This window comes from Bombina bombina, chromosome 8 (genome assembly GCF_027579735.1).
Source record: "Bombina bombina isolate aBomBom1 chromosome 8, aBomBom1.pri, whole genome shotgun sequence".
Taxonomy (NCBI): domain Eukaryota; kingdom Metazoa; phylum Chordata; class Amphibia; order Anura; family Bombinatoridae; genus Bombina; species Bombina bombina.
Window position 1 is genome coordinate 178,390,964 of NC_069506.1, and position 72,089 is coordinate 178,463,052.

The window sequence follows — 72,089 nt, forward strand, 5'->3', positions numbered from 1 at the left end:
AAAACAATAACCAAATTGTGCCATGTTCACCAGCTGTTTATTGCAATATAACATGTATTTGTATACAATATAAGTTTGTTTAGATTTTGGGAAAGTGTATTATTTTATTTAAAATAAAAATAATTGTAGATATTTTGTTCATACAGCTTTATTTGGCTGATTGTAACCAGTTGCCGAATAAGAAGCTGGCTGAATAAGAAGTCAACTTCAGCGAATAAGAAGCTGGCTGAATAAGAAGACAACTTCAGCCTCGTCTTCCTCACCGTAGTTATTTGCCTTACTAGTTATTTTCTGTTGTTCGTACCTGGTTGAGCACTTCTTCCTCTGTATATAAGCAATAATATGTGTGTTTATATTTTTCTTATGTTCAGTCAGTTGGATGTTATATAAAAGCTGACGATTTGTGTTATACACATTGGGGTATATTTTGTTGCAAAAGAAATGGGAACTTTACATATACTGGCAAAAACAGCGGCTGTATATTTTAATATTATACGCACTATAGTGAAACAGCATGCACTTTAAATGTATTTTATTTTAAAGGTCATACATAATAAAACGTATGATAGCATGTTTGTTATAGCACTGTTTGTTGCACATACAAATGGATTAAACGCATAGCTGCACTTATGCAGCTGTGCTCTAGAGCTGAACATGCCTATGCAATATGATAGAAACAGTGGAATAAAAAAATGCTAGCAAACGCTCTAAAAATAAATATTTATGTTTAGGAAAGTTTCCAACTTAGAATACCAAAGTAGTCTAGCTGCAGACTGGAGCTCCACTCTAGACAGGAAACATGTGACCTCCACTGACTCTAAACAGGAAACATCTGACCTACATTCAAAGCTTTTTTTTTTTTTAATCAACTTTAATGTAACAAACAACCTATAGACAATCATTCCGAAAACGAAACATTTTGCAGCTTTCTTGCTCTTCTTAATGTGCACTCACAGTGGTTTATGCTGATTGTCATTTATAAGGTAACCACTGTGAGTGCACATTAAGAAGAACAAGAAAGCTGCAAAATGTTTCGTTTTCAGAATGATTGTATATAGGTTGTTTGTTACAGTAAAGTTGATTAAAAAAAAAAGCTTTGAGTGGAGGTCACATGTTTCCTGTCTAGAGTGGAGCTCCAGTCTGCAGCTAGACCCTTCTCGAAGCAGAACTCACTCTAGGATCATATTACCAGTGCTGCTGCAGACTCAGGAAGTGAACTGTTTGCAAACAAATCAGTTCAGTCTGGTGAACTGATTCATACAGTTCACTGAAAAGAACCAGTTCAAATGAACGATTCGTTCATGAACTGGACATCACTAGTCCAAAGTAGTCTAGCTGCAGACTGGAGCTCCACTCTAGACAGGAAACATGTGACCTCCACTGACTCTAGACAGGAAACATGTGACCTACACTCAAAGCTTTTTTTTTTTTTTTTAATCAACTTTAATGTAACAAACAACCTATAGACAATCATTCTGAAAACGAAACATTTTGCAGCTTTCTTGTTCTTCTTAATGTGCACTCACAGTGGTTTATGCTGATTGTCATTTATAAGGTAACCACTGTGAGTGCACATTAAGAAGAGCAAGAAAGCTGCAAAATGTTTTGTTTTCAGAATGATTGTCTATAGGTTGATTGTTACATTAAAGTTGATCAAAAAAAAAAAGCTTTGAGTGGAGGTCACGTTTCCTGTCTAGAGTGGAGCTCCAGTCTGCAACTAGACCCTTCTCTCTGCTTCTGCTAACTCCTCCTTTGCAATGAATCACACAGCAGCATCTCACTCTAGGATCATATTACCAGTGTTGTTGAATCAGTGTACTGTTAGCTAACTCGTTTGCAATGAATCAGTCTGTTAACAGTTCACTGATTCAAAAGAAGTGAACTGTTAGCAAATGACTCAGTGTACTGTTAACTATAGTAACTCCAATGAATCATTTAGATAACAGTACGCTGATTCAAATATCAGGTCACACTCACAGCAGTTCTCAACAGACCCCTGCATTTACCCCCTAACTGCAACTTACATTAACCAATTCAGCATCCCATGTTTGTTTATATATATATAATATTTAGCTGTTGCTAAGTAAAAGTTAGCTTAGATATAGAGGAAGAACAACAAATTATATATATATATAAACAAACATGGGATGCTGAATTGGTTAATGTAAGTTGCAGTTAGGGGGTAAATGCAGGGGTCTGTTGAGAACTGCTGTGAGTGTGACCTGATATTTGAATCAGCGTACTGTTATCTAAATGATTCATTGGAGTTACTATAGTTAACAGTACACTGAGTCGTTTGCAAACAGCACTGCAGGAAACGGATCTGCAAATCTGCGGCTCTACAGTTCACCTACTGAACATGAGGTAGAGCCTCTACCTCATGTTCAGTAGGTGAACTGGTGAATCGGTTCATGAACCGGTTCAGTTAATCGAACTGTCCGAAATGAACCGATTCACCCAGAAGAACCGAACTTCACATCACTACTTTGGACTGGAGCTTTGAGTGTAGGTCACATGGTTCCTGTCTAGAGTCAGTGGAGGTCACATGTTTCCTGTCTAGAGTGGAGCTCCAGTCTGCAGCTAGACTACTTTGGCTTTTTTTGACAGAACACCTGGTTTATATAGCGTGACATAAACATGTGAGTCATACTGGGAAGTGAATCCAGTTGAGTGTAACATTGTCACTGACAGTAGCTAGGTAAGTCATAAGTCAATGGCGATAACTGACTTCTTCACTGTTCATTTCGAGACTTTTAAGTGTAAAATCAAATATAAATTTTCAATGCATTTGAGTTTTGTCAAGTTGTCGTCATATAAACGCTTGGATGCAGTGTAGTAAAAAGTTTGGTTCATTTACGGCAGAGAAAGCCGAGATCATCTGTGGTTAATAAACTGCTGATGGTAATAATAGAGACAGCAGTGAATTTGCTTCTTGCTTTTGTTAGAATGACAATAAGTGTGCTAATACTGTTATCCAGGAAGTACTGTAGAACAAATAACTATGATATAAATATTATGTTACTTAGTAACTACTTCTGTTGGCTTTTAAATTGCCATTAATATAGTTACGCAGACTTTAGCTCAGCATATAAAGCGGGGCAAATAAAATATACTGCAGTTTATTCACTGGAAATGTTTGGTATGGATTATGCATTCTTAAAGGGATATGAAATCCAATTTTTTTTTATTTCATGATTCAGATAGAGCATGCCATTTTAAGCAACTTTCTAATTTACTCCTATTATCCATTTTGTTTTTTCTCTTGGTATCTTTATTTGAAAAGGCAGGAATGTAAGCTCAGGAGCTGGCCCATTTTTGGTTCTGAACCCTGGGTAGCGCTTGCTAATTAGTGGCTACATTTAGCCACCAATCAGCAAGCGCTACCCAGGTTCTGAACCAAAAATGGGCCGACTCCTAAGCTTACATTCCTGCTTTTCAAATTAAGATACCAAGAGAACAAAGAAAATGTGATAATAGGAGCAAATTAGAAAGTTGCTTAAAATTGCATGCTCTATCTGAATCATGAAAGAAAAAAAAATGGATTTCATATCCCTTTAAGATACACTACTCCACATTCAATCTACAACCCATGAACCTTTTCTTTTTGCTCTTTCTGATATTTGGATCACTTTATATTTACTTTGTGCATGATTATATATAAGGTATAAGAATGACATTTATTTTCTGCTAGCCCCGACAAGTAACAAATTAGGCTATTCCTATATTAACATATTTTCAATATTAAAAGTAAACTCTAATGTAAAGGGATGTGAAACTCCATAACATTATTTTGTGATTCAAACAAAGCAATTTTTAAAAAGTTTGAATTCTGTTATCAGATTTGCTTTGTTACTCATAAAGTTCTTTGTTGAAGAGAGGTGTCTGGAGCACCACATGACAGGAAATAGGGCTGTCATCTAATGCTCCTTCATATGTATAACATTCTTGCAAACCTGTTGCCGTATAGTGCTCCAGACACGTGCACGCTCCTGAGGTGTTTTTTTTTTTGTTGTTTTGTTTTTTAAAGATACCAGTAGAATGAAGAAAATTTGATAATAGAAGTAAATTAAAAAGTTGTTTAAAATTGCATGCTCTGTCTGTTAAAGACACATGCACGCTCCTGAGGAAATTGCATGCTCTGTCTGCTAAAGACACATGCACGCTCCTGAGGAAATTGCATGCTCTGTCTGCTAAAGACACATGCATGCTCCTGAGGAAATTGCATGAGGTTCCTGGATCATGAACATTTAATTTTTGCTCTATTGTCCCTTTAAAATACAACAATCACTTATTTGGTCTGATTACAGCTTTTACAAACTCTATAGAGGCTGTCTCATTTCTTTCCATCTCTAGAAGCCTCTTATGAAATTTTAGGATTTTTTTTTTTCTTACCTAGCAAAGATTTGCAGTGCTGTGACAGTGGAAGAATATGGAAGGACCAAGACTGCAGTATAATAAAAATTCAAGTTAAAGGGATGGGAAAGTCAAAATTAAACTTGCATGATTCTGATAGAGCATGTTATTTAAAGACACTTTTAAAGTGACATAAAACCCAAAAGTTTTCATTCAAGATTCAGATAGAGAATGCAATTTTGAACAACTTTCCAATTTACTTCTATCGTTTAATTTGCTTCCTTCTCTTGTTATCCTTTGCTGAAAGGTTTATCTAGGCAAGCTCAATAGCAGCAGAGAACCTAGGTTCTAGCTGTTTAGTGGCTGCATATATATATATATATATATATATATAATCTCGATTGTGATTGGCTCACTAATGTGTTCAGTTAGAAACCATTAGTGCATTGCTGATCCTTCAACAAATGATACCAAGAGAATGAAACAAATTAGATAATAGCAGTAAATTATAAAGTTGTTTAAAATGTTATTCTCTATCCGAATCATGAAAAAAATTGGGTTTCATGTCCTTTTAAATTCACTTCTATTTTCAAATGTGCTTTCTTCTCTTGGTATCCATTTTTGAAATTGAATATGCACATATCCTACACTAGTGGGAGCTACTGCTGATTGGTGCCTGCACTCATTTGTCTCTTATGATTGGCTAACGAGATGTGTTATGCTAGCTGCCAGTAGTGCAATGCTGTTTCTTCAGCAAAAGATAACAAGATAATGAAGCAAATTATATTGGAAAGATGTTTAAAATTGTATGATCTATCCAAATCATGAAAGAAAATTTTGGGGTTTCCTGTCCCTTTAAAGGGACAAGAAACACTACATTTTTCTTGCATGATTCAGATAGAGAATACAATTTTTTTTTTTTTTTTTGAGGTTTGAAATGCAGTAACAAAAAAAATAAGAATTGCCATGGCTCAGTGAATACATAGATGAGAACAGTGTTTACAGCACAAGGATAACTATAATACAAGACATTGAGACAAAAATATATAGATCACCCCTTATAGTGTAGATACTAGTATTAACTATGATTATTCTTCAGCTTGCTATCTGTTAACTTACCTAGCTGAATTGAAAAGGCTTTTATATGTCAAGTATATACATAGAGTGACTGGTGTTGGAGTCTCCCATACTCTTAGACCATTGCATTTTATAAATAAGCAATGTATGTAAATATACTGGCTCGCTAGGGGGGTAATATATTATTGAGCCAGTAAAAAAGCCGGTTAATAGGAGAGTAACCGGTAACCCTATCAGTTAAGGGGACATGTATAACTTGTGAAGTAATGGATTAAAAAAAACTAGACCATAACATAGCATATTGTAAGACCGTATATTTATGAGGGTTAATGTGAACGTAAATAAAGTTAAATCCCTCTATCTGAGTCACTGCTAGGAAACTAACAGTCTAAAAATATGACATATAGGATTGAAAAATATATGTACATATATTTAAAGATAACATGCATAACCCGCACCGTAGAATAAAAAAATCTATGAGCATAAATCCAGTGTGTTTCACTGTCTCGGCCGCTGACAGCGGGAACACAACTTGGCATGTAACAGAATATAGTCTGTATAAACCTTGATAGACCTACTATTAATTGGCTAAAGCTAGCAGGAATTGTCCCTCTATATTTAAAACACATTTGTAGAGCTATTTAGTTCCCAATTAGTCCCTGCTGTCCATGTTATTCGTGGTATGGAGTAGATAACCAGTTCCATTAACTATGGAATCACTTGGGTACTGTTCCGGGCTTGAGACCACTCTTAACCTACTCCAACTCTCAATCTGTCTAAAGAGCTCTCCTTCAACTGACTTACTTTTCCTCCATGTGATAAAAAAACACAGTGAGAGAGCAGGGCTTCCACATGGTGCTCAGGGATATTATCACCGTAGGTATAGAGCACCTTGTGTTGCAACCGGGCTCCTCCAGCCAGCATGGACACGGTCCTTGGAATGAGAGATGGTGCATCTCCAGACAAAGTAGATTGGCTCAGAGTTTGAGGGCCTGCTGATGTCTCATCGAGCAGCGGGACATCTGCCCAACCCAGGGTTTCTGAGGCGTTCTTGTCTTCAGTACTACAGCTGTCATCTACATAGGATTGTATGGTTGGTTTGACCGGGACAATGTCACCCATCGGATTCGGGTAGTAGTGCACCACCTACATTGTAACTGTCTGGGGAGGTTGAACTTGTAAGTCCTCATTGGGTTTCAAGTGTAACACACCCTGTGGCAAATATGCGGAATGGATCAGTAAGGAGAGTTGTTCCTCAAATTTCTGCAACACACTCTCTATAGCATAAGGTAGGCTCTCCATTGTTGTATGGGGGCAGAGACAGTTGGTATGTCCGATAATGCTATTCAATAAAGGTATGATATATCTTAGAGTTTCAATTCAGCTCTTACAGCTGCTGGACCTGGTGTACCAGGAAACTGGGGGGTAAACAAAGTGCCAGACTGGGAAAAGGCCTCAGCTGCACACTTTATCTATTCCGGTCTGCCTGGCTGGAGTTTTAGACAAAAAGTGCAAATTTTCGATCTTCACATATTAGCTTGCATATAGCACTTGGTGCATACTTGGATGACAGGTCTAGTGGGTGATAAGCAACGGATTTATTAGCTCCATATCACAGCCGTTTCTATAAAGCAGCCATATTGGTCGGTGTTTGGACTCGCCCCCAGAGAATACAATTTTAAACTATTCAAAAATGTACTTCTATTATCTAATTTGCTTCATTATTTAGATATCCTTCGTTTAAGAAATAGCAATGTGCATGGGTGAGCAAGTAACACAAGGCATCTATGTGCAGCCACCAATCAGCAGCTACTGAGCCTATTTAGATATTATTTTCAACAAAGGATATAAAGAGAATTAAGCAAATTAGATATGAAAGGTAAATTAGAAAGCTATTTAAAATGACATGCTCTTTCTTAAATACAAAAAATGCCAAACTGTGTGAAACATAAAAGAATGTGAAAAAAATATGTGCAAAAAATATATGAAAAAATATATATTAAAGTGTATCCAAATTCCTCTGTTGGGATATGTGAAATCTTTAAAACAATATGTTGGAAATCCTCAGTGAAGTTTGGGTCGATCTTCCTATAAAAGTACATAGTGCAATATTGCTAAGAGTAAGTAATTGCTGGAGTAGAGCGACAAGCTGAAACGCGTCAGCCCGCTATCTAAACAGCTCAAGAAACCCTCTGTATTTTACCCCGGGGTTATGAACCCCTCCACTTTGTGTGTTGTTTTTTACTTTGCGCTATGACGCTATAGTTATGAATAAATAACTGTGTATTCCATCACATTTTTGTGCTCCTCTCCTTTTTTGTATATACAATATTGCTAAGGGTCCTGTGCAAATATAGCTATTAGGCTTACCAATTTACTGGATGAGACATAGGGATCAAAAAAGAACCTGAGCCGTTAGAAGGTTTGAAGCGTCTACGCGTTTCGGCCTTTAGCAAGACCTTTTTCAAGACTAACAGCTTAGAGAGAGGCGCTCTTAAAAAGGGGAGGCTATCCAATCGGTATGCAGAAATATCCGGGTTTCATGTCCCTTTAAAGTATGACATGACTTATGTCATTGGTGTTTTTCTATTTCTGCAAAATCACACATTTTATTATTGTAATTGACTTGGAAGGGATACTTTCTTTAAAAACAGTTTATTTAAAAAAATTAAAAAATTTTTTAACAGGTTTATATGTCTAGTCTTTCATATTCCATAAGTCAAGGCTTTTTTACATTTCAAATAGATATGTGAACCCTGCCATAATAATTTCCGTACCCTAGATTAATTTATAATTCAACTAATATGTAGTCCAATGATAATTTTCTAGGCTGCCATATTTATAGGAGTAAGATAGGAACACATTATACATTCTTGTAGTAAAGGAACCATTATGTTCTGCACATATATTTTAAAGGGACATGAAACCCAAAATTGTTCTCTTATGATTTAGGTAGAACATACAATTTTTTTTTATTTTTTTTTTATTGTTCAGCCAGATAAATTCAAACAAATTATTTACGCCATGCAAGGCACATATTAAACATAAACTGTAAATTGTTTACACCAAAGCGTGTCTACATTATTACATTGTTCATACAAACTAAGTTAACAATCACTAAATTAACAATTAATAGCACAATACTAATGTTGGCGTGATCTAGCTCACAGCTTAACCAAATTAAATAATTATCAAATATGGCCTTGGTTGTCCGTTCTATACTTCTGAACCATTTTTATTTCTTATATAAGAAAAAAAAAAAAAAAAAAGAGAGGAGAGAGAGAAAAAAAATAATTCTATACAGCCTCTTACTATCTGTCGTTTTCCCCAGTTTACAAGAACTACTACTAATTACCATAGCCCCAGGAGTACCAATTCTGAGTTTTGAAAGGGAAAAATTATATAATTAATTTCCGTAGTTGGAAATGACTTGATAAATGCTGCCCATTTACTAAAAAATTGTCTAATATCAGAATCATTATCAATATTAGTGTCTCGCTGTTCTAATATGCATTGCTTCTTAAGATAGTTCTTTATCTCTGTTACACTAGGTATCTCTTTTGTTTTCCATTTCTTAAAAATCAAGTACCTGGCCGCCAGGAGAGAGGAGACTATTAATTTTTCACTTGGCTGATGTTCTTGCTGACTTTTTAAGCAGAACAGAACCCGACTCAGTGATAGCACCAGAGGGGAGATCTTAAGTGATGTATTCATCCAAAATTCTAACTTATGCCAGAATTGTCTAATCAATGGACAGTTCCACAACATATGTATAAGAGAACATTTAGGACATTTTTAAAAATTTAGATTTCGGTGCTTATGTCTTTTTCAGGGGTGAAGTAAAACTTATGTAGAAGTTTAAGGTGTGCTTCTCTCCAGGTAGCTGAAAGAGTCGCCTGTGAAACTCTCTGAATGGAGTTTTGTATAAATTTTGAGTCGATATTATCTTGTGATAGTATTACATTCCAGTCTTGAGACATTTTCTCAAGTGTATACTTCCCCTTTCCTGCTCCCAGAAGATGGTAACAGGGGGGAGATAGACATAAGCCCTTTCTTTACCAGAGTGAACCATCCTTCTAAACAACCCCAATCCCAGTGCCATCTCACCTCTCTCATTAGGTCTAAGGCAAAGTGCCTTATCTGCAAATATGCAAAAAAGTTTTTATTATGGAGGTTGAATTTATTCTTGAGTTTCTCAAACGTTTTAAAACATTTTTTTTCCTGATCAATGAGGTGCACTACCCTATCGAGTCCTGATGAGTGCCATTTTTAAAAAACTGATGAGTCTAGACCAGCCTGGAATTGTGGGTTCCCCCTAAGACAGGGGTGTCCAAACTTTGCTCTCCAGAGGTTTTGGAACTACATTTCCCATGATGCTCAGCTAGATAAAATGCTGGCTGAGCATCATCGGAAATGTAGTTCCAAAACCTCTGGAGAGCAAAGTTTGGACACCCCTGCCCTAAGAGGTAAATATTGGGAGACCTTGCAGTTAATTGTAAGCAGCTTTCCTATCTTCCACCAAGCCCTTAGCGGGTTAGAAATAATTTTAAGTCTCTTAATTCTACTTGTCAGTCCCTTTGGCTCGCAGTGTATCAATGCACATGGAAGAAATGGGTCACAAATATTTTCCTCCAGTACATTGTTCACAGCATAGTTTTTGCAAAAAATCCAGTCTGCCACAATCCGTGCTAGAAAAGCAAGATTATACAGACGAATATCAGGTAAAGCAAAGCCTCCATAGGCATTTGCAAGTGATAGTTTAGTCAGGGATATCCTAGGCCTTTTATTCCGCCATATGAATCTTCTGAGCAAACTATTCAATGCTCGGATATCCCTTTCCAGGAGTATTAATGCAGTATTCTGTAAAATATAGAGTAGCTTGGGGAGAAGAACCATCTTGAATAAAGCTATCCGTCCAGAAATAGAGAGAGGTAAATTTTCCCAGCTTCTGAGTTTCTCTCTGAAACTTATTAAAATTGGAGGTATGTTAAGATTATACAAGTCATCTGGTTTGCTTGGCATTAATATCCCTAAATATTTAAATGACTCCTTAACTATGTTAAATGGAATGTTGAGAAAGGAGCTACTGTGTTTCCTTATCCAAAGGAGTTCTGATTTTGTGGCATTTACTTTATAGCCAGAGAATGACCCAAATTGTTTAATAATTTGAAGGAGTATAGGTATATTCTTTTTAGTGTTTGATAAATAAATAAGTATATCATCAGCATAGAGTGCCAATTTCAACTCCATGTTTAGCTATTTTTATACCCTCTAGTTGCCGTCTGATCATGATTGCTAATGGTTCAATACAGAGATTAAAAAGAAGAGGGGAGAGAGGGCATCCCTGACGAGTACCTCTACCTAGTGTAATCTGTGAGGACAAGATGTTGTTAACTATTATTTTCGTATGAGGTTGATTATATAAGTTTTCTCTTGTTAAGTGTATCCAGTCCACGGATCATCCATTACTTATGGGATATTAACTCCTCCCCAACAGGAAGTGCAAGAGGATTCACCCAGCAGAGCTGCTATATAGCTCCTCCCCTAACTGCCATTACCAGTCATTCTCTTGCACCCAACGACTAGATAGGATGTGTGAGAGGACTATGGTGATTATATTTAGTTTTATACCTTCAATCAAAAGTTTGTTATTTTATAATAGCACCGGAGTGTGTTATTCCTTCTCTGGTAGAATTTGAAGAAGAATCTACCTGAGTTTTTACTATGATTTTAGCCGGCGTAGTTAAGATCATATTGCTGTTTCTCGGCCATCTGAGGAGAGGTAAACTTCAGATCAGGGGACAGCGGGCAGATTAATCTGCAAAGAGGTATGTAGCAGCTTATTATTTTCTGACAATGGAATTGATGAGAAAATTCTGCCATACCGATATAATGTAAACTCAGCCTTAAATGCAGTAGCAGCATCTGGTATCAGGCTGTCATGTATGTATATTTTACACTTCAGTATTCTGGGGAATGGCACTTCACTGGAATTATACTGTTTGCATAAGACTTTAGCCTAATTTGCAGGGACTGGCAACAGGCTCTTTAATAACACTTAATTTATGTTAAACGTTTTTTGCTGGCATGTAAAATCGTTTCATTTTCTGAGGTACTGGGTGAATAAAATGTTTTGGGCATTATTTTTTCCACTTGGCAGTTGTTTTATTTAATTTATGACAGTTTACTGATCTCTCTCACTGTTGTGTGTGAGGGGGAGGTAAAAAAATTCAGTCAGAAGCTCATTGTATTTCCTGCATGATCCGGTTCATCTCTACAGAACTCAGGGGTCTTCAAAACTTGTTTTGAGGGAGGTAATCATTCACAGCAGAGCTGTGAGATTGTAGTTGACTGTGATAAAAAACGTTTATTTCTGTAACTTTTTTTTCTGCTATCAGGGTTAGTTATCCTTCGCTAATGGGAACAAGCCTTTGCTAAAATTGTGTTTTTTACAAAGATTTGATGCTATAACCTTTCAGTTTATTAACTTTCAACTGTCATAACTCTTTCTGTGCTTCTTATAGGCACAGTACGTTTTCATATTATAGTAAATTACTTGAAAAGTTTTTCCAAGTTGCTAGTTTATTTGCTAGTGTGTTAAACATGTCTGATTCAGAGGAAGACATCTGTGCTATATGTGCTAATGCCAAAGTGGAGCCCAATAGAAATTTATGTACTAACTGTATTGATGCTACTTTAAATAAAAGTCAATCTGTACAAATTGAACACATTTCACCAAACAACGAGGGGAGAGTTATGCCGACTAACTCGCCTCACGTGTCAGTACCTGCATCTCCCGCTCGGGGGGTGCGTGATATTGTGGCGCCGAGTACATCTGGGCGGCCATTACAAATCACATTACAGGATATGGCTACTGTTATGACTGAAGTTTTGGCTAAATTACCAGAACTAAGAGGTAAGCGTGATCACTCTGGGGTGAGAACAGAGTGCGCTGATAATGTTAGGGCCATGTCAGATACTGCGTCACAACTTGCAGAACATGAGGACGGAGAGCTTCATTCTGCGGCTGACGGTTCTGATCCAAACAGATTGGATTCAGATATTTCAAATTTTAAATTTAAGCTGGAAAACCTCCGTGTATTACTAGGGGAGGTGTTAGCGGCTCTGAATGATTGTAACACAGTTGCAATACCAGAAAAAATGTGTAGGTTGGATAAATATTTTGCGGTACCGTCGAGTACTGACGTTTTTCCTATACCTAAGAGACTTACTGAAATTGTTACTAAGGAGTGGGATAGACCCGGTGTGCCGTTCTCACCCCCTCCGATATTTAGAAAGATGTTTCCAATAGACACCACCACACGGGACTTATGGCAAACGATCCCTAAGGTGGAGGGAGCAGTTTCTACTTTAGCTAAGCGTACCACTATCGCGTGGAGGATAGCTGTGCCTTTTCAGATCCAATGGATAAAAAGTTAGAGGGTTACCTTAAGAAAATGTTTGTTCAACAAGGTTTTATATTGCAACCCCTTGCATGCATTGCGCCTGTCACGGCTGCAGCAGCATTTTGGTTTGAGTCTCTGGAAGGGACACTTGAATCAGCTCCATTAGATGAGATTACACACAGGCTTAAAGCTCTTAAGTTAGCTAACTCATTTATTTCAGATGCCGTAGTACATTTAACTAAGCTTACGGCTAAGAATTCCGGGTTCGCCATTCAGGCGCGCAGAGCACTGTGGCTAAAATCCTGGTCAGCTGACGTTACTTCTAAGTCTAAATTTCTTAATATACCTTTCAAAGGGCAGACCTTATTCGGGCCCGGATTGAAAGAAATTATCGCTGACATTACAGGAGGTAAAGGCCATGCCCTGCCTCAAGACAGAGCCAAACCTAAGGCTAGACAATCTAATTTTCGTTCCTTTCGGAATTTCAAAGCAGGAGCAGCATCAACTTCCTCTGCTCCAAAACAAGAAGGATCTGTTGCTCGCTACAGACAAGGCTGGAGACCTAACCAGTCCTGGAACAAGGGCAAGCAGGCCAGGAAACCTGCTGGTGCCCCTAAAACAGCATGAATTGAGGGCCCCCGATCCGGGAACGGATCTAGTGGGGGGCAGACTTTCTCTCTTCGCCCAGGCTTGGGCAAGAGATGTCCAGGATCCCTGGGCGCTAGAGATAATATCTCAGGGATACCTTCTGGACTTCAAATACTCTCCCCCAAGAGAGAGATTTCATCTGTCAAGGTTGTCAACAAACCAAATAAAGAAAGAGGCGTTTCTACGCTGCGTACAAGAGCTTTTATTAATGGGAGTAATCCATCCAGTTCCACGGTCGGAACAGGGACAAGGGTTTTACTCAAATCTGTTTGTGGTTCCCAAAAAAGAGGGAACTTTCAGGCCAATCCTGGATTTAAAGATCCTAAACAAATTCCTAAGAGTTCCATCGTTCAAAATGGAGACTATTCGGACAATTTTACCCATGATCCAAAAGGGTCAGTACATGACCACAGTGGATTTAAAGGATGCTTACCTTCACATACCGATTCACAAAGATCATTACCGGTATCTAAGGTTTGCCTTTCTAGACAGGCATTACCAGTTTGTAGCTCTTCCATTCGGATTGGCTACGGCTCCGAGAATCTTCACAAAGGTTCTGGGTGCTCTTCTGGCGGTACTAAGACCGCGAGGAATTGCGGTAGCTCCGTACCTAGACGACATTCTGATACAAGCTTCAAGCTTTCAAACTGCCAAGTCTCATACAGAGTTAGTACTGGCATTTCTAAGGTCGCATGGATGGAAGGTGAACGAAAAGAAGAGTTCTCTCTTTCCACTCACAAGAGTTCCCTTCTTGGGGACTCTTATAGATTCTGTAGAAATGAAGATTTACCTGACAGAAGACAGGTTAACAAAGCTTCAAAATGCATGCCGTGTCCTTCATTCCATTCAACACCCGTCAGTAGCTCAATGCATGGAGGTGATCGGCTTAATGGTAGCAGCAATGGACATAGTACCCTTTGCACGCCTACATCTCAGACCGCTGCAATTGTGCATGCTAAGTCAGTGGAATGGGGATTACTCAGACTTGTCCCCTACTCTGAATCTGGATCAAGAGACCAGAAATTCTCTTCTATGGTGGCTTTCTCGGCCACATCTGTCCAGGGGGATGCCATTCAGCAGGCCGGACTGGACAATTGTAACAACAGACGCCAGCCTACTAGGTTGGGGCGCTGTCTGGAATTCTCTGAAGGTTCAGGGACAATGGAATCAGGAGGAGAGTCTCCTACCAATAAACATTCTGGAATTGAGAGCAGTTCTCAATGCCCTTCTGGCTTGGCCCCAGTTAACAACTCGGGGGTTCATCAGGTTTCAGTCGGACAACATCACGACTGTAGCTTACATCAACCATCAGGGAGGGACAAGAAGCTCCCTAGCAATGATGGAAATATCAAAGATAATTCGCTGGGCAGAGTCTCACTCTTGCCACCTGTCAGCAATCCACATCCCGGGAGTGGAGAACTGGGAGGCGGATTTCTTAAGTCGTCAGACTTTTCATCCGGGGGAGTGGGAACTTCATCCGGAGGTCTTTGCCCAAATACTTCGACGTTGGGGCAAACCAGAGATAGATCTCATGGCGTCTCGACAGAACGCCAAGCTTCCTCGTTACGGGTCCAGATCCAGGGATCCGGGAGCGGTTCTGATAGATGCTTTGACAGCACCTTGGACCTTCGGGATGGCTTATGTGTTTCCACCCTTCCCGATGCTTCCTCGATTGATTGCCAGAATCAAACAGGAGAGAGCATCAGTGATTCTAATAGCGCCTGCATGGCCACGCAGGACTTGGTATGCAGATCTAGTGGACATGTCATCCTGTCCACCTTGGTCGCTACCTCTGAAACAGGACCTTCTGATCCAGGGTCCCTTCAAACATCAAAATCTAATTTCTCTGAAGCTGACTGCTTGGAAATTGAACGCTTGATTTTATCAAAACGTGGTTTTTCTGAGTCAGTTATTGATACCTTAATACAGGCTAGGAAGCCTGTTACCAGAAAGATTTACCATAAGATATGGCGCAAATACTTATATTGGTGCGAATCCAAGAGTTACTCATGGAGTAAGGTTAGGATTCCGAGGATATTGTCTTTTCTACAAGAAGGTTTAGAAAAGGGTTTATCCGCTAGTTCCTTAAAGGGACAGATTTCAGCTCTGTCCATTCTTTTACACAAACGTCTGTCAGAAGTTCCGGACGTTCAAGCTTTTTGTCAGGCTTTAGCTAGGATCAAGCCTGTGTTTAAAACTGTTGCTCCACCATGGAGTTTGAACTTAGTTCTTAATGTTTTACAGGGGGTTCCGTTTGAACCCCTTCATTCCATTGATATCAAGTTGTTATCTTGGAAAGTTCTGTTTTTAATGGCGATTTCCTCGGCTCGAAGAGTCTCTGAGTTATCTGCCTTACATTGTGATTCTCCTTATCTGATTTTTCATTCAGACAAGGTAGTTCTGCGTACTAAACCTGGGTTCCTACCTAAGGTGGTCACTAACAGGAATATCAATCAAGAGATTGTGGTTCCATCTTTGTGTCCTAATCCTTCTTCGAAAAAGGAACGTCTGCTACACAATCTAGATGTAGTCCGTGCCCTGAAATTTTATCTACAGGCAACTAAGGATTTTCGACAAACGTCTTCCCTGTTTGTCGTTTATTCTGGTCAGAGGAGAGGTCAAAAGCTTCGGCTACCTCTCTCTCCTTTTGGCTTCGTAGCATAATACGGTTAGCCTATGAGACTGCTGGACAGCAGCCTCCTGAAAGAATTACAGCACATTCTACTAGAGCTGTGGCTTCCACTTGGGCCTTTAAGAATGAGGCTTCTGTTGAACAGATTTGCAAGGCTGCAACTTGGTCTTCTCTTCATACTTTTTCCAAATTTTACAAATTTGACACTTTTGCTTCTTCGGAGGCTGTTTTTGGGAGAAAGGTTCTTCAGGCAGTGGTTCCTTCTGTATAAAGAGCCTGCCTGTCCCTCCCGTCATCCGTGTACTTTAGCTTTGGTATTGGTATCCCATAAGTAATGGATGATCCGTGGACTGGATACACTTAACAAGAGAAAACATAATTTATGCTTACCTGATAAATTTATTTCTCTTGTAGTGTATCCAGTCCACGGCCCGCCCTGTCACTTTAAGGCAGGTAATTTTTCCATTAAACTACAGTCACCACTGCACCCTATGGTTTTCCTTTCTCTGCATGTTTTCGGTCGAATGACTGGTAATGGCAGTTAGGGGAGGAGCTATATAGCAGCTCTGCTGGGTGAATCCTCTTGCACTTCCTGTTGGGGAGGAGTTAATATCCCATAAGTAATGGATGATCCGTGGACTGGATACACTACAAGAGAAATAAATTTATCAGGTAAGCATAAATTATGTTTTTAATAAAATTGAGAAAGCCGCCTCTGAAACCAAATTTACCTAAAGAAGAAAAGAGATGATCATGCTGGATGGAGTCAAACGATTTCTCAGCATCAATTGCGATAACAGCTAAGTCCGGGGCTACCTCTCCACTCCTCTCTCCTGACATTTCCATATTATAGAAATACTCTGATACAACCAGAACCTCCCTGATTTTTGCTGCGGAGTTTCGAGAATTTAAAAACCCGGCTTGATCTTTGTGAATGATATTGGCAAGTATTACCTGCAATCTTTGAGCCAAAATTGACATAAATATCTTGTAGCCCGAGTTTAATAAAGCTATGGGTCTATATGATTCTTTCTGTGTTGGATCTTTCCCACTCTTAAGAATAAGGGTTGTAAATGAGGATGAAAAGGAATTGGGCACAAGTTCTCCTTTGACATACATATAATTAAATAAGTTAGAGAGATATGGCGTAAACTCTGAAGATAAAATTTTGTAGAGCTCATTGGGTAGCCCGTCAGGCCCTAATGCTTTATTCACAGCTAAGTCTGAAATAATCTCCTTTATTTCCTTCTCTATAATTGGAGCATTCAGAATCTCTACTGATTCCTCAGATATCTTAGGGCAGACAATTTTGCTCCAAAAATCCTCAGCCTGGGCTGTATCTGGATTTCTGGAGGCATATATTTCTTGGTAATATTTTACCAGAACATCAGAAATATCTTCACTTTTGAAGAGTTGCTTCCCTCTTGCATATAATTTCTCAATTAGTGATGACTTTTTGTCATTTTTAACCAAATTAGCCAACAATTTCCCAGACTTATTTCCATATCTGTATAATTTAGATTGTAGTTTTAAATCTTTTTGCGTTTCTCGGTAAAGTGCAAATGTATCTCTGTCACTTTTGATTCTAATATATTTCGCCCAATTAACCGGGTTTTTATCAAGGAGAAGTCGGTTATATGCATTTATTACTGAATTAGTTAGTTCTTTCTCTCTTAGTTTCAATTTCCTATTTACCATAGCATTGTATACAATAATTTTGTCTCTTAAAACTGCCTTTGCAGCCACCCAAAATAAAACAGGGCGATCCTGATACTCGTGGTTGCACTGGCTGTAATCTTAAAATTTATTCCTCAGCCAACTGTTAAATTTTGAATCAGATGCTAAGAAAGAGGGGAAATAGAACCGTATATGTTTCAGTTTGGGGTGTTTCAACTGAAAGTCCAGAGAGATTGGTCCATGATCTGACAAAAAGATAGGCATTATTCTTGCTTTTACCTTAAGTGTGCATAGCCTTTAATCAATTAAAAAAAAAAAAAAAAAATTCTTGAAAGCATTTTGTGGGCTTTAGACAGACACGTAAACTCCCTAGAATCAGGATTCTGGATCCTCCAGATATCTCTGATATCTAAGTTCTGCCTAATTCTGGCCAATAATTTAGTTTCTAAATTGTCGTCTTTGTTCTTTATTTGTTTCACATTTTGTCTTAACCTGTCAAGAGGGCAGTGCGGGGCCATATTAAAATCTCCTCCAAGAATTAAGTAACCCTCCGAAATAGAAAGAATTTTGGACTGCATCTGATTCCAGTATTCTAGGTCAATAATATTAGGTGCATATATATTGCAAAGTGTAAAAACCAAATTATCAACTTTAATTTTTAAAATAATAAATCTCCCCTCTGGGTCTGATCTAACATACAGGGTTTCTGCGTTAATCTTCTTCCCTAGTAATATGATCACCCCTCTCTTTCTCCCTGAACCTGATGAAGCATACACATCCTTTACCCAGGTTGTTTTAAGCTTCATGGATTCCTCCAGAGTTAAGTGTGACTCTTGGAGGAATGCTATATCTGTCTCCATTCTCCTTAAATGTGTGAGAATTTATTTCCTTTTGATGGGAGTAGTGATACCCCCCACATTCCAGGAGACTATTTTAAAATTAGCCATTACATTTATTATTCATCTTGGGGGGGGGGGACATACAATTTTAAACAACTTTTCAGCTTACTTCTATTATCAAATTTGCATCATTCTCTTGGTATCATTTGTTCAAGGAGCAGCAAGGCACTACTGGTTTCTAACTGAACACATGGGTGAGCCAATGACAATCGGTGTATATATGTGTGTGTGTATGTATGTATGTATATGTGTGTGTGTGTGTGTGTGTATATATGTGTATATATATATATATATATATATATATATATATACACACATACATAAACATACATGCACACTCACAGGAACAAACAACTGGCTCAATACTATTGTTAGCCTGTTCTATGGCAATTTACCACCTGGGTGCAGCTTCTTTTAGCCCAGTAATGCTTTTCACAGAGAATAACTTTCCTGTAGTATATCAGTCTGATCCCGCCTATTACGGTCAATCCAGCTCCAAAATACCGGGCAATTCCTCTCTGAACAAGGAACACAGCAACCCCAGACGATCGTTTCGGCCTTCATTCGGCCTCGTCAGTGAGGTGTAGCCATATTCCTCTAAGCACACTGAGCAAAGCATTACTGGGCTAAAAAGTTGCACCCAGGTGGTAAATCGCCATAGAACAGGCTAACAATGGTATTGAGCCAGTTGTTCTTTCCTGTGAGTGCACTTCTCTCTCTATGTATTTAGTCTCCCTATGGGAAAAAGGGGCAACCAGACGTGGACTCCTTGCTCAGTGTGCTTAGAGGAATATGGCTACACCTCACTGACGAGGCCCAATGAAGGCTGAAACGATCATCTGGGGTTGCTGTGTTCCTTGTTCAGAGAAGAATTGCCCGGTATTTCGGAGCTGGACTGACCGTAATAGGCGGGATCAGACTGATATACTACAGGAAAGTTCTTCTCTGTGAAAAGCATTACTGGGCTAAAAGAAGCTGCACCCAGGTGGCAAATCGCCATAGAACAGGCTAACAATGGTATTGAGCCAGTTGTTCGTTCCTGTGAGTGCACTTCTCTCTGTATGTGTGTGTGTATGTATGTGTATGTATGTATATATATATATATATATATATATATACAGCCACCAATCAGCAGCTAGAACCTAGGTTCTTAGCTGCTCCTGAGCTTTCCTATGTAAACATTTTAGCAAAGGATAACAAGAGAAGGAAACAAATTAAATAATAGAAGTAAATTGGAAAGTTGTTTAAAATTGTATGTTCTGTCAAAATCGTGAATGTCTAATTATGACTTTACTGTCCCTTTAAGTAAAAGTTATAATTTTGTTATAAAAAAAATGAGCTCATAGGTAAGCTCTCCTCAGTTGTTTGTCAATTAAAACAATAAAAACGGTGTGACTTGAATCATGCATTGAAATGTATTTGTTCTATGTTTTGTATGGTTGCCAGGGACAGTGACGTCAGTAGAAACACACAGGTGTGTCACAGCTGAAGCTTTAAAGTACATTGTGTTTAACCTTTTGCCACTGCAGGTGTTGAAAAAACAGACTCTGAACCTAGCGTGTTGGCTACGAAGCATAGTATTCCATCCTACACTGTACTGCTAAATGGTAAAGTATATTTTTGCATATCATACAATCTGTACTTTTTATATTATGTAACGAAGGGTCTTACTGAATTTCATGTAATTTGTGATACTGAAGGGTGCTATTTTATTTCTTATAATTATAAGGCTTTGTTTAATCAAACTAATCAGAATTAGTGAGTAAGAAAAACATTCTTTAATTATATCTGTAGATCTGATTTACAGTAAGTAAAATATCTGAAACTGATAAATTTCTATTTTCTGTAAAATATAGAGAATATCCCTACTTATCGTTCCTTTTGAAACTACCTATTTAAAAACGTGTGTTTTTTTGTTTTTTTTACTTTTAAGTACCCACTCCGCTAGTGGAAAATTTTCCCACCACACTTTCAGCTAGATTACGAGTTTTGAGGGAAATTAACGAGCGCCACAAAAGCAGCGATATTTCACCTCCCTATAGCGCTGCTATTACAAGTTTAAAAAAAAGCAGGCTTGTGCGGGCGATGTGGTTGCGTTGAGCTCCATAACGCACAGAAATACAAGAGCTGCTTTGATGTGCTCGTGCACGATTTCCCCACAGACATCAATGGGGAGAGCCGGCAAAAAAAAGTCTAACACCTGCGATCGCAGAATGAAAAGCTCCGTAACGCAGCCCCATTGATGTCTATGAGGAAAGAAAAAGTTATATTTAAACCTAACACCCTAACATAAAAACCACGTCTAAACGGTGACGTGCGGTAAGGTCAGAGCTGGTGAGGCACTGGCTGTGATACTCCCGAGAAATATATATATATATATGTAAACAAAGAAGGTGTACAATTGGCGCAAAGAAGAACCCAAAGAGAATAACTAGCGTGTGAATACTTTGCAGCCCTAATCTATCTATCAGGGCCGGTGGGTCCCTACACCCCTCAGACCTGACAAGATAAAATATGCAAAAAAAAAAGAGAAATGATGGATAAAGGAAGGGCGCAATCACTAATAATATATCTCTGGACTATATTCAACAGTAATTCAAAGCAACTACCTCTATTTAGAAGGTAGAAAAAAGTTGTGTAAAAACATTTAAAAACACAATTAGATGGAGTAAAAAATATAAATATAAATATTAACAGCAAGAATAAATTCACATAAAATAGATTCACATAAAAACACAATAACCCATACAATACAAAAAATAAATAAATACTAGCAATACAGTATAGAGTCTTTTACAGTATCGTGTGCTAAAATGCTAGTGGCACGTGAACAATTTGTAATAAATCCGACAGGAAAAGGGTGGGTTAAACACCAAAGCATTATTGCATATTAGGAAAAATAAATTGATTAGATGGTGATAGTAATGGGTCTTTATCTCTGTTTTTGTCGAGAGAGAGTGAGAGAGTGAGAGAGAGTGAAAATGAATTGCACATCACTGATATATTGCAAGTGTCGGCGATATCGGGGGCGGCAGTGTAGGGTTAATAAGTGTAAGATGGGCTGCGTTACTGAGTTTTACGCTGCTTTGTTGCAGGTGTTAGATTTTTTTCTCAGCCGGCTCTCACCGCTGACTTAAACAGCGCTGGTATTGGAGTGCGGTAATGAACAAAATTTTGCTCAACGCTCACTTCTTGCCATTTAACGACGGGTTTCTGAAAACTCGTAATACCAGCGCTGCATGTAAGTGAGCAGTGAGGGAAAACTGCTCGTTAGCACCTCACAGCCCAAAATGAAAAACTCGTAATCTAGCCGTTTGTCTTTACATTTTGCTTTCATACTAATATTATCATATGTGCAAATTATCAGTCCTATGTTTACATTGTTACTATATATATTATATGAGAACATTTTATGTATTATAAATTGATAGCGTGTCTATAGCATTTAGGACCATAAATATGTATAGGTTCTCATAAGTACATATTGCATGTATTTTTTTCTATGTGCTTTTTGAGACTGAGCAGTTAAGGGTTAACGGAACTGGTATACCTGTATAAAGGTGTTCCCTTGAGACATTAGCATATTATTATCGGTTATTTGTAGAGCGCCAACAGATACAGCTGGTGAGCAAGGGCTGGGAGGAGCCCAAAACGCGTACAGCAGTTCGCTACAAGTGGTGATTTTTACTTGTAGTTTTTGTGGATCCTGTTTTTTTTTAATTGAACAAATTACATTTTTGAGTTTTATACTACAAGACTTGGATAATCTTGATTACTGAGTGCGGAGTCTACACACTTTCTTGTATTTGAATTTACCGTCATGACGGAGGCGGTTCTTCTGCACCAATTATATGACCAACCCCTCTGTGAGTGTCGACGCTGAAGAAACGCCATAGGTAGGAGCCCAGAAAATGTGTCACAGATTTCAGTGAAGTCCTGAACAACGCAGGAGAGTGTGTGATTTCTATCATGTAGAAAAATAAGGCAAATGGTCTCCCAAGCTCTCCATGTTAAGAAAAGTTATTTTATATATTCTTTACATTACGGACATACAAAAATGTAGTCATAGTGTTTTGCAACACAGAAGATCTATAGGGATTTTTTTTTTAAAATCATTTAATAATTTTAAAAACTTAGGCATATTTTTAGTGTGGTGGGCTTATGTGTAATTAACAAAAAATACAAATAAAATCACCATGTTTACAATATCAGTTTTGAGTGTTGTCCCTAATTTTTAGATTCCTTTTCTTTCATGTAATTGGCAAGAGTTCATGAGCTAGTGACGTATGGGATATACAATCCTACCAGGAGGGGCAAAGTTTCCCAAACCTCAAAATGCCTATAAATACACCCCTCACCACACCCACAATTCAGTTTTACAAACTTTGCCTCCTATGGAGGTGGTGAAGGAAGTTTGTGCTAAGATTTCTACGTTGACATGCGCTTCTCAGCTTTTTTTGAAGCCCGATTCCTCTGAGTACAGCGAATGTCAGAGGGATGTGGAGAGTATCACCTATTGAATGCAATGATTTTCCTAACGGGGGTCTAGTTCATAGGTTCTCTGTTATCGGTCATAGAGATTCATCTCCTACCTCCTTTTTCAGATCGACAATATACTCTCATATACCATTACCTCTACTGATAACTGTTTCAGTACTGGTTTGGCTATCTGCTATATGTGGATGGATGTCTTTTGGTAAGTATGTTTTTTATTACTTAAGACACCCCAGCTATGGTCTGGTACTTTATGCATTTATATAAAGTTCTAAATATATGTATTGTACTTATATTTGCCATGAGTCAGGTTCATGTATTTCCTTGTGCAGACTGTCAGTTTCATATTTGGAAAATAAAACATATTAAGAAATATTTTTTTCTTACCTGGGGTTTAGTCTTTTTTCAAATTGATTACTTTTTACTTACAAATTGCGGGCAGCATTAGGCCCGCGGGTGCGCCAAATGCTAGACTTGCGTCATTCTTGGTGCGCAAATTTTTTGGCGCGAAAAGTACGTCCGTTGACACAAGTTCATCACATCTGGCGTCATAGTTGACGCAGAAGCCTTACACATGATTGCGTCGTTGGTGACACAAGTGTGTCATTTCCGGATGTTGTTGGCGCCAAAAAAATTTCTCTTACGTTGTGCGTCATACTTGGCGCCAAATTTTTCATTATTTTTATACCCCATTGCTGTTTGCCTCTTGCCTTTCTCTATGTCAGAGGGCTATGCTGTTTGCATTTTTTCCCATTCTTGAAACTGCGTCATATAAGGAAATTGATAATTTTGCTTTATATGTTGTTTTTTTTTCTTTTACATTTTGCAAGATGTCTCAATCTGATCCTGCCTCAGAAGTATCTGTTGGAACTTTGCTGCCTGACATCGGTTCTACCAAAGTTAAGTGCACTTGTTGTAAGATTGTGGAAATTATATCTCCGAATGTCATTTGTTATAGTTGTCATGATAAACTTTTACATGCAGAGAATGTATCCATCAGTAATAGTACATTGCCAGTTGCAGTTCCTTCAACTTCTAATGTACATGATATACCTATGAATTTTAAAGAATTTGTTACTGGTTCTATTCAGAAGGCTTTGTCTGCATTTCTGCCTTCTAATAAACGTATAAGGTCTTTTAAAACTTATCATAAAGTTGATGAAATTTCAAATGACCGACAACATAATGATTTATCCTCCTCTGATGAGGATCTATCTGATTCAGAAGATCCTTCGTCAGATATTGACACTGACAAATCTACTTATTTGTTTAAAATAGAGTAAATTCGTTCTTTGTTAAACGAAGTGTTAATTACTTTAAATATTGAGGAAGCTAGTCCTCTTGACATTAAGACTAGTAAGCGTTTAAATGCTGTTTTCTCCAACGTTGGTGTGTCCGGTCCACGGCGTCATCCATAACTTGTGGGAATATTCTCCTCCCCAACAGGAAATGGCAAAGAGCACAGCAAAAGCTGTCCATATAGTCCCTCCCAGGCTCCGCCCCCCCCAGTCATTCTCTTTGCCGCTCTGAACAAGTAGCATCTCCACGGAGATGGTGAAGAGTATGTGGTGTTTAGTTGTAGTTTTTATTCTACTATCAAGAGTTTGTTATTTTAAAATAGTGCTGGTATGTACTATTTACTCTGAAACAGAAAGAGATGAAGAGTTCTGTTTATGAGAGGAGTATGATTTTAGCAGCAGTAACTAAAATCGATTGCTGTTCCCACACAGGACTGTTGAGCTGAGAGAACTTCAGTTGGGGGGAACAGTTTGCAGACTTTTCTGCTTAAGGTATGACTAGCCATTTTTCTAACAAGACTGTGTAATGCTGGAAGGCTGTCATTTTTCCCCTCATGGGGATCGGTAATCCATTTTCTTAGTCTCAAACAGAATAAAGGGCTTAATATGGGCTATAAACTGGTAGACTCTTTTATGGGCTAAATCTATTGCTTTATTTAGGTATTTTATACAGTTTGAAGTTGAATTTCACACTTTTATAACTTTGGGGAACGTTTTTTACGTCAGGTACTTGCTTAGACACCTTCCCAGTCAGGAAGGGCCTTTCTCTGTAGTAGGCAGAGCCTCATTTTCGCGCCATTACTGCGCAGTTACTTTTGAGTTCAGTACATGCAGCTGCATGTGTGTGGGTCTGGAATTCATTGAAAAGGTTCCTAGAAGGCTTCATTTGGTATCGTATACTCCCCTGGGTTTGGTGAAGTCGCAGCAAAGGCTGGGGCTGGGACTTTAAGGGGGTTAAAATTGTAAACGGCTCCGGTTTCCACATTTTAAGGGTTAACAGCCTGAAATTTGGGGTGCAATGCTTTGAATGCTTTAAGACACTGTGGTGAAAATTTGGTTAAGATTGAATAATTCCTTCATAGTTTTTCACATATTCAGTAATAAAGTGTGCCCTGTTTAAAATTTAAAGAGACAGTAACGGTTTTGTTTTAAAACGGTTTTTGTACTTTTTTAACAAGTTTAAGCCTGTTTAACATGTCTGTGCCTTCAGATAGATCATGTTCTGTATGTATGGAAGCCAATGTGTCTCCCCCTTCTAAAATGTTTGATAATTGTGCCATAGCGTCCAAACAAAGTAAGGACAGTACTGTCACAGATAGTAAAGTTGCCCAAGATGATTCCTCAGATGAAGGGAGTAGACATAGTTCTACATCATCTCTTTCTGTGTCTACACCAGTTTTGCCCACGCAGGAGACCCCTAGTACTTCTAGCGCGCCAATGCTTGTTACTATGCAACAATTGACGGCAGTAATGGATAACTCCATAGCAAATATTTTATCCAAAATGCCTGCATTTCAGAGAAAGCGCGATTGCTCTGTTTTAAACACTGTAGAGCAGGAGGGCGCTGATGATAATTTTTCTGTCATACCCTCACACCAATCTGAAGTGGCAATGAGGGAGGTTTTGTCAGATGGGGAAATTTCTGATTCAGGAAGAATTTCTCAGCAGGCAGAACCTGATGTTGTGACATTTAAATTTAAATTAGAGCATCTCCGCACACTGCTTAAGGAGGTGCTATCTACTCTGGATGATTGTGACAATCTGGTCATCCCAGAAAAATTGTGCAAGATGGACAAGTTCCTAGAGGTCCCGGTGCACCCTGACGCTTTTCCAATACCCAAGCGGGTGGCGGACATAGTGAATAAGGAGTGGGAGAAGCCAGGCATACCTTTTTGTCCCTCCTCCTATATTTAAGAAATTATTTCCTATGGTCGACCCCAGAAAGGACTTATGGCAAACGGTTCCTAAGGTCGAGGGGGCGGTTTCTACACTAGCCAAACGCACGACCATTCCTATTGAGGACAATTGTGCTTTCAAAGATCCTATGGATAAAAATTTGGAGGGTTTGCTTAAAAAGATTTTTGTACAGCAAGGTTACCTCCTTCAACCTATTTCGTGTATTATTCCTGTCACTACAGCAGCGTGGTTCTGGTTCGAAGAACTAGAAAAGTCGCTCAGTAGAGAGACTCCGTATGAGGAGGTTATGGACAGAATTCACACACTTAAGTTAGCTAATTCCTTTATTTTAGATGCCGCTTTGCAGTTAGCGAGATTAGCGGCGAAAAATTCAGGGTTTGCAATTGTGGCGCGCAGAGCGCTCTGGCTAAAGTCTTGGTCAGCGGATGTATCTTCCAAGACAAAATTGCTTAATATCCCTTTCAAAGGTAAGACCCTCTTTGGGCCAGAATTGAAAGAGATTATTTCAGACATCACTGGGGGTAAGGGCCATGCCCTCCCACAAGATAGGCCTTTCAAGGCTAAGAATAAGTCCAATTTTCGTTCCTTTTGCAATTTCAGGAACGGACCGGTCTCCAACTCTGCAGCCTCTAGACAAGAGGGTAATGCTTCCCAGACTAAACCAGCTTGGAAACCGATGCAAGGCTGGAACAAGGGTAAGCAGGCCAAGAAACCTGCTGCTACCAAAACAGCATGAAGGGGTAGCCCCCGATCCGGGACCGGATCTAGTGGGGGGCAGACTCTCTCTCTTTGCTCAGGCTTGGGCAAGAGATGTTCAGGATCCCTGGGCACTAGAAATAGTCTCTCAGGGTTATCTTCTAGAATTCAAGGAACTACCCCCAAGGGGAAGGTTCCACATGTCTCGCTTATCTTCAAACCAAATAAAGAGACAGGCATTCTTACATTGTGTAGAAAACCTGTTAAAAATGGGAGTGATGCACCCAGTTCCAACTGTGGAACAAGGTCTGGGGTTTCACTCAAATCTGTTTGTAGTTCCAAAAAAAAAGGGAACTTTCAGACCAATTCTGGATTTAAAAATTCGAAACAAATTTCTCAGAGTGCCATCATTCAAAATGGAAACTATTCGAACGATTTTACCTACAATCCAGGAGGGTCAATTTATGACTACCGTGGATCTAAAGGATGCGTATCTACATATTCCTATCCACAAAGATCATCATCAGTTCCTAAGGTTCGCCTTTCTGGACAAACATTACCAGTTTGTGGCTCTCCCATTCGGACTAGCCACTGCTCCAAGGATTTTCACAAAGGTGCTCGGGTCCCTTCTAGCGGTTTCAAGACCAAGGGGCATTGCAGTGGCACCTTACTTGGACGACATCCTAATTCAAGCGTCGTCTTTTTCAAAAGCAAAGGCTCACACAGACATTGTTCTAGCCTTTCTCAGATCTCACGGGTGGAAGGTGAACATAGAAAAAAGTTCCCTGTCTCCGTCGACAAGAGTCCCCTTCTTGGGGACAATAATAGATTCTTTAGAAATGAAGATTTTCCTGACAGATGTCAGAACGTCAAAGCTTCTAAACGCTTGTCAAGTTCTTCACTCTGTTCTACGGCCTTCCATAGCTCAGTGCATGGAAGTAGTAGGGTTGATGGTTGCAGCAATGGACATAGTTCCTTTTGCGCGAATTCATCTAAGACCATTACAACTGTGCATGCTCAAACAGTGGAATGGGGACTATACAGACTTTTCTCCGATGATTCAAGTAGATCAGAAGACCAGAGACTCACTCCGTTGGTGGCTGACCCAGGATCACCTGTCCCAGGGAATGAGCTTCCGCAGACCAGAGTGGGTCATCGTCACGACCGACGCCAGTCTATTAGGCTGGGGCGCGGTCTGGGATTCCCTGAAAGCTCAGGGTCTATGGTCCCGGGAAGAGTCTCTTCTCCCGATAAACATTCTGGAACTGAGAGCGATATTCAATGCTTTCCGGGCTTGGCCTCAACTAGCAAAGGCCAGATTCATAATATTCCAATCAGACAACATGACGACTGTTGCTTACATCAACCATCAGGGGGGAACAAGGAGTTCTCTGGCGATGAGAGAGGTGACCAAAATCATCAAATGGGCGGAGGATCACTCCTGCCACCTATCTGCGATCCACATCCCAGGAGTAGACAACTGGGAGGCGGATTATCTGAGTCGTCAGACTTTCCATCCGGGGGAGTGGGAACTCCACCCGGAGGTGTTTGCCCAGTTGACCCAATTATGGGGCATTCCAGACATGAATCTGATGGCGTCTCGTCAGAACTTCAAGGTTCCTTACTACAGGTCCAGATCCAGGGATCCCAAGGCGACTCTAGTGGATGCATTAGTGGCGCCTTGGGCCTTCAACCTAGCTTATGCGTTTCCACCGTTCCCTCTCATTCCCAGGCTGGTAGCCAGGATCAAACAGGAGAAGGCCTCAGTGATTTTGATAGCTCCTGCGTGGCCACGCAGGACTTGGTATGCAGACCTGGTGAATATGTCATCGGCTCCACCATGGAAGCTACCTTTGAGACAGGATCTTCTAGTACAAGGTCCATTCGAACATCCAAATCTGGTTTCTCTCCAGCTGACTGCTTGGAAATTGAACGCTTGATTTTATCTAAGCGTGGGTTTTCGGATTCTGTGATAGATACTCTGGTACAAGCCAGAAAACCTGTGACTAGAAAGATTTACCATAAAATATGGAAAAGATATATCTGTTGGTGTGAATCCAAGGGATTCTCATGGAGTAAGATTAAAATTCCTAGGATCCTTTCCTTTCTCCAAGAAGGTTTGGATAAGGGATTGTCAGCGAGTTCTCTAAAAGGACAGATTTCTGCTTTATCTGTCTTGTTACACAAACGACTGGCAGCTGTGCCAGATGTTCAAGCTTTTGTTCAGGCTTTGGTGAGGATCAAGCCTGTTTACAGACCTTTGACTCCTCCCTGGAGTCTGAATTTAGTTCTTTCAGTTCTTCAAGGGGTTCCGTTTGAACCCTTACATTCCATAGATATCAAGTTGTTATCTTGGAAAGTTCTGTTTTTGGTTGCTATTTCTTCTGCTAGAAGAGTTTCTGAATTATCTGCAGTGTAATCCGCCCTATCTGGTGTTCCATTCAGATAAGGTTGTTTTGCGTACTAAACCTGGTTTCCTTCCAAAAATTGTTTCCAACAAGAATATTAACCAGGAAATAGTTGTACCTTCTTTGTGCCCGAATCCAGTTTCAAAGAAGGAACGTTTGTTAAACAATTTAGATGTAGTCCGTGCTTTAAAGTTCTATTTAGAAGCAACAAAGGATTTCAGACAAACGTCTTCTCTGTTTGTTGTTTATTCTGGCAAGAGGAGAGGTCAAAAAGCTACTTCTACCTCTCTTTCCTTTTGGCTGAAAAGCATCATCCGATTGGCTTATGAGACTGCCGGACGGCAGCCTCCCGAACGAATCACAGCTCACTCTACTAGGGCTGTGGCTTCCACATGGGCCTTCAAGAACGAGGCTTCTGTTGATCAGATATGTAAGGCAGCGACTTGGTCTTCTCTGCACACTTTTGCCAAATTCTACAAATTTGATACTTTTGCTTCTTCGGAGGCTATTTTTGGGAGAAAGGTTTTGCAAGCCGTGGTGCCTTCTGTTTAGGTAACCTGATTTGCTCCCTCCCTTCATCCGTGTCCTAAAGCTTTGGTATTGGTTCCCACAAGTTATGGATGACGCCGTGGACCGGACACACCAATGTTGGAGAAAACAGAATTTATGCTTACCTGATAAATTACTTTCTCCAAAGGTGTGTCCGGTCCATGGCCCGCCCTGGTTTTTTAATCAGGTTTGATAAATTTCTTTCTTTAACTACAATCACCACGGCACCCTATAGTTTCTCCTTTTTTTCTCCTGTCCGTCGGTCGAATGACTGGGGGTGCGGAGCCTGGGAGGGACTATATGGACAGCTTTTGCTGTGCTCTTTGCCATTTCCTGTTGGGGAGGAGAATATTCCCACAAGTTATGGATGACGCCGTGGACCGGACACACCGTTGGAGAAAGTAATTTATCAGGTAAGCATAAATTCTGTTTTTAAACCTCCTGTGGTTACTCCAGAGGTTTTCCTATTCCTGATGCTATTTCTGATATGATTTCTAAGTAATGGAAAAAGCCAGGTACTCCTTTTATTCCTTCTTCAAGGTTTAAAAAATTGTATCCTTTACCAGCAATTTCTATAGAGTTTTGGGAAAAGATCCCCAAAGTTGATGGGGCTATTTATACTCTTGCTAAACGTACCACTATTCCTATGAAAGATAGTACTTCCTTTCAAGATCCTTTAGATAGGAAACTTGAATCCTATCTAAGGAAAGCCTATTTATATTCAGGTCATCTTCTCAAGCTGGCAATTTCTTTGGCTGTTGTTGCAGCTGCATCAACTTTTTGGTTGGAGAATTTAGCGCAACAAGAATTGGATTCTGACATATCTAGCATTGTTCGTTTACTGCAACATGCTAATCATTTTATTTGTGATGCCATTTTTGATATTATCAAAATTGATGTTAGATCCATGTCTTTAGCTATTTTAGCTAGAAGAGCTTTGTGGCTTAAATCTTGGAATGCTGATATGACATCTAAGTCTAGATTATTATCTCTTTCTATCCAAGGTAATAATTTATTTGGTTCTCAGTTGGATTCTATTATTTCAACTTTTACTAGAGGAAAGGGTTTTTTTCTGCCTCAGGATAAAAAACCTAAGGGTAAATCTAAGGCTTCTAACTGTTTTTGTTTTGTGTTTCAGACCTGGAGTCTAAAGGGGTAATCATGCCGGTTCCTTTTCAGGAACAAGGTCTGGGGTTGTATTCAAATCTATTCATTGTCTCAAAGAAAAGAAATTCATTCAGACCAGTTCTGGATCTGAAAATTTTGAATCGTTATGTAAGAGTACCAACTTTCAAGATGGTGACTATAAGGACTATTCTGCCTTTTGTTCAGCAAGGACATTATATGTCTACAATAGACTTGCAGGATGCATACCTTCATATTCCGATTCATCCAGAACATTATCAGTTCCTGAGATTCTCTTTTCTAGACAAGCATTACCAATTTGTTTCTCTTCCATTTGGCCTAGCAACAGCTCCAAGAATCTTTTCAAAGGTTCTAGGTGCCCTACTCTCTGTAATCAGAGAGCAGGGTATTGCGGTGTTTCCTTATTTGGACGATATCTTGGTACTAGCTCAGTCTTTACGTTCTGCAGAATCTCACACAAATCAACTAGTGTTGTTTCTTCAAAAACATGGTTGGAGGATCAATTTACCAAAAAGTTTCTTGATTCCTCAGACGAGGGTCACCTTTTTAGGTTTCCAGATAGATTCAGTGTCCATGACATGTCTCTAACAGACAAGAGACATTTGAAATTGGTTGCAGCATGTCGGCACCTTCAGTCTCAGTCATTCCCTTCAGTGGCTATGTGCATGGAAGTTTTAGGCCTCATGACTGCAGTATCGGACGCGATTCCTTTTGCTCGTTTTCACATGCGACCTCTCCAGCTTTGTATGCTGTATCAATGGTGCAGGGATTATACAAAGATATCACAGTTAATATCCTTAAATCCCAATGTTCTACACTCTCTGACGTGGTGGTTAAATCACCAGCGTTTAGTTCAAGAGGCTTCCTTTGTTCGGCCAACCTGGACTGTGATCACTACAGATGCAAGTTTTTCAGGTTGGGGAGCTGTTTGAGGATCTCTGACAGCATAAGGGGTTTGGAAATCTCAAGAGGCAAGATTACCAATCAATATTTTAGAACTCTGTGCAATTCTCAGAGCTCTTCAGTTTTGGCCTCTGTTGAAGAGAGAACCGTTCATTTGCTTTCAGACAGACAATATCACAACTGTGGCATATGTCAATCATCAGGGTGGGACTCACAGTCCCCAAGCAATGAAAGAAGTATCTCGAATACTTGCTTGGGCGGAATCCTGCTCCTGTCTAATTTCTGCTGTGCATATCCCAGGTGTAGACAATTGGGAGGCGGATTATCTCAGCCGTCAGACTTTACATCCAGGGGAGTGGTCTCTCCATCCAGATGTGTTTTCTCAGATTGTTCAGATGTGGGGTCTTCCAGAGATAGATCTTATGGCCTCTCATCGAAACAAGAAACTTCCCAGAGATGTCCAGATCCAGGTCCAGGGATGTTCAGGCGGAAGCTGTGGATGCGCTGACACTTCCTTGGTGTTTGCTTACATTTTCCCGCCTCTAGCTCTTCTTCCAAGAGTGATATCCAAAATCATCATGGAACAATCATTTGTGTTGCTGGTGGCTCCAGCATGGCCACACAAGTTTTGGTATGCGGATCTTGTTCGGATGTCCAGTTGCCAACCTTGGCCACTTCCGTTAAGGCCGGACCTTCTGTCTCAAGGTCCGTTTTTCCATAAGGATCTCAAATCATTAAATTTGAAGTTATGGAAATTGAACACTTAGTACTAAGTCATAGAGGTTTCTCTGATTAATACTATGTTACAAGCTCGTAAATCTGTCTGTCTCAAGAAAGATTTATTATCGAGTTTGGAAGACCTACATTTCCTGGTGTTCTTCTCATAAATTCTCTTGGCATTCTTTTAGAATTCCTAGAATTCTACAGTTTTTTCAGGATGGTTTGGATAAGGGTTTGTCTGCAAGTTCCTTGAAGGGACAAATCTCTGCTCTTTCTGTTTTATTTCACAGAAAGATTGCTAAACTTCCTGATATTCACTGTTTTGTACAGGCTTTAGTTCGTATTAAGCCCGTCATTAAATCAATTTCTCCTCCTTGGAGTCTTAATTTGGTTTTGAAGGCGTTACAGGCCCCTCCGTTTGAGCCTATGCATTCTTTGGACATTAAACTACTTTCTTGGAAAATGTTGTTCCTTTTGGCCATCTCTTCTGCTAGAAGAGTTTCTGAGCTATCTGCTCTTTCTTGTGAATCTCCTTTTCTGATTTTTCATCATACAACAACATACACTTCACTAATTGGTTGATCGAGAAGTGGAATGAGTATAAGCATAATAATAGTACATATTTCTCCAAAACAGAGATTTTCTGGGAAGCCTTTAAAGCATTTATTCAGGGCGAGATTAAAGCTTATTTATGTAAATGGAAAAAGAAAAATAAGGCTAGAGAAACTCAGTTAATTAATCAGGTTAGAAACGCGTATGAGGCATATATTGGTAACCCGGTCAAAATGTCGTGGGATAAATATTTAGAGAGAAAAAAGGAAAGGGAGTTGTTCCTCAAACACAAGACAACACAAGAGGATTTAAAAAGGATTTTAAGTGCGAAATATCGAGGAAATTATGGAAGATCGGCCAGATATCTTTCAATCCTGATTAAAAATATTCAGAGAGGTAAAAGAATCAACAAAATTAGATTGGAAGGTAGGACTATTATTAAACCAAAAGAAATCAAAGAAGCTTTTTATAATTATTATAAGAGGATTTATAAGAGAGAGGAAGTGAATATGCAGAATAAACTGTTTTTGAACAACTTCAGTATCCCTAAGATCCCAGAACATGATTTAGAGGCGTTAAATTTGCCAATTACAGTAACGGAAGTGACGGAGCAGATTAAAATAGCAAAAATAAATAAAGCCCCGGGACCGGATCAACTCCCCGCTGAACTATACAAAATCCTAAAAGACCATATTCCAGATACACTAGCGAGCCTTTTTAACTCATATTTTATAGAGAATTAAACTCCTTCAAGGTATTTTTCGGCTTCTATTATCACCTTAATATATAAAAAGAATAAAGATCCAGAAAATATGTCTGCATATAGACCAATATCGTTATTAAATAGCGATGACAACATTTTTATGTCCATTATAGCAAATAGATTAAAAACCTACGTGGGTAAATTAATCCATCCAGATCAAGTTGGGTTCATGCCAGGCAGAAATGTATCCAAAATTATACGTAGGGTTCTAACAATCTTGAAATATTTTTGGTTTGAAAATAAGGGTAAAGAAACCCCAAATAGATCAAACTTGGCGGTATTAGCGATTGATGCTGAAAAGGCATTTGATCTCATTAATTGGGATCATTTATTTACATCATTATCGCAGTTTGGATTTAAGGGGAATTTTTTAAACTTAATTCATGCAGTTTACCAAAACCCAATCTCTAATCTATTAATTAACTCAGAACTCACCCAAGATGATATTCTAGAAAAAGGCACCCGTCAGGGGTGCCCCCTTTCACCTCTTTTGTTCAATTTAGCTTTAGAACCGTTTGCGATCAAATTACGGCAATAATTATCTGGGATAATGGTAGGGTCGGTTAAAACAGTCCTCACACTATATGTGGATGACTTACTCCTATTTCTGAACGATTCAGATCACTCAATGGAGCATTTCCTAACTTTGGCAGCACAATTTCGAATCTTCTCTGGATATAAAATCAATACTGAAAAGTCAGAAATCCTATGGATTACCCAAAATAAGTCTATAAACCCCCAGTGTCGGTTTAAGTTAGTAGATTCAATAAATTATTTAGGGATTAAAATTCATTAGGATCCTGCTGCCTGGTATGAGTTAAATTATATATCGTACTTTTGTAAGTATAAAAAAAATCTAGATAACTGGATGACGCTCCCTATCTCTCTCTCTCTGCGCGGGTCTCTATGTTTAAGACAATCTTTTTCCCTCAATTATTATACCTATTACAAAATCTCCCAATCTTAATTAAGGCTAAAGATATTACCTTGTTTAATGCTGTAACAGCAGGATTCATTTGGAAACAAAAACGTAAGCAAATTTCTATACATAATCTTAGTCTACATACAGATGCAGGTGGATTAGCACTTCCTAATCTTAGGTATTACAATTTAGTGTCGCTTAGTAAATATATTCTAGATTGGATCACTGAGAAAGAATACTCAACAAATTTGCACTTAGAGTCCGGAATTGTAACGCCATTTTCCCTGAAAGCTCTTATACATCTATCTAAGATAGAACTCCCTAAACGAATTGTCCGGATGGGGATAATCTTAAATCCCATACTGGCTTGGCATAAATTATGTGACGATTTAGACAATAGTTGGAATTCCTCTAAATATTTGCCAATATGTGGAAATCCAAAATTCCCTAGCGGCATTTTCGCTAGTGTTTTTAAGGAGTGGTCAAATAAAAGCTTGCAAAATGTGATTCAGATCAGGAATGAGACACTGGATATTGTTAAGTCTTTTACGGATTTACAGAACGAGTACATGATTCATAGACATAGTTTTTTTTGCCTATTTACAGCTGAGACATTTCCATGGAAAGCTATGGGCAGATAATAAATCAGACTGGAAGTTAGGTGATATTAATGTAGCAATTAATCTTTACAAACAAGGCAATATGTCTATCTCCTTTATGTACAATATGTTGCTTAATAAAGCCGATCATATACGACTAAATGAGTTATTAATGAAATGGAAAAAAAATTTCCTTCTATTACTATTACAGAGATCCAGGATAGTTTTAGATTAGTACAAAAAGCAACCACTATAACCTCCTGGAGAGAATCCCATTGCAAACTCTTGAATATGGTTTACGTAACTCCTGCGCAACTTAGAAAATGGTATCGAGTTAATAATATGGTTTGCCTGAAATGTAGCAACTTGAATGCTGATCTTATGCACTGTTTCTGGAGTTGTCCCAAAATCAAACAATTTTGGCATAAGGTAAACTTTTGGTTTTCCTTAAGTATAGAGGATGAATTTACTATAACTCCACAGGATATATTTTTTCTATGTAATTATCAAAAAAATAAACAATACAAGACAATTAATACATTGATTCTCGTAGGGCGTAACCTAATCCCTGTTGAATTGGAAATCTGATAGGTTGCCTTCTTTCCAAACTTTCAAAGCCATGGTAGCCAATACAATTATATCTGAACAATATTACAGTGATATATATTTAGAGGGGAATTTGGAGAAATATCTTCAAAAATGGCTGGCTCTAATGAGAATCTTCCCCATTGTGCTACAGCAACAGTTTATAACTATTTTCAAAAAAACAACCCTTTTTGAAACTTTGATCCAAATGGGTAGATTACCAGCGGACTGGGCATAGGTAGGATGCACTACTTGGGTCTCTCGGTGATGGAGACGGAGAAGTGGTGAGGAGAGATGATGGGGGGGCGGGGTTTTTGTTTTTGTTTTATTTGTTTATGTTGTATGATAGGCGGTGTGTATGTTTTCTGGTCTATGTATAGAAATAAAAAAAAACACCAACAACATATAAAATATTATCTGATACTCAGATTAGGTTACAATACTTTGATACTTTGATTAATAGGTCTATGACACAGTGACATTAACCAGGTTTAATCCTTATACGCTTAACCCTTATATGTCTAGAAACGTATCCATTATTTTTTTTTAACTGCAGGCTTAAAATGCAATCTTCTTCTTTTTTTTTTTTTTTTCTGCTGTTGAGTATTTATGTTGTACTAATCTCCCTACGTGGTGAATTGAACATGTGACCGTAACACAATTTTCTTTGTTAACCTTTTGTAGTTTATTATGCTGTTGGTAAATAAATAAAGATTTAAAAAAAGGATAAGACGGTTTTGCGGACTTCATTTAAGTTTTTGCCTAAAGTTGTGAATTCTAACAACATTAGTAGAGAAATTGTTGTCCCTTCCTTGTGTCCTAATCCTAAGAATTCTTTGGAAAGATCCTTACATTCTTTGGATGTGGTGAGAGCTTTGATATATTATGTTGAAGCTACTAAAAATTTCAGGAAGACTTTTAGTCTATTTGTTATATTTTCTGGTCCTAGGAAAGGTCAGAAGGCCTCTATTTCCTTGGCTTCTTGGTTAAAGCTTTTGATTCATCAAACTTATTTGGAGTCGGTTCAGGCCCCGCCTCAGAGAATTACTACTAGATCAGTCTCCACTTCGTGGGCTTTTAAGAATGAAGCTTCAGTTGATCAGATTTGCAAAGCAGCAACTTGGTCCTCTTTGCATACATTTACTAAATTCTACCATTTTGATGTATTTTCCTCTTCAGAAGCAGTTTTTGGTAGAAAAGTTCTTCAGGCAGCTGTTTCAGTTTGATTCTTCTGCTGATGTTTTAAATTTTTCTTTTCATTATGAGAATAATTTATATTTTGGGTTGTGGATTATTTTTTCAGCGAGAAATAGCTGTTGTTTATTTTTATCCCTCCCTCTCTAGTGACTCTTGAGTGGAGTTCCACATCTTGGGTATTGATATCCCATACGTCACTAGCTCATTGACTCTTGCCAATTACATGAAAGAAAACATAATTTAAGTAAGAATTTACCTGATAAATTCATTTCTTTCATATTGGCAAGAGTCCATGAGGCACACCCTTTTTATAGTGGTTATGATTTCTTTGTATAAAGCACAATTATTTCCAAATTCCTTTGTTGATGCTTTTTACTCCTTTCTTTATCACCCCACTTCTTGGCTATTCATTAAACTGAATTGTGGGTGTAGTGAGGGGTGTATTTATAGGCATTTTGAGGTTTGGAAAACTTTGCCCCTTCTGGTAGGATTGTATATCCCATACGTCACTAGATCATGGACTCTTGCCAATATGAAAAATGATTTTATCAGGTAAATTCTTACATAAATTATGTTTTCTCTTGCTTTGCCTTGCAAAGGCTATATCTGCTTCACTATTAAGCCACAACTTTGAAGGGATATGAGGGTCAGAGGTGTGGTGCACAGCTATAATTAGCTTCCTTCAAATTTCAAAAAAATAAGTGGCAAAGCCATGCATGTCTGCCATATCTTAGCAAAAGGAGATCCTAGAGCAGAGCTTTCCAAACTTTTTATGTTGGTGACACACTTTTTAGACCTACATCATTTCGCGACACAAACAAAATGTATTTACAAGTAACAGTATGCATGTGCAAGAATTAATCCCATAGCTACTTACTATTTTAATGGAATGTTTGAGGTTGATGGGATGAACACAGTTTTTGAATATTTAGTGGAATATTAGATAAAGACACTCGCATAAGCCACCAATGGGAATAATTTCAGTTCCCGCCTAGCTGCGCCAATAGGTTAAGATGATCTGTGACCCACTAGGTATCAATCGTGTGTAGCTGGCAGGAGGAAAGTCGGAAACCCCCCAAAAATTTAAGTTAAAAAAAATTTGTGCTGAAGCAGGGACTGTTAGGTGTTATTTTAACTGGGGGAGAGTGTCAGTCAGGGCTTGGCCTGGAACACACCATATCAGCTGGAAATGAAGGGGTTATTTGATAATCAGGATATCCCAGAGAACAGAAATCAGACCACGCAGCTTTAGTCTAACATCTATTCTGTTTATTAGAAGATGCACAATACTTCATATAGGCAATAATTACAGCATAGAGGGTTAAAAAGTGACGTATTCATAACTACATCATCTCACACCATATTTCACATTGAAGAAACAAAACTTATATAAATATAATTGGGTGAAAAGGAGTATTTCTATTGCATCCTAAAGCAAGGCCGTGTGGGCATCTTATAGAGATAACAGCTTCCAGGCGCATCGCCAGGAACATTTACAAGGCCAGTCTAGCTATACAAAGATTCATAACATCTACATATTTCTCCTACATAATAAGCTACTAGAATAAACCATTCCTAGACAAGATGGATGCCTAAGACAAGATGGCGTCAGTAAGGCTAACAATTCCTAACCGGGACACACCTACAAACTGCCACCGACACACTGTGTCACAACACACAGTTTGGAAAGCACTGTCCTAGAGAAACTTTTACAACCATTCGTCTTATGACTGCAGTAGTTGCGTGTAAATTGATTGAGCTTACAATTTAAATACTTTTTTAATGTACTGCTATTGTCAAGTTTATTTAGTTCTTTTGGTATCCTTTGTTGAAAATGATCTATTACCTTCTCCATAATCCCATACCTAGGTAGTCTCAGGACTGTGCATGTGTTGAGCACTATATGGCTATATGCGCTGCACTAAGCATGCTTCAGCTTGCTCTCATAAAAGTGAGCTTACGTTTCATCTAAGGATACAAAAAGAAAGTGGTAAATTTGACAATGTACATAAAAGTTTTCTTGTATACTCTGGGGGGTAGTTATCAAGCCGTCAACCTCAAATACGCTGGAATTCCGCAGCGTATTTGTGGCGAGGCTGATTCGCCTTAGTTATCAAAGGCTAGAGACCGGCAAAAGTAGAATTTTGTGACGTAAACTTCGATCCGCCGGACTCAGTCCGACACAGATCGATTCTTACGTCACTCCAGATGTTCCGCACACAAGTGCGGCACAATCTGACTACTTTTGCTAGTTATCAAAAAACTAGCAGGTACGCTCGGCACTTTTCCGACCCAGCGTACCTGGTTTTCAAACCGCCACCCTGGAGGTGGCGGATCCCATAGGAATCAATGGGAGTCTGACCATAGCGAAAGTACAAGTTCGCTGCTGCCAGACATCCCATTGATTCCTATGGGAGCTGTCTACACCTAACACCCTAACATGTACCCCGAGTCTAAACACCACTAATCTGTCCCCCCTACACCGCGCAACTAAATAAAGTTATTACCCCCTAAACCGCTGCTCCCGGAGCCCACCGCAAGCTACTCTATACCTATTAACCCCTAAACCGCCGCTCCCGGAGCCCACCGCCACCTACATGATACCTAGTAACCCCTTATCCTGCCCCCCCCATAATAAAGTTATTAACCCCTATCCTGCCGATCCCGCACCTCGCTGCAAATAAATAAATAGTTTAACCCCTAAACCGCCGCTCCCTGACCCTGCCGCAACCTATATTAAATTTATTAACCCCTATCCTGCCCCCCCTACACCGTCGCCACCTATAATAAATTTATTAACCCCTATCCTGCCCCCCCTACACCGTCGCCACTTATAATAAATTTATTAACCCCTATCCTGACCCCCCTACACCGTCGCCACCTATAATAAATTTATTAACCCCTATCCTGCCTCCCACTACACCGCCGCCACTGTAATAAAATTATTAACCCCTAAACCTAAGTCTAACACTAACCCTAACATCCCCCTAACTTAAATATTAATTAAATAAATCTAAATAATATTTCTATTATTAACTAAGTTAATCCTATTTAAAACTAAATACTTACCTATAAAATAAACCCTAATATAGCTACAATATAAATAATAATTATATTGTAGCTATCTTAGGATTTATTTTTATTTTACAGGCACCTTTCAATTTATTTTAACTAGGTACAATAGCTATTAAATAGTTATTAACTATTTAATAGCTTACCTAGCTAAAATAAAGAGAAATTTACCTGTAAAATAAAAACTAACCTAAGTTACAATTACACCTAACACTACACTATCATTAACTAAATTATTCATATTTAAAACTAAATACTTACCTGTAAAATAAACCCTAAGATAGCTACAATATAATTAATAATTACATTGTAGCTATCTTAGGATTTATATTTATTTTACAGGTAACTTTGTATTTATTTTAGCTAGTTAGAATAGTTATTAAATAGTTATTAACTATTTAATAACTACCTAGCTAAAAGAAATACAAAATTAACTGTAAAATAAATCCTAACCTAAGTTACAATTAAACCTAACACTACACTATCATTAAATTAATTAAATAAACTACCTACAAATAACTACAATTAAATACAATTACATAAACTAACTAAAGTACAAAAAATAAAAAAAGCTAAGTTACAAAAAAAAAAATGTTACAAACATTTAAAAAAATATTACAACAATTTTAAGCTACTTACACCTAATCTAAGCCCCCTAATAAAATAACAACCCCCCCCCAAAAAAAAATAAAAAAATGCCCTACCCTATTCTACATTAGGGCCTTTTGTGGGGGCATGCCCCAAAGAATTCAGCTCTTTTGCCTGTAAAAGAAAAATACAACCCCCCCCAACATTAAAACCCACCACCCACATACCCCTAATCTAACCCAAACCCCCCTTAAAATAACCTAACACTAATCCCCTGAAGATCATCCTTCCTTGAGTCGTCTTCACTCAGCCGAGCCACCGATGGAACTGAAGAGGACATCTGGACCGGCAGAAGTGATCATCCAAGGGGCGCTGAAGAAATCTTCCATCCAATGAAGTGATCCTCCAAGCGGCGCTGAAGAAATCTTCCATCCGGGCGAGGTCATCTTCCAAGAGGCGCTGAAGAAGTCTTCTATCCGGGCGAGGTCATCTTCGAAGCCGGGTCTTGAATCTTCATCCCGCCGACGCGGAACATCCTTCTTTCCCGACTGACTACCGACGAATGAAGGCTCCTTTAAGGGACGTCATCCAAGATGGCGTCCCTTCAATTCCGATTGGCTGATAGGATTCTATCAGTCAATCGGAATTAAGGTAGGAAAATTCTGATTGGCTGATGGAATCAGCCAATCAGATTCAAGTTCAATCCGATTGGCTGATCCAATCAGCCAATCAGATTGAGCTCGCATTCTATTGGCTGATCGGAACATTTTTTTATTTTGGGGGGGGTTTGTTATTTTATTAGGGGGCTTAGATTAGGTGTAAGTAGCTTAAAATTGTTGTAATATTTTTTTAAATGTTTGTAACTTATTTTTTTTATTTTTTTGTAACTTAGCTTTTTTTATTTTTTGTACTTTAGTTAGTTTATGTAATTGTATTTAATTGTAGTTATTTGTAGGTAGTTTATTTAATTAATTTAATGATAGTGTAGTGTTAGGTTTAATTGTAACTTAGGTTAGGATTTATTTTACAGGTAATTTTGTATTTCTTTTAGCTAGGTAGTTATTAAATAGTTAATAACTATTTAATAACTATTCTAACTAGCTAAAATAAATACAAAGTTACCTGTAAAATAAATATAAATCCTAAGATAGCTACAATGTAATTATTAATTATATTGTAGCTATCTTAGGGTTTATTTTACAGGTAAGTATTTAGTTTTAAATAGGAATAATTTAAAGTATAGTGTAGTGTTAGGTGTAATTGTAACTTAGGTTAGTTTTTAGTTTACAGGTACATTTCTCTTTATTTTAGCTAGGTAAGCTATTAAATAGTTAATAACTATTTAATAGCTATTGTACCTAGTTAAAATAAATTGAAAGGTGCCTGTAAAATAAAAATAAATCCTAAGATAGCTACAATATAATTATTATTTATATTGTAGCTATATTAGGGTTTATTTTATAGGTAAGTATTTAGTTTTAAATAGGATTAACTTAGTTAATAATAGAAATATTATTTAGATTTATTTAATTAATATTTAAGTTAGGGGGGTGTTAGGGTTAGTGTTAGACTTAGGTTTAGGGGTTAATAATTTTATTACAGTGGCGGCGGTGTAGTGGGGGTCAGGATAGGGGTTAATAAATTTATTATAGGTGGCGACGGTGTAGGGGGGGCAGGATAGGGGTTAATAAATTTAATATAGGTTGCGGCGGGTTCAGGGAGCGGCGGTTTAGGGGTTAAACTATTTATTTATTTGCGGCGAGGTGCGGGATCAGCAGGATAGGGGTTAATAACTTTATTATAGAGGGCGACAGTATAGGGGGGGCAGGATAGGGGTTAATAGGTATAATGTAGGTGGCAGCGGTGTCCGGGAGCGGCGGTTTAGGGGTTAATACATTTATAAGACTTGCGGCGGGGTCTAGGAACGGCGGTTTAGGGGTTAATACATTTATAAGAGTTGCGGCGGGGTCTAGGAGCGGCGGTTTAGGGGTTAATAACTTTATTGTGTTGCGGGGGGCTCTGGGGGCGCCGGTATAGGGGGTAGAACAGTGTAGTTTAGTGTGAGTGCTTAGTGACAGGCTAGCAATAAAGCTGGGAAAAAGCCGAAGAGCAGCGAGATCGGATGAGTGATAACTCTCACAGTCCGCTGCTCAACGCCCCGCGGCTTTTTGACAGCTTTATTTGATAACTTAGGCGTATTTTTTCAGGTCCGCGGCGGCGAAGGTAGGCGAGCTTAGGCGGGCGGATTGGGCCGGCGAAGGCAGGAAAGTTGACACGTTGATAACTACCCCCCTCTATCTCAGAATTCTTTAAACTTTTTTTTTCCCAAGACCCAGTGCAATGATACCACATACCTCTGTGACCCTCTTTTTATGCTTGGTCTGAAAATTTCTGAAGTGATATAAAATAATATAGCTGCAATTATTGGAAAAGTGACTAATATGCTTACATAGTTTATTCCTGATTGTAGTCAAACATGAAAGTGTTGTAAAAGGTAATAATACACACACACACACATACAACACACACAAGTTGCGACCCAGTAAACTTGGTGTTGGACCCAGTAATGGGTCGTGACCCGTGGTTTAAGGAATCCTGCTTTTTTTGAATCATTGTTTCATTACGATTTCCTTCTTCTTCTGCTATCAAGCCACCACACACACATATTTGTACTCTTACCCCTCCTGCCCACTTTTCTTCTCTTGATCTAGTTTGATCAGTAAATGGAGGAAACAGAGTATGAGAGGCAAATGAGCAGAAGGAGGAGAAGGAAACCAATCCATGGAAAGGAGGGCCTTTATATGCTTTTACTCAACAAGAGATTTCATTACAAGTATAAAAAAAGCATTTTTCTCTAGTCTTTTTGACTGTGATAGCACATGAAGCAGTATAGACTACTTTGCAAAGCGGTTTATAACAAACGTAGTGCAAATTATCTGTAGGGAAAAATTAAAGGTTTAGCATCAGAAACCAACAATGTCCAGCCAGGGCAGGTGACATCAGAAATACAAATTTCCAAAAACCATACAAAAAGCTGAAACAGGTTCTCTTTTGAAGAACAGAATATACAAACACTTGTGAATTAACCTAAACAAAGGACTGTAGAGGCAAGGGATGTCCTTTTTTTTATAGGGACTAGAAGGCAAGAACCAAAAAAAGCCAAAGATATAACTAAGAAAGAAAGCAAAGGGTCTCATAAAAATAGCCCGGGATGTAAAAGGCAGAAAGGACTGCCCATATAGAGGTGTCCAGGAGACAAACACATGGAAAATCATCCCCAAGGAAGAAAACTGTGCCTAATCTCCAGAATTAGGTGAGCTGAAAGTGAAAAATTAGCTTGCCATGGACGAAGGAAGAAATAACTGTAACCTGTATGACAGGTTAGAGAATCTCTTGTTTATTGACAAAGCTACCAGGTCACCAAGACAAGTTAAAGCAGGACTGGTTGGAGGGTAATGTGGATAAAAAGAACCCTGAAAAGGCGCAAAATATTGGAAACCATCACAAATCAATTTTGGTGAACGAGTGATTGAATTTAGTATTCTTTATTATCTCCCTAGAAAACCTCCATTATAGTTTCAGTAGGAAACTGAACCACCCCAATATTTTACTCCGGCAACAATACAAATTATTAACCATCCTTTATCCTTTGCTCTTAAACCTTATTCATCTGGTCTATCCAACACTCTCTCTCTTGATGCACCATTGTATCCTTGAGGTTGATGTGGGTATGCTTTTAGCCTCATTGGAAACTAAGGTATTATGAATCAAGTAGCCACCAGGTGTCACCTGTTGATGGCTCCCGTTAGCTCCAGGTACAATCCATTCGTTTTTCTTGTACATGTTTTGATTTAACTTACCTTTATTTGTTCAAACTCTGTCAATCAATAGACTTATCTTATTGTTGTTTTTTTTATAAAATCTAACATGGAAGACAGAGAAAAAATTGGGTTATGATAATCCCTTTGTTTCTAGTTGATCATATAGCTAAAGTTATAAACTGGACATATTTTAATCTCATGGTTACATTATTTAGTATAATTCTGTCACAATACTGCACCTTTAAGAACAATCCTCCTTCCACAGTTACACACCTTTATAAGGAGGTGCTTTTACATTCACTAGTTGCTTGTTTATTCGCTAGTGTTAGGTGTACATTAGCCTCTCTCCAAGCTACATTAATTTCAAGCCAAAGACCTTTTGAGGATTGTACTTCTCTCATTGATACCTGTCAGCTCTCTATTCTCTCACTTACCATTTAAACCCTTAAACTCTAAAGTCGTTCCTGAAAGGCAGACTGAACTGAGACACAGCTGCTGAATCTTCTAAAGAAAAAACGCAAGTATACTTCTTCAAACAGTTTAATTGTTTGCTTATTGATCTTGTGGAAACAAAGTTGTTGCTGAGACTGACACAATATTACTTATTGACTAAATTATACCACTAACTTGGTTACAAAGGTTGTTTTACATAAATATCCATTTCTGTACTTCAGTTTATCTACCTGTTAAAGAGACAGTGTTAGATATTAATAGACACTAACCTTAACTTTTACAACAATTGTTATTCCTTTTCACAAAACCCCTCTGTATTAGTGTATATACTTAGTTGGATAAAGGGAATACTACAAATTCAACCTAACAAAATGAACATTCCAGCTTACTTTAGGAATAGTTCATTGCACAATAAACAAGCCTTAAAAAAACTATATAGTATCTCTGGAAACAATGGATCCTTCAGGTGTGTCTAATGAGATTGCTTCCCTGAATCAGAAAATAGATATATTAGCACAGGGACTAACTGAGGTGCAAAATGAAAACAACACACTAAAACGAATAATTAATGATCTCTATGCACAAAGATCCAATGACCACCCAGAGCCACATATAAACCCACCTATACCATTCACAGGTGTAAGAACACGTTTCCGTGATTTCAGAAATGCATGCATGTTAATGTTTACAATGAAACCTAAGACATATCATACAGACAGAATAAAAGTCTGCACAACGATTTCCTACTTGCTTGGGGAACCTAGGGCTTGGGCGGATAGATTTTTGAGACTCAGGACCCATTTCTGGACTCATTAGAATTTTTTTTTAGAGCAATGGCAGTCTTATATGAGGATGTAAATACACAACAGACTGCAGAAAACAATCCGAGATCTCTGAGACAGGGAAAAAGAGCTGTCGAGGATTATGTGGCTGAATTTCAGCTCTGGGCCACAGACTCTCAGTGGAACTCCATAAGTTTACAAAATCAGTCCCGTCTGGGATTGTCAGAATATTTGAAGGATGAGTTATCCAGAATCGAACTGCCTGAAACACTGGATTCACTCATTAAAACCTGTATCTCTATGGATAGGCGTTATAGAGAAAGGAAGACTGAAAAACAGCATCCTGATTTACCTATAAAAAGAACCTACCCTATACAGCAAGAGAAATTAACCCCCATGGAAATTGGCACCATTAAAGGTCCCTAGGAGAAGATTATCCAATCTCTGCATGTACTGTGCAGATAAAAGCCACAATGTATCCAATTGCCCCCTTTTACAGAGACAGAAAAAGGGTAAGGTATTAAATCTGTGTGCTGAAACTACTAAAAATAATAATAATACTCACCTTGTTGTTAAACTATCGTTACAGTGGGACCAACGACTACTTCAGAATGAAGCCATGATCGACTCAGGGGCCTATGGCATGTTTATTGACCATAAATATGTAACAGTAAATAAAATACGCAGCATTAAAAAAAACATTCCAGTTGGTAAGAGTTATTGATGGTACACATTATTTAAAAGGGCCCATAACACATCATACCATACCACTGCTTGTTACCACAGATTCAGGTCACAAAGAATATATAATTTTTGACATCATACCCAGTTCTCTACACACTATAATACTTGGATACCCTTGGTTACAACAACATAACCCAACAATTAACTGGTCACAAAATAACATCACATTTACTTCACCATACTCTATTTCAACCTGTTTTCCATACGTAGACATAAAAAATATCAAACCATCACTCCCCTCAGAATACACAGAATTCTCAGATGTATTCAATCTAAAGCAAGCTGAAAATTTACCCCCACATAGACCATATGACTGCCCTATAGATACCAAGCCAGGTGCAGTCATTCCCTTTGGTAAAATGTTCCCACTTTCACAAAAGGAATTAGAACACCTTAGAGAATACTTAAGTGACCATTTAAGAAAGGGATTCATTACACCCTCATCCTCATCGGCAGCAGCCGGTATATTTTTTGTCACAAATAAAGATGGCACTCTCAGGCCAATAATCGATTATAGGGCTTTAAATTTGATCACAGTAAAGAACTGCTACCCTCTTCCCTTAATCCCCAAACTTTTGGAGAGATTGATTGGTGCAAAAATCTTTACAAAATTAGACCTGAAGGGAGCGTCAATTTGATTAGAATAAAGAGTGGGGATGAATGGAAGACCGCATTCCGAACTAGGTATGGTTTATTTCAATACAATGCGATGCCATTCGGATTATCAAACGCACCAGCTAAATTCCAGTTCTTTATAAACGATATATTTAAGGATCTGATGGATGTATGTGTAGTGGTATATCTCGATGATATACTAATTTATTCAAATAATTTATCTGACCACATTAAACATGTAAGATGGGTTTTGGCTAGATTAAGAGAACATCATTTATATGCAAAAATGGAAAAATTTCATTTTCATGTACACACCATAAAATTTCTTGGTTACATCATCTCTCCAGAAGGGATTCATATGGATCCAGCCAAGATAACGGCTATTCTTGATTGGCCACAAACCAACACAGTAAGGTCCTTACAGAGATTTTTGGGTTTCGCATATTTTTATAGACGTTTCATTAATCAATTCTCTTCTATTGTGCAACCACTCACTAAACTTACAGGGAAGCAAAAAAATATTTGGAAAAACAAGGCACAGAGTGCATTTGATACCTTAAAAAAAAAGTTTTATTACAGCTCCTGTTTTAAGTTTGCCTGATCCAGAACAACAGTTTATCCTAGAGGTAGATGACTCAAATGTGGGAGTAGGGGCAATACTTTCACAACAGAGTCTCAATTCTCCAGATCTGCATCCCATTGCTTATTATTCCAGACTACTCAGCCCAGCCGAAAATAATTATTCAGTGGGTGACAAAGAACTGCTTGCAATAAAATGTGCATTGGAACAATGGAGACACTTGCTAGAAGGGACCAAAACCCCATTCTTTATATTCACAGATCACAAAAACCTACAGTATTTAAAGAATAACAAAACTTTATCTTCACGGCAGGTACGCTGGGCTCTGTTCTTTGACTGTTTTGATTTTCTAATCAGTTACAGACCAGGGTCAAAAAAAATCAAAGCAGATGCGCTTTCAAGATCACTGGAATCACTAAATGACGTAAGTGAGAAAAAACACATTATACCTCCACAAAAAATACTTGCCTTAGTATCCACTCTCCACTCTGACATTTTAGAAGCTCTAAAGACTGACAGTGCAATCCCTCCATCTTGCACTAAAGATGAAGACTCTGGGTTATTTTTTCATAACAATCAGACATATGTACCACAACCAATGAGGAAGCAACTACTACAACATTATCATAATTCACCTTTATCAGGCCACACAGGAATCACAAAAACAAGAGATTTGATAACACGTTACTTTGGTGGCCACAGATAAATCAAGACATCTATGATTATGTAACCACTTGCCAAATCTGTGCAGCAAAGAAAAAAGATCATCATTATTGTGGAACTACCGTCTTCCAATAACTTCACCACTATAATCGTGGTGGTAGACCATCTCACCAAATTAGCCCATTTTGTACCATTAAAGAGCACTCCAAGTGCCCTAACAACAGCAAAAGTTTTTTTTTTTCTCACATTGTTAAATTACACGGAATACCATCCTCAATTGTAACAGATCGCGGGACCCAGTTCACCTCAAAGTTTTGGAGGGAATTGTGCAGATTACTAAAGATTGCCCCCACGGTTCTCCACCGCTTTCCACCCACAATCCAATGGACTTACTGAAAAAGTCAATCAAACATTGGAACAATATCTAAGGTGTTATACATCACATCTACAAAATGACTGGTCAGACTGGTTACCCGTGGCTTAATTTGCATATAACAACTCTATAAACAGTTCCACAAAAACTTCTCCATTCTACGCTACCTACGGCTATCATCCTAAAACTCTTCCAAATCTTCAATCCATCTCAATCTCCCCTGCAGCTCTAGATTACACTCACAATATAAAGGAAACCATGACTTCGCTTTAAATGCATTTAGAGGATGCAAAGGCAAAACAAAAGCTCTACTATGATAAGAAACATATTCCTTCACCAATTTACAAACTCGGCGGCCTTGTATGGCTTTCAACAAGAAATCTGAAACTCAAAGTGCCAAGTAAAAAACTTGCTAGTCAGTTTATTGGGCCTTTTCCAATAATTAAACTCATAAACAAGAATGCTGTGGTTTTGCAACTACCCAACAACCTTCGAATACATCCTTCGTTCCATGTGTCATTGATAAAACCCTATCGGGATGGTGTGGATACGACAAACCCTACGGATCTTGATGTACATTATGACATAGATGATCAAATGGAATACGAAGTTGAGACGATTTTAGACTTCAGGTTTAGACGCAGAACACTGGAGTACCTAGTCCACTGGAAGGGCTATGGCCCTGAGGAGGACTCTTGGGTTCCAGCTCATGATATACATGCTCCCCGTCTCCTTTCGGCTTTCCATACCAAGTATCCACATAAACCTCGGCTCCGACCCATGGTGAGGGTCTCCTGAATGGGGGGGATATGTCACGATACTGCACCTTTAAGAACAATCCTCCTTCCACAGTTACACACCTTATAAGGAGGTGCTTTTACATTCACTAGTTGCTTGTTTATTAGCTTGTGTTAGGTGTGCATTAGCCTCTCTCCAAGCTACATTAATTTCAAGCCAAAGACCTTTTGAGGACTGTACTTCTCTCATTGATACCTGTCAGCTCTCTATTCTCTCACTTACCATTTAAACCCTTAAACTCTAAAGTCGTTCCTGAAAGGCAGACTGAACTTTGACACAGCTGCTGAATCTTCTAAAGAAAAACCGCAAGTTTACTTCTTCAAACAAACAGACAGTTTAATTGTTTGCTTATTGATCTTGTGGAAACAAAGTTGTTGCTGAGACTGACACAATATTACTTATTGATTAAATTATACCACTAACTTGGTTACAAAGGTTGTTTTACACAAATATCCATTTCTGTACTTCAGTTTATCTACCTGTTAAAGAGACAGTGTTAGATATTAATAGAAAGTGGAGGTGAGCGCCAGACAGGCTGAGGAGGGGGAAGGAAGCACCAATTGGGCTGAGAGTGCAGAGATGAAAAAAATAGCGTTTAAAAGCGGTGGTTAAGATAATGGTTAAAATTATAATTATAGAATTTATTCCACACAGTTGTTTAAAATAACATTGAATTTCTCATAAGACATATACAATAATAACAAATCATGGATCCATGTTACAATAACAGAAATAAAGATAGAAATAAAATTGGAAATAAAATTAAGCTGATACACTCAAGGAACGGATGATAAAGGGGTAACTTAATAGGCCTAGTGTCCTATTATAGAAGGTGCACCTTGGTGCAGTCCAGATTGTGATATATACTCTTAAGGCTGTATATAGATGGTCTTTATCCAATCATAAAAAAATTTTGTGACAAAAGAAAGTGTCTTAATCTGTGTCCAATATCCCAAAAATGTCCAGTGCTTCAAAAAATGTGAATTAAATTGTGATCGCTTGGTGTTGCAAAAAATATATATTCAAAAAATAAAAAAATACAAAAAGTGAAAATCCTCCAAATGTTGTAGCAAAATAAGTATTATCAAAAGTAATCCAAAGTATCCAATGTGATGTAGTGATTTCTGTGCAATGGAACAGTGGCTCAGTGTTGATGCAATATAAAACAATTTAAGCTGTGAAAAAACCTGTAAAGAAAACAAACATGTACTCCTGGCCTTTATCAAGAGTCTTGATAAAGGCCAGGAGTACATGGCCGAAACGCGTCGACTGATTTGAGTAAGTCTAATACTGATATATTAACTGAACAGTTTGTATATATTATAGTATTGTTTGTTTTCTTTACAGGTTTTTTCACAGCTTAATTTGTTTTATATTGCATCAACACTGAGCCACTGTTCCATTGCACAGAAATCACTACATCACATTGGACACTTTGGATTACTTTTGATAATACTTATTTTGCTACAACATTTTTTTGGAGGATTTTCACTTTTTGTATTTTGTATTTTTTTATTTTTTGAATATATATTTTTTGCAACACCAAGCGATCACAATTTAATTCACATTTTTTGAAGCACTGGACATTTTTTGGATATTGGACACAGATTAAGACACTTTCTTTTGTCACAAAATTTTTTTATGATTGGATAAAGACCATCTATATACAGCCTTAAGAGTATATATCACAATCTGGACTGCACCAAGGTGCACCTTCTATAATAGGACACTAGGCCTATTAAGTTACCCCTTTATCATCCGTTCCTTGAGTGTATCAGCTTAATTTTATTTCCAATTTTATTTCTATTTTTATCTTTATTTCTGTTATTGTAACATGGATCCATGATTTGTTATTATTGTATATGTCTTATGAGAAATTCAATGTTATTTTAAACAACTGTGTGGAATAAATTCTATAATTATAATTTTAACCATTATCTTAACCACCGCTTTTAAACGCTATTTTTTTCATCTCTGCACTCTCAGCCCAATTGGTGCTTCCTTCCCCCTCCTCAGCCTGTCTGGCGCTCACCTCCACTTTCTAACAATTTATCTTTACATTGGGTACAGTAGGGTACCCGCTGAGGAGAGCTAGAGGTATCCCCTATCCCTATTCCCTTATTCTGTTTTTTGCGCAGGATATACATCCCATCTTCTTAGATATTAATAGACACTAACCTTAACTTTACAACAATTGTTATTCCTTTTCACAAAACCCCTCTGTATTAGTGCATATACTTAGTGGGATAAAGGGAATACTACAACCTAACAAACTGAACATTCCAGCTTACTTTAGGAATAGTTCATTGCAAATTCAATACATTTTCTTCTAAGTCTCTGTATGTATTTTGATACATTCGATTGCATTTTACATATTAACTTATTTTTTTTTAAATTCAATAACAATTACTGGTTTTATTTATTTAAACATGAAACGGAAGTTAAATCCTAGAACCAAAAGGCCCAGTGCCATAAGGCAATATATTTTGTGTGCCAATGGACCTCATACATTTTGCTGAGGAATGTAATAGGGATTTGGAATGATCCAATTCACTAAAGCTTCCCCAGCCAGAGTCGCCCATAAAAGTAGAATCTGTGTTTGTGTTTAGAAGTAATTAAGTTTACAACAGGGTGTATTTGTTTTAATGTAAAGTTAGAAAAGACTGATCGGATGACTATGGGTCAGATTTATTAAAGACCAGGCGCCTCTTTTTCCCTGTTTGCTCGGCATCTCATCCGGCAGGCAGCAATACACTACAGAGGTTAAGGAGATTCAGATGATTCCTACAATAAAGACAGATGTAAACAGGTAGCTGTTCCAAATATTGGCCAAGGTGTAGTAAAAAGCTCTAATTAGGGGTGTGTGTAATAAACACTCTGGTAACTGCAAAGGAGCCAGGGGGCTGTCAGAATATTTGCGAGAGCCACAAATTTAAAACAAAAGTATTAACAGAGATTAGGATGGAGGGGGGCAATGCCATGAGCGCTAGCTGTCAGACTCATTAGAATTTATAACATGTCAAAGGACTGTATATTAATAGAAAAAACACACAAGACTTTACAAATATTAAACTATACAGGTGAAGGTGAAAGTAGCATGTCCTATTTCTAAACAAGGAGAGTGTGGAGTATAAACTGTGGCTGTGCTCAGGGGGGGGGGGGCGGCACTCTTTAAAGAGGATGTGCTTAAAGTTGAACAGTGTAGTTTAGTGTTTGAGGGAATTAGGATAGCTGAAATGTGGAAAAGGGATAGACTGAATTTTGAACCCATATAAATGACTTTATGGACCTTGAAGAACTAAATTAAGCAGCTTCCCATAGGTAAGATTCCTGACAAATAATAGGGGAGTCAGGCTCTTGTGAAGGTGGGTTTGCGGGATATGTGGATCAAAGCTATGCCTGACAGAGAATTTGAATAGTCCAAAGCATCAGCAAGCTTGGACAGCTAAAGTCAAGGGTTCTAGGAGAGCGACAACCTATCTGTAGAGATGATGCATATGAAAAGTGTCATACTAAAGCTGAGTGAGATTGTGAACAGTTTTAAAGGGACACTGTACCCAAAACTTTTCTTTCGTGATTCAGATTGAGCATGAAATTTTAAGCAACTTTCTAATTTACTCCTATTATCAAATTTTCTTCATTCTCTTGGTATCTTAATTTGAAATGCAAGAATGTAAGCTTAGATGCCGGCCCATTTTTGGTGAACAACCTGGGTTGTCCATGCTGATTAGTGGATAAATTCATCCACCAATAAAAAAGTGCTGTCCAGAGTACTGAAACCAAAAAAAAGCTTAGATGCCTTCTTTTTCAAATAATAATAGCAAGAGAACGAAGAAAAATTGATAATAGGAGTAAATTAGAAAGTTGCTTAAAATTGCATGCTCTTTCTGACTTACAAAAGAAAACATTTGGGTTCAGTGTCCCTTTAAGGGAAAGATTGTTGATGGAGATGATCCAGAAATGAATTTGAGTGAAATGATGATTCACACCCTTAGACGGTAGTTACGGACAGAAGGCCATACCTTTTGGAGTCAAGATTTTGTCTCTTTTCACTTCAGTGCTGAGCCAATTTTTAGCTTCTTTGCTATCTACATTTAAACCCTTAAATGAGGGTCTTGGAGGTTTGTGGCTGCTAAGAGAGCATCCAGCTTCTTTGCTGCTAAGCTTCCTTGGTTCTGCCCCCTTTGCGATGTCACTGGCACTCCCATGAAGCCTGGGAAAGCCGTCCACTAGGCCACCAACGATCCTGGCAAAGATTGAATGGCAATCCCCCTGCATGAGGAAAAGGGCTTGTCATGCTTTATAGGTACTGATGCACTCTAATTGGTTAAATAAGCCGAGTCTGACTTACACAGCTTGAAAAAACATAGCTATTGGAATCGACATTAAATCAGAGCATGTTTTAGACTTTGAAGAAGGATATCCCTGAGATTTGTCCATTCTTTGTTGATGAACATGGAACTGGAAATTATATCCAGGGGTACTTTAGAGGGACCTCATGCAGATCGGGAATGATGAACAGCTGAGGCAGAGTATTGGTGTTGATGAAGGGGACAAAGATTTATGAAAAGTACTGGTGTTGACTCTCAGGTTATGTAAAACTATAAGTGTATGAACCAGAAAACTTTTTAAAATTCTATAAAATATGGAATCAGAGGGTTTACTATATCTTGCCAATGGAAATGATCGTTTTGGAATATTGTAAGTAAGGACTGCAAAATTTCAAGTAATTGTTCTTGAGATGGGGAGGAACTGTCTGATGGTTCTCTTGTAGATAGCCAAGTAGTAGAAGCTTGTTTCATCCCATATATCAAAGGTGGCTGTGGACCTCCCATACTGTGTGCACTTTCCTAAACAGCAAGCTGGGTATTTGGATTTCCTTTGGTGTATCCTAGTCTGTTAAGCCAGATCTGGGTCAGTAATGGTCCTTATCCATAGTGTGAAGGGGAGGGGGAGATGATGGTCTCTTTAATAAATAAGGATGTTGAACTGTCAAGCTGCATATGTTCAAATATTATTTTTTTTAAAAAAAGGAGCTGATGGGGTTTGCCTTAAAGGGACATAAAATCCAACATTTTTGTTTCACAGTTAACTTACAAATGTATTTCAATTATCTGATTTGCTTTGTCATCTTTAGGTCCCTTGTTGAAAGGTATACCTAGGTAGACTCAGGAGCAGCAATGCACTACTGGAAACTAGCTGTAGATATATGCTTCTTGTTATTGGTTCACCTAATCTGTTCAGCTAGCTTCCAGTAGTGCATTGCTGCTTCTTAAACAAAGGATAGTAAGAGAATGAAGCAAATCTGATAATAGAAGTAAATTTAAATCTTAATCAAATAAAAAAAATAGGATTGTATGTCCCCTTTAATATCAGTTGTAATGCTTTCAGGACCCCTGGACACAGTACATCAGAGAGAAGCTGAAGATATAAAGTGAGGTTATTCTGTAACCTGACAGCATTGATCTGTTAGTGGAGGGACTCTAAAGATTCTACAATCACAGAACTAAACTGGTGAAAAGAGCAGCATAGGTCTGGTTTAAAGGGACAGTCAAGTATAAATTAAACTTTCATTATTCAGATAGGACTTTTAATTTTAATTGACTTTCCAATTTACTTTTATCATAAAATTAGCTTTTTTCTCTTGGTATTCTTAGTTTAAACTAAACATAGGTAGGCTCATATGCTAATTTCTAAGCCTTTGAGGGCTGCCTCTTATCACATGCTTTTTAAATCTCTTTTCAACACAAAGAGACAGAAAGTACACGTGGGCCATATAGATAACACTGTGTTCAGGCACAGGGGGTTATTTAAGATCTAGCACAATACAATGCTAAATTTAAGACAATAGATAATAAACAGTCACAGTCATGTGATCAGGGGGCTGGAAGAAGGTTCCTAGATACAAGGTAATCACAGAGGTAAAAAGTATATTAATATAACTGTGTTGGTTATGCAAAACTGGGGAATGGGTAATAAAGGGATTATCCATCTTTTAAAACAATAACAATTCTGTGGTTGACTGTCCCTTTAAGCCAGGCTGGGAAGAGCCCTCTAGTGTCTAATGCACACAACATTGTAAATATCTTACTTTCATAGAGTTATATAAAGGATACTAGCCATATTGATAAAGGTAAATTTAGTTCCACCAATCATATAAAGGAAATCCATTGGATAAGGCATAAAGTATACTTGCAATTTACAGAATAAAACAGTGGTATCAGTTATGTATTCTTCAAAAAGTAGAATCATCCAGTAGGTAGAGAAGTAGATGCAGAGTGGAGCTCCCATGAATAAAGCATCCATTTTTAAGCAAAAGATTAAAGGGGCATTATAGTGAGCATATAATTGTAGCACTACCAGTCCTGCAAGTCTGTATTTAACCTCTGCATAGAGGTTAAACACATAATTAAAGAACTGATAGTTCTGAGTAGACACCTGTTTAGCCAATCAGCAGTAGTAGCCCCACATTTGGGTTGTACAACTTCTGCTGCTGATTGGCCATGTCTGCTCAGGATTAGCAGTTCACTGGCTCCCTAGCAGCATAGTAACTGTTTAAGCCCTTTTCAGGGGGTAAACTGATTTGCAGATTTAGTAGTGCTAAAATGACACACTAACAAATTAGACCATGACATTTTTGCAGTACAATATTTTAAGCTGGAACGAGAAACGTGGAAGAGAGAGGAAGTTCCAGCTTAAATCTTTGTTTAAAGTTTCAGCCTTACTCCAAATGGTGTTGACATTAACCCTTTAACCCTTCTCGTGCTGTAACATTTTAAACAACTGTTCTTAAAAAGGACAGTGTAATCAATTGCTTTCTTTATTTTATGAAGAAGAAAAAAAATCAAATGTCCGGAGAAAATCATTTTCTTATCAGATTCACAAGAGCTTGTGCCTAACAATTATAAAGATGTAGGAGCTGCCCCATTTTAGCTTGTGTAGGTAACTGATATATTCAATTTAAATATGAACAGATTTTACTAGATATATTTTTGTAGGGGGGGGGGGGTAATACTCCCCTTTCATATGTATGCTAGAAAATGTTACTACAATGTCCCTTAAAGTACATTAAACACTAAAATGCTAGATATTGATAAAATGAAAAAAAAAAGAAAATATTAGTCTCAGAATAACATATAGAGGTATTTTTTTTTTTAAGTTTCGTTAGCTGTTTAAATAGTGACAAAATAAATAAATAACTGGGTTTGGGAAACACTGCTATAAAACAATGGGAGCTGCCATGTTGTAACTTAGGTTACCTTCTCTGCTGTGGCCAATTAGGGGCAGTTATAAACTGGCCAGTCAATGGCTGTGTGGAATATAACAGTGTTTTGCACTTTCATTTCTTACAGGAACTGAAAAGCTTAAAATTCCAGAATTAAATTGCAGGAAAAGGGAACAAAATAAATAATGAAATTATATTGTTTTATTTATATATATATATATATGTGTGTGTGTGTGATTAAGCATTTTATATTACCACCTCAAAGTGTTTAATGTCCCTTTTTAAAAATGTGTCATTTTTAACTGAGACTTTTGTTTACATGTTTTAGTGATGAACCACAACAGTATGCTAAATTTCAGTTATGCAATGTTTTGATATATATCATAAAAACCCTAATACCTGTTTGTACTTCTTTAGAACACCTCAATGGATCAGTTGAGCCAGAACGTGTTCGAATCAACAAATGACAAAAGTAAAATGGATGATAAAAACATAGAAAATGAAGCTGGAAATCTGGCAGAGGTCTCTGAAACATGCACTGAAGAGGTTACATGTCAATTCTTTATCAAGGGGCGCTGTAGATTTGGGGAAAAATGCAGAAATTCTCATACAAATATATCTGAAACAACCTTATCAGCACCTGCCAAATCCACTAAAACTGGAAAAGTGAAAACATCTGAGCCAAAGGGTAAGAAACCACCAATGAAAACAGCTTTAGATGTGATTTCCAGAATTCGGTGGGATGCAATGTTACCAAAGGAATGTTTTTCAGTGGGATATCTTGATCGATTTTTGGGTATTATTGAAAAGCCATTTTCTGCTTTTTCTTGGGATGATTTGGCATCTGTAAGTTATGATGTTCTTGCTATACCCAAACATCGTATTCAGTACTTCAAATTCAAGGATTTAGTTGTGTGGGACAAAAGTACACGCACAGATAATGTGTTTGGTTCAGCAGGAAGTGGTATGACAATACTGGATGTTATTGAGAAATATGACTCTTTGTTGCAGACAGAAGAGCATTATGTACCCACAAACAAAATTGAGCCTAAAGACTTAGAAGAAGAGTTAAACTTTATGGAGACTGATGAACAAACCAACGAATGTAGCAGTCATAGGGACAGTGCTGAAAAATTGAGACCTAGCCACTTTATAGCAGTTCGCATTAGCAGTGAAGATGTGAAAAGCTCTGTAAAACAGATACAAAATCTATTACTAAAAAATAATCCAGAATTTGCCGAATTTTGTTCACCTTTACCAACCCTTCATTTAACATTGTGCCTCCTGTTTTTAAACAGTCCAGAAGAAATTCAAAGTGCTTTGTTAGCTCTTCAAGAATTTAAATCTGAGCTTCAAAGAATACTTCCTCCAAGCCTCATACTTGGTTTTGAAGGCCTAAAGGATTTTCATTCGCATGTACTTTACTTGGCACCATCATCAATAACAGAGTTATCAAAGTTTGCAGATACTCTAATTCCCTATTTTTGCAGCAAAGGTTTAAAAGTTATACGTTCAACAGATACCACTAATTTTCATGTTACAATTGCAAAAATACCCAAACACGCTTTAAAAAGAAATCCTAGCCTCCTTTTCCCTCAGGAGATTTATGAAAATGATCACAAACATTTCGGAGCACAGCAGGTTGATAGTCTTAGTTTTTGCTATGCTGGTAGTTCAAGACGTACTGATGGCTTCTATACAACACTTATGGAATTATCATTATATTGAACTGAATTATTAATTGAATACAGGGCTCGAGATGCACCTGGCTTTCAACCCCCAACATACCAGTGTTCCCCCCACTTGGCACCTGAAATGTAGCCCCAAATTTCAGAGAACATGCAATTTTAAGCAACTTTCTAATTTACTCCTATTAAGTTTTGTTTGTTCTCTTACTATCTTTATTTAAAAAAGCAGGAATGTAAAGTTTAGGAGCTGGACCATTTTTGGTTCAGCACCTGGGTAGTGCTTGTTGATTGGTGGCTAAATGTAGCCACCAAAAAGCAAGTGCTATCCAGGGTTCTGAACCAAAAATTGGCAGGCTCCTAAACTTTACATTCGTACTTTTCAAATAAAGATAGCAAGAGAATGAAAAATAGGATTAAATTAAAAGTTACACGCTCTATCTGAAACATGAAAGGAAAACAAAATCTGGGTTTAGTATCCCTTTAAGGAGCAGTGCGTTCCGCTGTTCATACAAACTGCTACTCCTAAGTTTCTAAATCTCTGAAAATCTGAGACACCCTTCTGGCTGCGCTTCTGCATACTAATTGACTTAACTTTACTCACTAACTGGAAATTCTGATCATTTGGAGCAAAAAGTCCCATTATTTTTTCTGTCTGTGGCTGAAAGCAGTTTACCTTTGCTGCCATCTGCTGGACATAATTATTAAACTCTTCAAGACACTGCTTTAGCAATAAAATTATGAAGAGTGTTTTAGTATTGATGCTTTTGCAATTAATTTATCAGACTGATGTAGAAATATTTGTTGACAATTACTCTTACATTACTTTTACTAAGGTATAGTTATAGTTCTGTTGGGTATGTCTTCAAAACTGCCTGATAATGGGCTGTACTCATTCTTATTTTGAAAAAGTTAAACATTTACAGAATGCTACAAAAAAGGAATTGTTTACTGTGGACAAATCATATGCAAATATTTCCCAACTGTGGAAAACTGAAAAGTTAAATCATGTATATTTTAAAAAAATGTTGTATTTGTTTTATTGTGGGAAAAAACAAAGTTTATGCTTACCTGATAAATGTATTTCTTTCTTGACACGATGAGTCCACGGATCATCTAATTACTATTGGGAATATCACTCCTGCCCAGCAGGAGGCGGCAAAGAGCACCATGCAAAAGCTGTTAAATATCACCTCCCTTCCCTCCCACCCTAGTCATTCGACCAAAGTAAAGGAGAGAAAGGAAGCAACAAGGTGCAGAGGTGTCTGAAGTTTATAACATAATCACAACCTGTCTTAAGAACAGGGCGGGCCGTGGACTCATCGTGTCAAGAAATAAATAAATTTATCAGGTAAGCATAAATTTTGTTTTCTTTCTAATGACACGATGAGTCCATGGATCATCTAATTACTATTGGGAATCAATACCCAAGCTAGGGTACACAGATAAGGGAGGGACAAGACAGGGAACCTAAATGGAAGGCACCACTGCTTGAAGAACCTTTCTCCCAAAAGCGGCCTCAGCCGAGGCAAAAGTGTCAAATTTGTAGAATTTTGAAAAAGTGTGAAGAGAGGACCAAGTTGCAGTCTTGCAAATCTGATCTAAAGAAGCTTCATTTTTGAATGCCCATGAGGAAGAAACAGCCCTCGTGGAATGAGCCGTAACCCTCTCTGGAGGTTGCTGTCCAGCAGTTTCATAACCAAAACGAATGATACTCTTCAGCCAAAAAGACAGAGAAGTAGCCATAGCTTTCTGGCCCTTACATTTTCCTGAGAAAACCACAAACAAGGCAGAGGACTGACGAAAATCCTTGGTCGCCTGTAAGTATAATTTTAGAGCACGAACCACGTCTAAATTGTGTAGAAGTCGTTCCTTCTGAGAAGGAGGATTAGGACACAATGAAGGAACCACAATCTCCTGATTAATGTTCCGGTCAGAAACAACTTTAGGAAGAAAACCTAACTTTGAACGTAAAACTACCTTATCCAAATGAAAAATAAGGTAAGGTGACTCATACTGTAATGCCGAGAACTCTGACACTCTACGAGCAGAAGAAATAGCCACTAGAAACAAAACTTTCCAAGATAACAACTTAATATCTAAGGAATGCATAGGCTCAAACGGAGCCCTTTGAAGAACCTTAAGAACTAAATTAAAACTCCAGGGAGGAGTAACTGGTTTGAACACAGGCCTGATCCTGACTAAGGCCTGACAAAATGACTGCACGTCTGCCAGACGTTTGTGTAACAAAATAGACAAGGCAGATATTTGACCCTTTAGGGAACTTGCCGATAAACCCTTCTACAAACCTTGGAGAAATGACAGAATTCTAGGAATCCTAACTCTACTCCAAGAGTAGCTTTTGGATTCACACCAATATAGGTATTTACGCCATATCTTATGGTAAATCCTTCTAGTCACAGGTTTACGAGCCTGAATCATAGAGGCCTATTTATCAAGCCGTCAACGCGAATACGCTGGAATTCCGCAGCGTAATTGTGGAGAGCTTAATTCGCCTCATTTATCAAAGCCTACAGACCGGCAAAAATTTAAATCTGTGACGTAACATTCGATCCGCCGGTCTCAGTCCAACATAGATCAATGCTTACGTCATTACAGATATTCCGAATGCAAATTCGGCACCGACTACTTTTGCTAGTTATTAAACTGCTAACACGTACGCTTGCCACTATTCCGGCCCAGCGTACCTGCTTTTCAATTCGCCGCCCTGGAGGCCGTGGATGCTATAGGAATCAATGGGAGTCTGAAAGCAGCGAAAGCTTATGTTCGCTACTGCCCGATATCCCATTGATTCCTATGGGAGAATAAAAGTTATGTTTACACCTAACATAAACCCCTAATCTGCTGCCCCCTAAATAATGTTATTAACCCCTATTCCGCCGCTCCTGGACCCAGTCGCCACCTAAATAAATATATTAACCCCTGGCCTCCCACATCACTACCACTTACTAAACCTATTAACCCCTAAACCGCCAGCCCCCCACATCGCCATAAACTAAATTAACCCCTAAACCTAACAACCCGCTAACTATACATTAAAATTACATCATCCCTATCTTATAAATTTAAACTTAACTGTAAATTTAAATTAAACTATATTAAACTTTTAATTAACCTACCCTAACTATTATACTAAAATTACATTAAACTATATTAAAGTATTAATTAACATACCCTATTATACTAAAATTACAATAAACTATATTAAACTATTAATTAATCTACCATAACTGATACTAAAATTACATTAAACTACAAATTAAATTAAATATATTATATAGTTAAAAATCTAACCCTACTCAAATAATTTAAATCTACTATTCAAAGTTACAAAAAACTAACAACTAAGTTACACAAAATTACAAACACTGAGTTACAAAAAAATAAACACTAAGTTACACAAAATAAAAAATACATTTTCAAATATTTAAACTAATTACACCTAATCTAACAGCCCTATGAAAATAAAAAAGCCCCCCCTCCAAAATAAAAAAAACAACCTAGACTACAATAAACTACCAAGGGCCTTGTGGGGGCATTGCCCCAAAGAAATCGGCTCTTTTGCCTGTAAATAAAAATACAAATACCCCCCCAACAGTAAAACCCACCACCCACAAAACCAACCCCCCAAAATAAAAAAACCTAAGCTCCCCATTGCCCTTAAAAGGGCATTTAGCTCTTTTTCCACCCAAAGTCCCTAATCTAAAATTAAAACCCACCCAATAAACCCTTAAAAAACCTAACACTAACCCCCGAAGATCCACTTATAGTTTTTGAAGACTCAACATCCATCCTCAACGAAGCAGCAGAAGTCTTCATCCAGACGGTATCTTCTATCTTCATCCATCCAGCGTGGAGCAGCTCCATCTTCAAGACATCCGGCGCGGAGCATCTTCTTTCGACATTGTCTTGAACAATGAAGTTTCCCTTTAAATAACTTCATCCAAGATGGCGTCCCTTAGATTCCGATTGGCTGATAGAATTCTATCAGCCAATCGGAATTAAGGTTGAAAAAATCCTATTGGCTGTTGCAATCAGCCAATAGGATTCAGCTTTCATCCTATTGGCTGAACGAATCAGCCAATAGGATTGAGATCGCATTCTATTGGCTGATTGGAATAGCCAATAGAATTGGAGCTCAATCCTATTGGCTGATTGCATAAATTGACCTTCTTGGACCAAAGGAAGAATGGAACAAATAGTTTCCATCTTGAAAAACGTACTCTGAGGAATTTGTTTAAACTCCTGAGATCTAAAATTGGCCTGAAGGTTCCCTTCTTTTTGGGAACCACAAACAGATTGGAATAAAACCCCAGACCCCGTTCCTGCATTGGAAAAGGGACTATTACTCCCAGGTCGGAGAGGTCCCGTACACAGTGTAAGAACGCCTCTCTCTTTTTGTCTGGTCTACAGATAATCTTGAAAGCAGAAACCTGCCTCTGGGAGGAAAACTTTTGAACTCTAGTTTGTATCCCTGGGACACTATGTTCACTGCCCAGAGATCCTAAACATATGGAACCTGAGCGAAAAAGGAAAGCCTGCCCCCTACAAGTTGCGGTCCCGGATCGGGGACATGCCCTACATGCTGTCTTTGATTCAACAGCAGGCTTCTTGGATTGTTTTCCCTTGTTCCAAGACTGATTGGGTCTCCAGGAAGGTTTAGACTGTTCTTGCTTGGAAGCGGAAGAATTTCCCTTGAAATTACGAAAGGAATGAAAATTACTCTGACGTCCCTTTTGTTTGTTTCTCTTATCCTGAAGATAACCCTTACCTCTTGTAATATCAGAGATAATTTCTATCAAGCCCGGTCAAAACAAGGTCTTACCTTTGTAAAGAATCGCTAAAAGTTTAGACTTAAATGATACATCCGCAGACCACGGTTTTAATCATAAGGCTCTGCGGGCTAGAACAGAAAAACCTGAAATCTTTGCTCCCAATTTGATAACCTGTAGGGAAGCATCTGTAATAAAGGAATTAGCCAACTTAAGGGCTTTTATCCTATCCTGGATCTCATCAAGGGGAGTGTCTGTCCTAATAGCATCAGAAAACGCATCAAGCCAATATGCCGTGGCACTAGTGACGGTAGCAATGCACACAGCTGGTTGCCATTGTAAACCTTGGTGTACATACATCTTTTTGAGCAACCCCTCTAATTTTTTGTCCATAGAATCTTTAAAAGGCACAACTATCCTCTATGGGATAGCAGTTCTCTTGGCCAGGGTGGAAACAGCTCCTTCCACCTTGGGTACTGTTTACCAAGCCTCCTTGATAGACTCCCCCTATGGGAAACATCTTTTTAAATATAGGAGGAGAAAAAAGAAAATGTATGCTTATCTGATAAATGTATTTCTTTTTTTTGACACGATGAGTCCATGGATCATCTTAATTACTAATGAGCTATTCACCTGGTCAACAAGAGAGCTGTTAAATAGCTCCTCCCTTCCCTCCCACTCATCGTGTCAAAAAAGAAATAAATTTATCAGGTAAGCATAAATTTTTATTTTTTATGACACAAGTCCACGGATCATCTTAATTACTAATGGGATTCAATACCCAAGCTAGAGTACACAGATGATACGGGAGGGACAAGACAGGGAACCTAAACGGAAGACTCCACTGCTTGAAAACCCCTTTCCCAAAAAACAGCCTCAGCCAATGACAAATTTGTAGAATTTTGAAAAAGAAATGTGAAGAGAGAACCAAGTTGCAGCCTTGCAAATCTGTTCCACAGAAGCTACATTTTAGAATGCCCATGTAATAACTCTCTCTGCTTCTCTTTAGTAGGTGAGAAATGTAAAGGATAAGTATTGGAGCACAACTGCAGAATGTTTGAGTATAACTTGTAATATATGGTAATGAGAGGTTTGTTTCAGCTCGTTGCGTATAGCACTACTGAATAAGTGCTATAAAAAGCAAAGAAGTGAATATTAGTCTTGTGGTAAACCTCAGGCTAAAACAGAGGTGTATAACCTGGACTCAGTTAATAAGTTCACAGATAAATGTCAGTAATAGCAGTTAGGAGAAATGTGTTGGTTACTCGTATTACTGAAATACTCTCTAGTACTGCAATGAGATCTTAGGTAGCGATCTGTAGCAACAAATGACAGTTCAATCAGAATACCAAATCAATACAGAAATCCAGGTGCTATATAATAAAGAAGTAAACAGTCTTACTTTATATCGGAGTAACCTGGCGTTGCTGTCAGAGGTTGGTGAAGTGCCAAGGATTCACTTACAACGTGAGATGAAGTGAGCGTTAAGCTGCAGCCACGGAGCTGCTGGCTCACAGCGACTGGAGGAAGAAAGGCTCTGAGCGTGTCTGGAATTTCACGCTAGCACAATAGACGTTCCGGTGAGTCTGAGATAGACAGGTTGTTCCGGTGTTGCGCTGCTCAGAGCGGGGGTTCAGCGTTAGGAATCTTGGAGTCTGCAGAGCGGAGGGATTGCGGTCAGCTGATGCAAAGAGTCAGCCGCTGCTATCACTGTGAAAAGTATTTGTTACCAGCGTCTGATGAAATCCACAACAGCAATTAGACTGTAAGGCGGACTGGTATTGGAATACAGTTAAAGTTCAAGTTTAAACAGAATAGCTTCAGGTATTCTGTATTTGTAATCCAAAATAGGAAAAAGGCTCAGAGATCAGTAGCTTGCATGCTACAAACAAAATACTAAGCGCCGAGCTGTGTGGCCAGGTGCTTTATTAGTTAGGTAGGTGTAGGTAACTGAGAGCTGCTGGGTCCTAAAAGGTATAGACTCTGACATCACCCCCCCCTTCAAGCGAGCTGTTCCACAGCTCGGGGTGCTGGACGGTCCGGATGCCTCCGATGGAACAAAGAGACAAGTCGGGGAGCATTCAAATTGGAAGCCGGTTCCCAGGTGTCTTCTTCGGGTGGATAATTTTTCCAACGTATCGGATATTCCAACACTGAACCCCGGAATCTGGAATCCAAGACCGATTGAACTTCATAGGAATCAGTGATTATGATTCGGACGACAGGAAAAGGTCCAATGAAACGGGAAGCCAGCTTCTTGGAAGGCACTTGTAGGCGTAAATTTTTAGTTGATAGCCAAACCTTGTCACCTACGGCGTACTTCGGGGGTGTTCGTCTACGGAGGTCGTAGTAATGTTTTTGGTTCTCTTGTGCCTTCTGGATATTCAGTGCAATATCAGCAAATGCTGTGATAAGGTTTCGGCTATAGTCTTCGAGTTGTGGAGATGCAGAAGAGGCCTCTGATTTTACGTGAAAGGTGGGATGGTAACCATAAGAGGCATAGAAGGGAGAGAGTTTGGTAGATGAATTCTTTAGGTTGTTGTAGGCATATTCTGCCATGGGCAAGTAGTCGACCCAATCGTCTTGTTGTTGGTTGCAATAACATCGTAAGTATTCCTCAAGCCATTGATTTAACCGCTCAGTTTGGCCATTCGTCTGTGGATGGAATGAGGTGGTATAGCTATGGGTAATCTTCAACAAGGAACACAACTTAGTCCAAAACCTTGACGCAAATTGGGTGCCCCTGTCCGTGATTATCCTAGAGGGAGTTCCGTGAAGTTTTACGATATGTTGTAGGAACAGGTTAGCAGTATCAGCTGATGTAGGCAACTTATGAAACGGAATAAAATGTCCCATTTTTGTAAACATATCAATTACGACTAGGATAGTTGTTTGTCTCTTAGAGGGTGGTAACTCCACGATGAAGTCCATGGAGACTTGATCCCAAGGTCTTTGGGGAATAGGGAGAGGCATTAGAAGTCCATAAGGTCTATTTCTTTCTAATTTTGAGGAAGCACATATCAAACAAGTAGTTACATATTCGTATACTGTTTTCTTCATTTTAGGCCACCAGTAAGACCTTTGGAGTAAATCTGTTGTACGGTTCACACCAGGGTGTCCAGACAAAGGTAGGTCATGATGGTGTTGAATAAGTGAAGTTCTTAAACTGGGCGACACATATATTCTATCATCATGGTAATATACTCCAGATTTTTGTGAGAGTAAGTTTGAAGGTAGATTGTTATCGTTTTTGTAGGAAGCTATTAATTCATCCTTAAAACAAGAAGAGAGGGCGATAAAACGTTCCTGAGGTATGATTGAGGTTGAGGTGAACTCTGTAATAGGTTTAGTGTATAATCTGGAAAGAGCATCAGCTTTTCTGTTTTTGTTTGCAGGACGATATAGTATGTGAAAATCAAATCTGGCGAAAAACAAGCACCATCGGACCTGTCTGGCAGAAAGTGTCTTGTTTGATTGTAGATATTGAAGATTTTTGTGATCTGTATAAATGGTGATGGGGAATTTAGCTCCTTCCAAGAGGTGTCTCCAGTTTTCCAAAGCTCTGCGAATAGCCAATAATTCTTTGTCCCCTATCGAGTAATTCATTTCTGCTGGACTCATGATCTTGGAAAAAAAAGAAACAGGATGCAAAGGTTCAGAGAGTGATTGTCTTTGCGATAACACTGCTCCGGTAGCGTAGTCCGAGGAATCAACTTCTAGTACAAATTGCAGGTTGATATCTGGGAATTGGAGTATAGGAGCAGTCGAAAAACTGGGTTTCAGGAAATTGAAAGCTGAAGTTGCTTCTTCTGTCCAAGTAAAAGGGATAGATTTACTGGTAAGCTGAGTGAGGGGTCTGACTATTTTTGAGAACCCCTTAATGAACTTACGGTAGTAATTCGAGAATCCAAGAAATCTCTGCAGTTCTTTTTTATCCTTCGGTTGTGGCCAATCAAGAAGCGTTTCGGCTTTCTTGTGTTGCATACTGATACCTACTGGTGATATTTCGTATCCGAGAAATGATATCTGTGAGCAATGGAATTGACACTTCTCCAGCTTAGCGTATAGTTTATGTACTCAAAGGCGGGACAATACCCATCGAACATGTTTTTTATGTTCTGAAAGGGATTTGGAATAGATAAGGATGTCATCCAGATACACGACAACGCAGAGATCCAGTAGATCTCGGAAAACATCATTGATAAAATGTTGGAAAGTTGCCGGGGCATTGCAAAGGCCGAATGGCATCACAAGATATTCGAACAATCCGTATCTTGTACGGAATGCTGTGAGCCATTCGTCACCTTCGCGAATACGGATTAAATTATAGGCCACACGGAGGTCAAGTTTCGTGTATATGGTGGCATCTGAAAGGCGTTCTATCAACTCCGGGATTAGTGGGAGGGGGTATCGATTCTTCACTGTTCTTTTATTCAGCTCACGATAATCTATAATGGGCCGGAGTGAGCCGTCCTTATTGGTCACGAAAAACATTCCGGCCCCTGCTGGAGATGTTGAAGCTCTAATGAAGCCTTTCTTTATATTTTCGTCTAAGTAAGTTTTGAGATGTTGTAACTCTGATTGGTTCAAAGGATAGACATGTCCAAAAGGAATACTGGCACCAGGTTGGAGTTGTATAGGGCAGTCATAGGTGCGATGAGGAGGTAGGTTCTCTGCTTCGGTCTTGCTGAATACGTCTGTAAATTCTGAGTATTCAGGTGGAATCACCAGTTGGTCTGCAGTAGTTTGTAAGAGACACTGGTTGGGAAAACAAGTATTAATGCAATAGGTGGAATTGAAATTTATTTTAGAAGAAGACCAGGTTATATGTGGTTCATGTAGTTGTAACCAAGATATGCCCAAAACAACGGGGAACTGTGGTGAGGGTAAGACGTCAAAAGAAATGTGTTCGGTATGTGCCCCACTAGAAGTGACAACTAAAGGTATTGTGTGATGCGTTATGGGACCAATGTTAACAGTAGAACCATCAATAACTCTGACTGCAAGTGGTTTTGATTTCAAAACAAGAGGAATTTTATTAGTGATGACAAGATTGGAGTCAATGAAGTTCCCAAAAGCACCAGAATCCACAATGGCGTTAGTAGGTAGTCTTTTATGGTCCCACTGCAAAACAAGGGATAATCCACAATAAGTTAATGAGCTATGCGACATGTGAGTTGATTTGATAGAGATAAACTTACATTTCTTGTTCTTCAAGAGAACCGGGCAATCCTGTACGGTGTGTGATGCATCAGCACAATACATACATAAATTATGGGTCTTTCTCCTGAACCTTTCTGCAGGTGTGATAGGACCTCTGACAACTCCAATTTCCATAGGTACAGGTTGTTGATTTGGGCTTTGTGTAGTGCTGCGAACAGGAGAAGGTGTTGTCTTAGTTGGGGAATCAATGTGGTATCTCTCATGTCTCCGTTCACGGAGTCTTCTATCAATTTGGGTAGTAACCCTCATCAAGGCCTCCAATGTGGGTGGCATATCTATGCGTGCCAATTCATCCTTCAGGGATTCAGCTAAACCTAATCTGAATTGATTTCGGAGAGCGATTGGACTCCAATGAATCAGAGGCGTACAGTTTAAACTCTGAGATATAGTCCTCTACAGGCCTCTTTCCTTGTTTAAGCTCTCTCATCATAGACTCAGCAGTTAGTTGAACATCCTTGTCCAAATATAATTCATCCATACTGTCAAAGAAAGATGACAAGGAAGACAGTATGGGATCTTGGTGTTCACAGAGATTATCTGCCCAGCCTCTCGGTTCCCCACATAGGAAAGACACCACTGAGAGGACTTTAATTCTGTCAGTAGGATAACTGCGAGGCCTGCGGCTAAACAGGAGATGGCAGGCATTTTTAAACTGTTTGTATAACTTTCTATTTCCAGAAAATGGTTCTGGGAGGGAGACCTGAGGTTCAGGTGGTGTGTCATGCGCTGCCTTTAGGGCAATTGAGTCCTTTATAATGTCACGTAGAGATTTGTTTTCTACCTGCAGGTCTCTGACCGCTTGTGCGATATGGTCTACCCTTTGTGTCAGGTTGTAGACGACCTGGGGTATATCTGCTGGCTCCATAAGTAGGGCTTAGTATTATGTAATAACTCTCTCTGCTTCTCTTTAGTAGGTGAGAAATGTAAAGGATAAGTATTGGAGCACAACTGCAGAATGTTTGAGTATAACTTGTAATTTATGGTAATGAGAGGTTTGTTTCAGCTCGTTGCGTATAGCACTACTGAATAAGTGCTATAAAAAGCAAAGTGAATGAGTTTTGTTGAGTTCCGGAGGAGGAGCTTATGCACGAGGCTGTGCTGCACAAGCTCTGCTCATCTCCTTCATGCAGGTTACCTTTGGCGGTAGAACACGCGCCAGGTGCCCCAACAGCCGTGGGGGGAATATCGCAACCAGCAGAAACATCACTGGAGGAACTCATATAGCGCTGTTGGAATCTAGCGCTACAGATTACCATACGGTGTGGTGAACCTCACGAAGACCATCTCGCAAGGAGGTCACACACAGAGGAGGATATCAAGAGGCAGTCCCCCCCCCCTCCCACCGGTGCTGCGTGAGGGGGGTAGACAGCCTGAAAACAACACAGGAGACATCACCGGAATTTTGGTCAAGTTACCGGCTTTTCTGCCGCCCAAAGATACAGAACACCTTCTTCTCAATTAGGTCCTGTGCGGCACACATACCTGTCAAAGGCCAGAGAGCGTGTACGCAGAGAAGGCGGAGACAAGGCAACGCACGGCCGGACTGACGGAGAATTGTCTGCTTACCGCACAGGAGTAAAGGCTGCAGCTTGAAGGAAGGCTGTTATCCCGGATCTGTGTTAAGCTGCTTTGAAGAGCTGCTTTTTTTTTTTCTCTCTTTCACCAGTGCAGTCATCACTTTTTTCCAAGGAGCCGGCTCCAATACTGGGGAGGCACAAGGTATTGCTACTGAACTGGCCGTGAACAGCGTCGAAGAAGGCGGGTTATTGATTTTGCATAACCCTGAGAAACTACAACTACACCGCACGGAACTCGAGGAACTAAAAGATAAGTACTGCTTACTATCATTATTGCAATAGCCCCCCTACTCTGACCCCAACGCTTATTAAACTTACATTTGACTTTACCCTAAACAAGCTTGCTAAAAACTGTTCTGCACTAACAGAGCTTACTCTCAATTGGTGTGCTTTATTATTTTTTACACAGCGGACAAGACGCACTTACTGCTATAAAATGACTTGCAGATGTTGAGGGCTTAAAACTCTGTTTTCATAGCACCTGAAGCTTTGGGGAATACCTGGACACATTAACTGGAGCTAAGGGAACTGCATGTAAACAACCTAAAGCTAATTGAGTTGAAAGCATTATCTCCTTCTGGTAATGGCCACCAATGTACTAATGGCTTTGGAGAAAGTATTTTTTGAAGTATAAGGCTGATTAACTTGGTTGTAAACTTGCTATAAATAACATGCTTCAGTTTGCTTCATACTAACTTGACCTGGTTATAGCTTGCATCCCCTAACAGGCATACTGCATTAATAGCCTGCAACTAAAAGGACACAGCTTATACTAACATCTTTCTACTACTGTTCATTGCATGTTGAATAACCCCAAGATACTTATATACCTGAAAAGTTATTATATAGTGCTATTTTACAAGTGGGCACTAATATTGCATGATATAGAAGTGAAAATTGTAAAGGCAACAATCTAAATAAGCTTCTTAAATAAGTTGCAAAGGTATCCACTTGTAAAACCCTTTACACTCTAATTAAAAAGTATCTAGTTCGCATACTCCCAAGAGGTGCTAGCCCTGTCACCTCTTGTAAGCTGTACACATAAGATTATCTACAAGTTAAAATGTACTTGTTAATAAAAAAGAGTTAGGGGTATTGTCTAGATCTGGACCTTTTTGAAAAGCGTCAATGAGCAAAGAGGTTAATCTTTAGGTTTAAGACCAGGTACGGAGTTACTTTTACAAGCAGAAGGAACACATAACTGAATTTCAGAAAGAAGAAGGGGGGAAAAAAAAAGGAAAGAAAAAGAGGGAAGGAAAGGAAAGAAAAAAAAAAAGGGAAAAAAAATTCTTGATCTCTGGGTTTGTGAACCCCTGGCTTTATCACTGGGTTTTTTTTTTTTTTTTTTTTTTTAAGACACTGGTCACTAGAGGGGCTCCCCCCTCCTTCTTCCCCCACCCCCCCCCCTTTTTTTTTTCTTTTGCTGGGTGGGTTTTTTTCTTTATTTTTCTCCCCTCCCCATCTCACTTCCCCACAACCACTCACTCTCACGTCCTATTCTTTGCCCCCTCCTCTCTTCCCTCACTCTCTCTCTTTTTTTCTCTTCTCTTCCTCCTTTCTTCACTAATTGCTGCACAAATTACCCCCCCCCCCCCTTTTTTTTAGCACTTATCTATGGATAAATTTTTAAACCCACTTGCACACACTAAAAATTTC

General features: G+C 38.7%; 1 protein-coding gene across 2 annotated transcripts; it reads left to right on the forward strand.

Moving 5' to 3' along the window:
* Positions 1-2,567: 2,567 nt before the first annotated feature.
* On the forward strand, positions 2,568-59,590 carry LENG9 (leukocyte receptor cluster member 9). 2 transcript variants are annotated; one of them, XM_053690747.1, is made up of 3 exons: positions 2,571-2,698; positions 20,222-20,299; positions 57,573-59,590. In XM_053690747.1, exons 2-3 carry the CDS (start codon positions 20,297-20,299, stop codon positions 58,881-58,883), a joined length of 1,314 nt encoding a protein of 437 aa, XP_053546722.1. In that variant the 5' UTR covers positions 2,571-2,698; positions 20,222-20,296; the 3' UTR covers positions 58,884-59,590. The 2 variants fall into 2 exon arrangements, with proteins under 2 accessions (XP_053546724.1, XP_053546722.1); XM_053690749.1 differs by lacking the exon at positions 20,222-20,299 and having other exon boundaries at positions 2,568-2,698.
* The last annotated feature ends 12,499 nt before the right edge of the window (positions 59,591-72,089 follow it).